Source organism: Moschus berezovskii, chromosome 8, assembly GCF_049115385.1.
Source record: "Moschus berezovskii isolate FMDL1 chromosome 8, NW_MosBer_1.0, whole genome shotgun sequence".
In the NCBI taxonomy this organism is placed as follows: Eukaryota; Metazoa; Chordata; class Mammalia; order Artiodactyla; family Moschidae; genus Moschus; species Moschus berezovskii.
In genome coordinates, this window is record NC_142467.1 from 49103487 (window position 1) to 49167174 (window position 63688).

The 63688-nt window shown below is 49.7% G+C and overlaps 1 protein-coding gene and 1 pseudogene across 2 annotated transcripts; one reads left to right on the forward strand and one right to left on the reverse strand.

The window, feature by feature from the left end:
* Window positions 1–3673: 3673 nt before the first annotated feature.
* Window positions 3674–50813, forward strand: ANXA6 (annexin A6). Of its 2 annotated transcripts, XM_055429278.2 has the most exons (26): window positions 3675–3821; window positions 13418–13461; window positions 18787–18877; window positions 19893–19987; window positions 20523–20636; window positions 21611–21701; window positions 22634–22713; window positions 23762–23818; window positions 24618–24711; window positions 25135–25230; window positions 26479–26537; window positions 27519–27641; window positions 28938–28996; window positions 30273–30351; window positions 32048–32129; window positions 32724–32818; window positions 33290–33403; window positions 34854–34944; window positions 35739–35818; window positions 36606–36659; window positions 41420–41437; window positions 42339–42432; window positions 43542–43637; window positions 45816–45874; window positions 47221–47343; window positions 50394–50813. In XM_055429278.2, the coding sequence occupies exons 2-26, from the start codon at window positions 13444–13446 to the stop codon at window positions 50451–50453; spliced, it is 2022 nt and encodes a 673-aa protein (XP_055285253.2). In that variant the 5' UTR covers window positions 3675–3821; window positions 13418–13443; the 3' UTR covers window positions 50454–50813. The 2 variants fall into 2 exon arrangements, with proteins under 2 accessions (XP_055285254.2, XP_055285253.2); XM_055429279.2 differs by lacking the exon at window positions 41420–41437 and having other exon boundaries at window positions 3674–3821.
* LOC129559681 (5S ribosomal RNA) lies at window positions 48503–48611 on the reverse strand (annotated as a pseudogene).
* Window positions 50814–63688: the final 12875 nt, after the last annotated feature.

Consider the following 63688-nt stretch of genomic DNA (forward strand, 5'->3'; position numbering starts at 1 on the left):
TCTCGGGAGCCTCAGAGGATTTTTCCAATGTGGAAATGCTCTGAGATAATTGTTTCTCCCAGGGAAGCAGTTGTGGGTTCGTTATATTTGGAGGCTCCCAATACCAATTGAAATAGGCTTCCTGTTATTTGTTGTCTTACATCCTTTTTCTAATTAACTGTGTAGATAAACTAACTTGGGAATTTCCAATAAGCCCCAAGTTGGCCAATTTAATTGTAAATCATCCCAGGTAATTATAGTCCAGCAAGACTATAATGCAACAAGACTATAATCCAGCAAGACTATAGTCCAACACTTGCAGGACTGGAGTACATAGTTTTTACACAGGAGTTCCAGGGAGGCTGCTCTACAGCCTTACCTTTGGTGGTGGTGGTTTAGTCACTAAGTCATGTCCGGCTCTTGCGACCCCACAGACTGTAGCCAGACAGGCTCCTCTACGTAAGAATACTGGAGCTTGGGATTCTCTACGTAAGAATACTGGAGCCTTACCTTTAGAGAGGAAAATTTTCACTTTTCCAAGAGTGATTACTCACCACGCCAAAATGGGAAACAAAGTCCTGAAAACTGGCACAGAGGGCACAGAAATGGAATAGAACTCCTTCCAAGGTGGAAGGCTCAGGCACCGGACTTGGCACCACAAGCCAGGACCGCCTAAGAAAACAGCAGAGCACAGTGGACTCTGGTAGGTGCTTTGCTCCAATCCATGGTGATGCTGGAGTGAGGAAAGAGGCAGGCCACTCTGTATCCCATTTGTCTGACCAGGTCAAAGAAAACAGTGCAGAAGGCTGCAAATAAGAAAAGAGTTTATTTGGTCTTACGAATTGCGATTTGGGAGACACAGATTCCAGTAAAACTGAAATAGTGTTCCAAAGAAGAGAAAGAGTCAAGGGCTTATAATTATAGGCAAAAGCCATGAAGGTGGGAATTCCCTAGTAGTCCAATGGTTAGGACTGTGTTTATTCACTGCCAAGATCAATCCCTGGTTAGGGAACTAAGATCCTCCAAGCTGTGCAGTGTGGCAAAAAAAGAAGAAAAAATTAAAGAAAAACTGCACTTGTACTAAAAAGCCATGAGGCTGGACTCTAATGTAAGAAAGTAAGTATTTGTCCTTAAGGGATGGCTGTTTTAAGTTCTTTTAGGGTAAGGGTTTGATGAGTACCTGAGTATTAGCCTCTGGATGAAAAGAGATGTTCTGGACAACAACAAATTTCATCAGATTACATCTCAGCTAAGACAAGCATTAAGTCACACTTCCTCAATGGCATCCAGGCTCCATATTTAGAGAGCTCTAACAAATACCAAGTCCATTTGGATTTTCCTTTTACAAGGGGGCTGCCCAGAGAGCTAAGTAAAACATTATTTGGGGGTTAATATTTGATAAGCTAAGAGATAAGTGTTTGATTCAGTAGACTGAGTGCAGAGGTTTGCCCTCACCAATAGGGTAGAAATCATCCAATCCATTGAGGGACCTAATAGAACAAAAAGCAAATGAAGGGCAAATTCACTGTCTCTTCTTGAGCTGGAAAATCTCTCTGTTCCCACCTTTATAGACATCAGAAGCTATCTCTTCTCGTCTCCCTGCCCATCCCTGTCCCACCTTCCCGCCCCTTCCCTCCCTCTGGCTCTCGCCGAGCCACTGGCCTCCTTGCTGTCCCTTCAACATTCCAGGCTTGCTCCAGCCCTGGAGCATTTGTTCCAGCTGTATCCTCTGCTGAAAACCCTATGTAACATTGCAACTTCCTCCATCAGCCTGGGACACTTCATCTGCTTTTTCTTCTTTTTGTCCAAAGCACTTATCACCTTCTAACATACTGTCATGTTTACTTACTGTGTATCTATCTTCCCTCTGCTGGAATGCAGATTCCATGAGGGCAGAGATCATTGTGTTTGCTGATAAAGTTTCTAAAATAGTGCCTGGTACAGAGGAGGTGCTGAATAAATATTTACTAATGAATTGTGAGGATTCAATGTGGCATTGCAAGTAAAGTATTTATAATGGTGCCTGGCTCATACAAAATTCTCAATAAATAGCAGATACTGTTATGATGCTTGAGGAGACCTCACCTCCATCCTTGCTTGGGCCAGCCTTCTCACAGTCTATCTCAGAAGGTGTTGCTTCTGAAGCCAAGCAGGACCCTGTGGGCCTCCCACATATAAATCCTTTCTGCATCCCCATTTCTTGTTTGTAGAAAAAAGGCTTTCATCAGCCTCCACGACCTTCCCTGAGTTCCAAGGGGGTAAGTTCAGACAGTTGCTAATCAGGGAAGGAAGGGGATATAGAAACAAAGGAGGAGCAGTGAAGAGAAAACAGTGCAGTCTAGAGGCAGATCCTGGTTCTCCTGAATGAATATACATAGCAAGACCTTTGCGTTATTCTGCAGGAAACTATGTCCAGTAACACTTCTGCTAACAGCAGATGTCATCTAAGTTAATTGTGTAATTAATTTACTTATTTAAATCATTAATTATTTTAATTTCTTCTTAGTCTCCTACTAGATTCCATTCATCTTTTGGTCACAATTTAACACCACTCTCATTCAAAGATGTAGGTTAGGCGGGATCCATCTGTCATTAAAGCATCTTTTATTGCTGCCAGATTATAACTACATAATCTTTATATTAACAAAGACCTAACCATCTGTCTTCCATAAGAGTAGAAGCTCCCTGAGGGCAGGTCTGGGCTTCGTTTACTATTTGCTCCCTGGTTTCCCAGCTTAGTGCCCAACATGAAGCAGATGCTCAAAAAATGTTGGAGGAATCAGTAGATGAACATACTCCTCGCTAGAGGCCTAGAGTTCTCTAAACTAGTGACAGATTGAAGACAACATTTGGAAGGAGCTCTGTTGATCCCTCTTTTGTTTGAGCAAATTGAAAATCAGAGCATCTAAGAGTCTTGCCTATGAAGACTCAGCAGCCCAGGGTTGCCATCTTTCCATCAGAGAAGAATTTCTAAGGGGTAGGTGAGGGTGGGAAGTACTTCTGATTTTACTGCAGCATCACCTCCCACAGGAAGACTTTACAAATCCCCTGGGGAACAGTCATTCTCAGTTCCTCTGGATTCCCAAAGTTTATCCCTTTCTAATTATTCTATGGTTTCCCCCCACAGCCCCGAATTACAGCTGCTGGTCTGTCTCCCTTTCCTGGGGACTGTGCGCTCCCCAGAGCAAAGCTGGAGCAAGCACCCCTCCGGAATCACCTGGCCCAGGTTGGAATCCCCGCTCCACAACTTACTAGCTGTGTGACCTTCGTTTAAAAACTGGGCTTCTCTGGGCTCTCTTCTGGAAAGTGGCTAAGTCATGTCACAGACCTGATGGGGCTGTTGAAGGATAGAATCTGATCAGGCAGATTAAATGCTTGGCTTTAACTTTGTTAAGCTTCAAGGTCCTGTTTCTCAACAAAGCTAGGGCGAGCAGTAGGAATTTGGGGAAAAGCGTACAGAACTGGAGTCGTGAGCTCTGACTCTTGGTCCTGAATGGCCGAGTGACCTTGGCCAAGTCCTCCTCCCCTCCAGGTCGCGCGGGTCCGAGGACTGAGCTTGGACGGAGGTTCTCCTGGAGAGGCCCCTCCCGGTTGGTGACATTCTAAGATTCCAGGAGCAAAGGAGTTTGGGGATGGGGGAAGGGTGGGGGTGGGGGAGGCGGGGCGAGTGCGATTGGCCCCCGCGCGCCACGTGTCCGGCCCGGGAGCCGAAGACTGTCCTCCTGCCCGCCCCTGCGCTGCGGCTGCTACAGCTCTGCTAACGGGCTCTGACCCAGCGAGCTCCGCGTCCGCGTGTCGGTCTGCCCCTCTGTCCGTCCGCTACGGGTGGCTTCCGCCGCGGGGTGAGTAGGTTGAGGCTGGAGACGGGATCGCTCCAGGGGAGCACCCCACCCCACTCGGGGGGTGTTGCAGGGACCTGAAGGGAGAGCCGTAAACGCCCAGTCATCGCCGACCCACGCCTGCCACCGGCTCCGGGGAGGGGCGCGGGGACCGGGAACTCGAGGGCGCGGTAACCCCAGAGGGTCGCGGCAGCGCGTATGTGGGGCAGCGCAGTGGAGCAAATCCACGGCCGCAGGCGGGGAAGCGGAGGCTGCGGTTTGGAAAGGAGAAAAGGAGAGGAGGAGGGAGGGGACAGGGGGTGCTGCTCTGCAAAGGGTGTGGAGGAGGGGCGGGGGGCCCCTGGGACCCCTGCCGTGCGGGGCTTGAGAGACTTGGAAGGCTCCGGGTTGGAGGCACCTGGGTGGGGGTTTAAGGGCCCGCAGTGAAGGGTGTGGCTGGAGCCGAAAACTGGGCAAAAAGAATCAGACCCGGGGGCTGCACCTGAAATGGCTTGTGTGTGTCCCCGAGGGAGGGCCCTTTGTGTGCTGACCGACGAGGGGCCGGCTGTGCACAACTCAGGGCCCCACGGACCCTCCCGCTCTCTAGGGACCACTCCTCTCTTCTAAAGGAGACTCCCAGCTGGGCTCCAGGGGCCTTGTGATGGCGTGGAGGCCCCACCCTTCCTCCAGATCCCCTCAGTCCAGGGTTGGCCTTTCCAAAGCTTGGGGGCCTCAGATGACACCTCAGATACTAGCATGGGTGTGATTTTCCCTGAGTCCAATCCTGGCTCCACCAGCAGCTTGCAGTGTGACCTTGACTCCCTAGCGTTCCCTTTCTGAGCCTCAGTTTCTTTCTCCAAGTCCAGAACTACTAAACCCAGCCCCTCTCAGAGGAAGCAATGGCTGTGAAAATTGATTTATTTGTCAGCTGCAGAGAATGATGACAGATTTGGGAAGTCTTGATTACAGGCTTGGGAAGCTTGGTCTACCGAGCTCAGCCTTGCAAGGGGAAGGGGCGGGGTGGTCCTTTGCTTCCTCCCGCCCCTTCCTTTCCTCTCAACCTTGGTGGGTCTTCACCGACAATTCCAAATTTGGACATAGGCCCTGGAGTTTGTAAAAGAGCTCTGGTTTCCTTGGTCGGCCCTTTCCTCTCACTTCCCCTTCCTCCCCTACCCAAAGCACACCTTAAATTGCCAGCCCCACTGACCCAACCTGTTATCATGACCTGCTTAGCCCCCACTTTGGAGGTGAATGGCCTCCCAGTTTCAGTCATCATGGACCCTGCCCTTCTAGCTGGCAAGCTCTGCACCAACGCAGAGGGCCCTGGCATTAGGGGTCAGTGAAACGTTGGGTCACAGTTGCAGGTGCCGGGGTCCTTGGGCAAACCCCTCCCTGCTTTGTGCCTTAGTTACCTCTCGATAGGAAACTCTGCTGAACTGACTGCCTGCCTCTTGCTGCACTGGTGGTCTAGGATTCAACTGTTCTGAGATTTAGGATTGTGGGGAATAGGGTGGGGCAGAGGCACCCATCCCCCTGGGCAGCTGTGACAGTCACTCATCCATCTTTCTTTGCCTTCCACTCTTTGTTCCTGAGGCCCAGGCTGCTGGGATACAGAAAATATTTGTGGTTTCTGGGTAAGGGCCACAGCTGTTACTGGAGCAGACTCTGTCTTGGAGTGCGCAGAAGAGGGGGCTGCCCCTGGGAAGCCAGGGACCTGGCTTGTTGGGCTCAACCCTGAGATGGGGTCGGGGAGCTCTGCAGTGTTGGGTACCCGCCAGCGTCTGGAACATCTGCACTGCAGCACCCAGAGGAGCTCCAGCCACACCCAGCCCCAGCCTCTGCCTTGCACTAGCCAGCTGGGCCCCAGGCACACTACTACCCCTCTGGGCCTTAGTGCCTTCCTCTTTAGAGGGATAAGAGCTGTGCCCAGGGGACCCAACTGGTCAAATGGTTTGGGGCTTCTGGCTTTTCATGCACCATTCTAGAATTTTCCACAGAGGTCCAGTCATGTCCCCAACCTCACCCCACCCAACTCCTCCGAGATGCTTCCTGGGTGGGGACAAAGCACAGGGTGTGGTCTCGACCCTGATTTTCAACTTGTCTGTTCCTCTAGCTCCATCTCAAAAGAGGAGAGGAAGTCTTGGGTCAGGGTGCCTTTATTCATCCTTTAAAATGTGTTGGTTTGGAATCCAGCCACACTCCCTTTCCTTTTGGGATTGAGAAGCTCTCCCCAGAGACTGGCTAAGGAGGAATGCCTGTCCTTGGGTTCTCTGAGCCTCAGATCCCCCATCTGTAAAATGAGGATGAGGTTGATATTCACCCTCACAAGATTATAAAATAGCTGCTGCTGCTGCTAAGTCGCTTCAGTCGTGTCCAATTCTGTGCAACCCCATAGACGGCAGCCCACCAGGCTCCCCCGTCCCTGGGATTCTCCAGGCAAGAACACTGGAGTGGGTTGCCATTTCCTTCTCCAATTATAAAATGGCATATGTGAAAAAGTGTTTTGTAAACTGAGAGCGCCCTGCCCAGAGAATCAGGTGCTACTGCTAGACTCTCAGAAGGGTGTGGTGCTTGAGGAAGCAGATGACCTGAGCCTCGGGTTCCTCATCTACAAAACGGGTGTCTTTGTAAATAATAATAAAATAGTAACTTCTATTATTTATTGAACCTTCTAACTTACCAGGTCTTGGCTGAACCCTTGATGTGTTGGATGCTGTTACCATGCCCTTTCTGCAAATATGGAAGCTCAGTTATCAAATATTTAGGGTAGAAAGAACACTAATATTTCCATAGGGTGTCCTGTGTTCCAGGATGTCTTCTAAGCACTGTTGTTGTTCTTTAGTCACTAAGTTGTGTCCAACTCTTTTGTGACCCTCTGGACTGTAGCCCACCAGGCTCCTCTGCCCATTGGGTTTCCCAGGCAAGAATACTGCAGTGGGTAGCCATTCCCTTCTCCAGGGGACTTCCCGATCCAGGGATCAAACCCTGTCTCCTGCATTGGCAGGTGGATTCTTTACCTCTGAACTGCCTGGGAAGCCCCCTTCTAAGCACTAGATATGTCTTAACTTTTTTTATGCTCACCGCAACTCCTCTGAGGTAGGCGCTATTTTATCCCCTATTTTACATTTGAAGCTAAGTACGTGCCCAAGGCCACTCAGCTCCTAAACAGCAGATCGGGCTCCAGTCTCAGGCAGTGTGGCTCCTGTCTGTGTGCTGGGAGACACTGTACTTTGTTGTTGCTCACAAAAGTGGCCTGAACTGGGATTCAAACCCAGGCCAGTCCAACTCCAAACCTGGGGCATCCCAGATTGTCTCCTGGGGCCTTATCCTGCCTGAGGATCAATGGTTCTGGGTCAGGAGAGGGGAAGACACTGCTCTCTAAGAAATCCGAGTGCTGTGAGCTAGGGGGTGTGCCCAGGCACAGGGCCAGGAAAGGCATTTACTCTGGCTTTATTAAGGCAGGTCCTGGCAGGGGGAGGGGCTGGCCCTTGGTGTCTTCCTGCAGACTGTGGTGGGGAGGAGCCATCAGGAAAGGAGAAACGGGAAGATCTAGATTTTGTAGCCCAGGGGCCTCCAAAGAGGGGTGCGTACACCCTGGGAAGCACTAAAGTTGATTTACTGGGGTGCCAGAAGAAACTGCTAGACTTCTTACTATATATGTTTTTAATCGTATGCTTAAAAAATATGTTTGTTTATCATAATGAATGATCTTTTTTTTTTCTTTTGTTACTGATGGTATATGGGATCAAAAAAAAAAAATGCAGGTCACTCACAAAAATTTGTCAACTTCATTGAGGTGGGAGATTCATCTGTCCTATCATATTTTCTACCCCCAGCTCCTGCCAATGGGCATGCAGGAGGCACTCAATATATAGGTTTTGAAAAATGAGGCCCTGCTTAATCACTAATGTTTTGTATGAGTGGGGAAAGTTGCTTAACCCCTCAAGTAATTTCCTCTCCTGGCTGTATAATGAGTTTGAAACCTGATTGGCAAGATGATTTCTTTGGATTATATGATTTTTTTCAAAGGAGTCACTAAAGAAACCATGAAAATTACTCAGTATCTTTCATTCAACAATCCTTATAAACCACACTTGGTAGTAGGGGGTGCATTAAGGAAACACACACAGTGATTTTCAGGAAAAGGTAAAAAGGCAAAGTGATTCTACCCTTATATCACTCACACAGATGTAAAAATGACCATGTGCAAAAGATTTGATTCTATTCAATAATCAATGACTGGACCAGCTCAGAAGAGAATAAGTAGTTACTTTTATATCAAAAGGAATGTACAAATGGAGGCAAACTGGTTTTTCCACCAGAGGTGGGGGAGGGGAAAGGGAGGGAAATCCACCCAACTTTTTATCAGATAGGACAGAATGAGCATGTCTCTAAGAATTGTGTTTTTATAGATGTTTTTCCCCCTTGTAATACCTTGAAGACAAACAGCCTCCATCTAACTGAGGAATGATAAATCCACAGCGGTTGACCCAAGCCTCTCACTAGTAGATGGTTTCAGAGTCACCCTGTGGTTCAAAGGTGGGAGAAGTCCCTCCTGGCTTCCTAGAAGAGGTAGAGTCACTTGGGAGAGTTTTCAAAAATTTCAAAAGCCCAGGCCTCATCCGTGGCCTGTTGAGTCTCTGGAGGTGGCCTCATGCTTTGCTAAGTTTGAAAAACTCCCCAGGTGCTTATTAATGAAGTCAGAATTGAAAAAGCACTGACTTTGATGCTAGAAGACTGGTTAGAAAGTGCTAGTGGAAGAGATTCCTGGTTTAGGGGAAAGAGGGTGTGGTGGTGGATGAAGAGGAAGAGGAGAGCAAGCAATCAGGAAGGATGTCAAGGGCCTTGAATGCCGAGCTCAGAGGGCCTACGTTGAAGCAGGCCTTTGGAGATGAGTGGGCAGTCCCTTGGGCACTCCTGGGGCACAGACGTTTGGGTGATTTTTTTGCTTGATTTTCCAGATTATTTATAAAATTTCCTCAATTTGCCCTTACCCTCCTCACCTGATCTCATACCCTAATACCCAGCATCTCTCTCCTCCCAAAAGTGCACTCAATTCCTCCAAAGCCAGCAGGCTGCGTTTTGGAGACAGAAGTGCTTTTTCTTTCGCTGGCGCTTCTTCTCCCCTCTTTCTTCTCCTTCCTCTGCGTCATTCCATTGAGTCCATATTCTTGATTGAGTACTTCTGTCAGCCTGAACCCCTAATATGCATCTTTAACTTTATGTATGTATAGCAGACATAAAAATGGAACATGAAAGGACAAGATCAATTTGTTATTTTTATCTGTCTATTTAGTTGTGCCAGGTCTTAGATGAGGCATTCAGGATCTTTAGTTGCGTCTTGTGAACTCTCAGTTGTAGCATGTGGAATCTAGTTCCCTGACCAGGGGTTAAACCGGGGTCCCCTGCATTGGGAGCTAAGATTCTTAGCCGCTGGACCACCAGGAAAGTCCCAAGATCAGTTTAGAAAGTTGTAAGTTGTAGTATTCTCATCCTGCACCCCAGTGGATCATTGTGTCTGGTACCCCACTTTGGAGACCACTGCTCTAATGACAATGATTGTTTTAAAAGAAGCTAGCTCTGATGCTGGGGAGGATTGGGGGCGGGAGGAGAAGGGGACGACAGAGAATGAGATAGCTGGATGGCATCACCAACTCGATGGACATGAGTTTGAGTGAGCTCCGGGAGTTGGTGATGGACAGGGAGGCCTGGCGTGCTGTGATTCATGGGGTCGCAAAGAGTCGGACACGACTGAGTGGCTGAACTGAACTGAGCACCACTAATTCGACATTTACTCTGCCCTTCACCATGCTAAGTATTTTACCTGGCTTACTTTATTGAATATTCACAAAAACCTTATGAGATTATCATTTTAGAGATGAAGAAACTGAGTAAGAGAGAAATGATGGAATTCGCCCATGGCCATGAGCAGTTAGAATTTGAATTTAGGCTGTGACTGCAAAGCCTGCAGTCTTAATTACAAAATGCCACGCTGTGTCCTTTGTAAATGTTTGGGACTTTATTTTGTAGATGTGGAAATTGAGATTCATGTTTAGGTAATTTACAAAATTACAAATGGAGGCCTGGCGTGCTGTGATTCATGGGGTCGCGGAGAGTCGGACACGACTGAGCGACTGAACTGAACTGAACTGAAACCTGTGACTGAGTCTGACCTCCAGGCCCATGCCTTTTGCAGGACTTGGACGAGACCTTCTGTCTGGTTCTCGATTTCTGCAGTGCTATAGTTGGGTGTTGGTGGTCGAGCCAGCCCTGGTATTCTGTACCCCGGAGTGTTCCTCCTGGAGTCAGTCCTGTTTGCTGACAGCCTAAAGGACTAAAGCAGGAGGTAGTCCAGCAACACAAGGCCAGGAGGCCACTCTGCCTTGAATGGGTTTCTGGAATGATCTGTCCCGATGAACCTTCATGGAAATCCATGCCTGAAGAGATTCAGAGTTTCAGGGAGGAGAGAGGCACCAGTGTAGAGTGGCCATACCTGCCAGTCTTGATAAGCTATTTCAACCAAGATGATGAAACTTGCATATTGGGGGTGGGGTGGGGATAGAGAGGAGTCCTGTGGCTTTGGGGGAGAACTCTGCCAGGACTGATGTTCTGAGATTTTGCTATGAAAATCCCTGGTTGGTGTCTGCAAAAGTCTCTCATACCCTCTTTCGGTTTTCCCAAAGATGGAGTAACATTATCCACATTTTGCTGATGAAGAAACCGAGGTTGGGAGAGGCAGCCTGGCTTCTCTGAGCTTGTCTGAGCAGAGGGACAGGCTGGGAACCGAACCTGAGTCTTTTCCTTTGGCCTCTTCCTCGTGTCCTGTTGCAGCGAGGGCTCATTGCTGTGCGGAGGCTTGTGATGACCTGAATGTGGGAGGCAGAGATGTTGCCCATTGTCTGGGCCTGACATGCCTTTATCTTTGTCTAGAAAGTAAGGGACTTGAAGCAGGGGTTGTTAGATCTGAGATTCTGAAACACTGGATGTAAAACGTTTATTCAGGCAACTTGAGAAGTGTGGTCTGGGTCACCCTGGAAGGGATCAGAGCCCCTCGTAAAGCCTCCATGGCGCCTCTGTGATTAGCTCCAGAGCTTCCCCCAGCCCTCAGAGGAGGGGCTGTCGAAGCTCAGCTCCCTTGAACTGCACTCAGAACACGTAGTTCTGGACGATGTTTGCTTTCTATGTATACACAAGACATGCACTCGCAAGAGGCACACACTAACTGCTCTCAAAACCCAGAGCTTTTTCCCAAAGACTTGGAGGCCCCTCCTCTGAGCCATCCAGATGGGCCTGGGCTGCAGCCAGCTGCTAAAGTTTCCAGCAACAAGGCCAAAGGAAAATGCTTTGAAGCTGGAGATGCAGGTGACTTCCTGCCCCTCCTGCGCTCCCTTTATTCTGCTGACCTTGGTGCTCCTTCACCTTTGCCCACACCGTCCCCCTGGCCTGGGGAAACCCAGAGCTGGCTTCTCATGAACCTCAGGGTAGATGTGGGCTCCCTACCCGCTGGGGGAGTTTCCATTTCCTGAGGCGAGCTCAAGTTTGTACCAGAGGGCCCCTGGTTGTCAGGGAAACAGCAGGGTTTCCTCAAGCTCCGCTCTGAGCTCTCTGTGGTTACAGAAAAATCGCTGCCCTCTGCTCTTCACTCAAGTCTGTCTGCTAACTGTGGTTTGGGGGACTTGAATTCAGGCAGTAGGGACACACAGATAAACACGACAGAGCCCTGTCCTTAGAATATCACCCAGCACACAGAAGGCCACTACTTCCTGAGAACACAGCTCTGCCTGGCCTTGACATAAGTGGAGTCTCATCCTCCAACTCTCCAAGGCAGGAAGGGGAAAGCCCCAGTTTTGTACTTAAGATAACCTTGAATTCAGAGATGAGCAATGTGCCCAAGGTCACATAGTGAGTAAGTGACAAAACGGACTTGAGTCCAGGTCTGTCTGACTCCAAACCTGTGTTCCCACTCTCTTGCAGGTCTCCAGTGGCCCCAGAGTGAGAGCAGGATTATGCGCTGAGATCAGGGGCTGATTTCCCCTCAGTGTGTGGGGGTGTAGGGTGGGGGTGATGGTATGTGAAGAGCTGGAAAGCAGGCAGGTTAAGCGTCTCCTTCGTTTGTACCCTCTGTTCTGGTTCAGATCCCTGTGGGGTCTTACTGAATTTAAGTCTGATAAGAGTTTGTTACTTTTACTTTTAAAAAGTAATACATAGACCTGATTTTAAAAGATCAAATTGCACAGTCCTAATTAAATGGAAAGCACTAGTCCTTCTTTCTTCTCTAATGCCAAGATTGCATGTCTTCTATCTCTGCCCATCTGCCAAGAGGGCTTCATAGCCCAGCCCCTCCACCCTTCTCTTCCCCTTTCCAAAGCAGTTAACATTCCTTTTTGCATTTCTTTTGGGGTAAGATATGTTTGTGTCTTATTCCTCCACTGTAGATTCTGTGTCCTGACACCCCTTTCAATGAGATTGTGTGTCCTGTTTGTTCATTCTCCACCCTCACCCGTGATCTGTCCCGTCAGAGAAAAACCCAAAGTCTTTACAGTGGCCTCAAGCACTGGTCCCTTGATGCCACATCCTATTAGTGCCCCCACCCCACTCCCAGCCATCATACTAGCCACACTGAGCTCCTTGACCTCACTGCCCTCAGGTAGCAACAGGGTTCATGATACCTCCAAACATCCCGCCTGAGATCACACCCCTTGTCACTCTCTCCCGACCAAGTTTCAGCTTTTCTTGTTAGTTTTTAATCATATGCATGTATTATTCTTCCCCATTATAGAGGAGGCTCCTGAAAAGCACAGGTTTTAGAAACTCTCTTGTTTACTGCTATATACTCGGCATCTACAGCAGTGCCTAATTGGAGTAGATGCTAAAGAAGCCAGAGCCCCTCAGATATTCGCAGCAGGTGACCCACTTTCATGAAAGTGAAAAGTGAAAGTGAAGTCGTTCAGTCGTGTCCGACTCTTAGCGAACCCATGGACTGCAGCCCATCAGGCTCCTCCCTCCGTCCATGGGATTTTCCAGGCAAGAGTACTGGCGTGGGGTGCCATGCCTCCTCCGACAAATGTATATATTCTTTTTCAAATCCTTTTCCATTATGTGTTATCACAAGATAGTAACCATATAGTAGGTCCTTATTGTTGATCTATTTTGTGTGTAGTGATTCAATTTTAACCTGTATGATCTTGGACAAATTGTTTAACCTCCCCATCCTCAGTTTCCTCCTCTATGAGAAAAGCGAATCTGGTGCCAGAGAGGATTGCTGAAAGGGTTAGGTGAGACAGCATCTGGGAAAGTGCCCTGCATGGCCTGGAGGAATCGCTCTGGTCAGTGGTCATGTCCTCTCTTCCTCTTCCAAATTCTCCCAGTTCCAGGAGTCTTTCCCATCATGGCGTGAGCACCTGGACCCTGAAGAGCCCATCTATTATCCTCCCAAAAATGTGCCTGTCCCCGAGCTGCATCTTTGGGTGTGATTTAACCTGAAGGGCTGGAAGCAGTTGAAAAAGAGCAGGCGGAGCACATTCTCCCTTGGGAGGAAGGAAAGGTGGGGAAATCTGGGGGAAAAAACAGAGGGAGTCAAAGTGCAGAGGCATCTCTTGGCATTTCTTTTTTCTCCACAGTGTTTTCTGCTGCAGAACCTGAGACCATGGCCAAACCAGCACAGGTAAGGAGCTTCTCCCCTTTCTGTAGTACTTCCCCTGGGCCTGGGCTTTTCCTGGAGTCACCGGGCCTTCAGTACAGATCCCTGGTACCATCAGTTTGAAAGGAGCTGAAGAGGGTCTCAGGCTTTGCTTGCTCTTATTACAAGTCACAGCTCTTTCAGATGCAAGTGACCAATGAGAACACACAACATCCTAAACACTAAGTATGTGTATTGGCTCACATGACCGAGAAGGCCAGGGCTTCAGGTCTGGCTGGATCCAGGGGCCCACCTGATAGTGTCAGGATTCTGCCTCCATGAACTGGGTCTCATCTGGGTGGCTTCATTCTTGACAGATTCTTCCTTGATTTCTCATACTAGCTACCAGAGGCTCTAGGCTTCCCTTCTGCTTCCCGGGCGACATGCAGGAAACAACATAATTTATACCACATGATTCGAGGGGAAGTCCTGGGTTTGGTTTTCATTGGCTGGGCCTGGGTAACTTGGATCTGGGTAGTGGAGTTGCTCCTTCCTGAACTGAATGGCCCAAGAGTGGTTCCCCTTGGCAGGGAGATGGATACTGGACTGGCAAAAATTTTAGACGATGCTCTCTGCCCTGGAGGTGAAAGTGTTCCCTGTTGCTGGCATTTGGGATGAAGTTTCCCTGGCTTGGCAGGCCCCAGTCTTTCATGCCATCTGAGCACTTCACTGGGATGTAGAATTTGAGGTGTATCAGAGATGTTACTCCTGTGTGGGGCCAAGATTGGCCCCTGGTCAGATCCCTGGTCAGATCCGGCCCTGGTCAGAGGTATTGCTCTGTGCCGGGGTTTGCCTGAAAGTGATCCCTGTCAGCTGGCCTTAGAGAAAAAGACATGGTCCCTGTAATGCTGGGGTTGAAAAGGAAGAATAGAACAAAGAGACCCCTGACTTGGCCCCTTTGGTCCTTCACATTGATCATAGAGCTATTGGCCACAGACATAATATAGGAGCTGCGTAATCTTGGGTGAGTTCTTTACCTTCTTGGGGGCCCCAGTTTCCATTATGAGGTGATTGAGCTCTGTGATAACTAAACATTGTCCCCATCTTCATGACTTGCCACCCAATGCATGGAGGTCTTAAGGATATCTATTCACCATTCTTGAAGAGCATAGTGTGTTATATGATGTGAGATCAATACTCACAAGAGTCTTAGCCATGGCCTCCCTGTCAGCCTCTGAAGAGCACACTTGGCACAAGTGGCCTCTGTGGCCCGGAGAGGATGCTAATGGTTATAGACTACAATCCAAGGCTTAATTCTTGCTGCTCCCCATTTCCCATGTCATCCCAGAGTTATTTCCAGAGAGATACTTGAATTGCAGGATGCCGGATGACCCTAGTGACAGGTTAGGCCCTGGGAGCCGAGTGGCCAGGACCTAGGACACACATTTTTGGATCCTGGTCCAGTGCCCCAAGACCCTACTGTCTGCCTGGCTGACCTGTGCTTTCTTGTCACCATGGACCAGCAGCCACAGACATCCTGCAAGCAAGAATTCCAGGAGGGCGGAGCTCTAGGAGTCCCCTGTCCTGTGGGATGAGTTGAAGCCCCCATTTGCTCATGTGTGGTGCTGATGCTCTGATGGGTGCTCTGGGGGCATGCAGGTTGAGGAACTAGGATCTGGAGAGAGCTACTTGGGAAGAGCAAGTGGCTGAGAATAGAGGGGATCCTAGACCAGAGGGGAGAGAATGTAGTGTGTGCAGGGCAATAAGAGCAATTTGGATGCTTGGAGTGTGAGGGCTGGGGGAGGGAGGAGGGAGCTGAAGACAGTACAGATCCTTCTTGACTTCCAGTGGGGTTAACTCCCAATAAACCCATCGTGAGTTGAAAATATCATAAGTTGAAAGCGCATCTAACTCACCTACCCTACTGAACATCAGTGCTTAGCCTCGCCTACCTGAACTGTGCTCAGAACACTTACGTAAGTCTACTGTTGGGCTAAATCCTCTAACACATGGGCTGTTTCATAATCAAGTGTTGACTGTCTTGTGTAGCATATTAAATACTGAAAGTGAAGAACAGAGTGGCGTGTAGGTGTGGAATGGCTGTCAGTGTGTTAGTTCACCATTGTGGTTACGAGGCTACCTGGGAGCTGCCCTGCTCAGAATCACAGGAAAGGACCCTACCCAGGAAAAGGTCAAGATCTCTAATTCGAAATAACAGTTTCTACTGAACCACTTTTGTCAGGAACTTCCTGTGCTAGAGAAGAGTGAGAATGATCTTCCCTCCACTGAGCTGTAATTTGTGTCCAGTGCTCCTAATTCTTAGCACCCCAACTCTGCTCCTGGCGTGCCCCTTTCCCAACACACATGCGTGCCCACACATGTACACACACAGGCACAGAACAAGCCACTCCATCTTTTCTCCGGTTCAGGTCAGCAGTTACTTCTGCTGTGATCCTTGTGCCATCCCCTCGTCCTTCCTTCCAGGAGCGGGGACCTTGAGGCCCAAACCCATGAAGAAACAGTGTGATGTCTCAGAGTCCCAGAAGCATGGTCCTGTGGCCTCTGTTTTGCAGAGGTGTTCTGGTTTGAACATAAAGGTGACAATAAGAGCAGTCTGAAGAAGGGGCAAGGGGGCTGGTGTCTGCCACTCCAGAGCTGCAGAGGGAGGCAGGGGGCAGGCCCAGTCCAGGCGGCTCTCAGGCGGAGTGCCCGCCATGCAGCCATCTCTCTGAGCCACGTCACTTCAGCTCCCAAGAGGCCTCAGGATGCCTGCCCAAGCAGCAGCCTGCATGCCGCCTGGGGTCCCAGCTGCTTACCAGCTGGTCTCAGGGCCTGCTGAATATTTCAGGGTGGAAAGTCCTTTCTCCTCCTCTCTCCCCTCCCTTTGTGGGGTACAGGGCCAGGAAACTGTCTGCTGGGGGAGTGGCAGGCAGTCAGGGTGAGGTGAAGGAGCGGTGTTGGCCACACAGGTGGCGCTTGGAAATGGCAAATTCACCAGGTTGGTGTGAGAATGACTGATGGTGGGAAACCTGGGCAATTTGAAGGACTGTTCCTGCGTGTCTAAATGTGACCAGTGCTGGGGTCACTGGAGCCCCCCTCTCCCAGTGGCTGTGATCCTGCTGGCACTGTGCAAAGACCCACAGAGGGAGAAAGACTGCCATGCTGCAGGCCAAGCCCGCCGCTAAGGGAGCCTTTTGATCGAGTCTGTGTCTGCAGTTAGACTTCCTCTGCTCCATGCAGCCTCATCTTTCAGCTGTGGCCTCTGTCCCCACCCTGGGGTGAGGAGGGGCAGAGGCCGGAGGGAAGGTGGCAACTTGCTGCCAGGACCTCTGCCCTTCCTCCTGGGGGCTCTGCTGCCATCTTGCCCTCTTCTCCTTCCTTCCTGGCCACTTACAGTCCCACCATCTTGGCAGCTTTGGACGTCCGCATAAGCACTGAAGAATCTGGGCCCGCCTCCCTGAGTGTTCTTGCTTGCTCTTAGCTCCGGACCTCTGCCATGCTGCTTCTCTGTGTGGAGCTTTTCCTTCCCTCCCCCACCCCTTGGGCCAGCTGTTGCTCATCCTTTAGCACTCTGCTCAGCTTAGACTTCCCTTCCAGGAAGTCTTCTTTGATCTTCTCTGGGTGTATTCACAGTCACATATCCGCCTGCACACCTGTCTACCTAAGAAGCCAGTAGAGTGCCTAGTTGTGCCAAGCCCTGAGCTAGGTGCTGGGGTGACATAAGTGGGCAAGACAGACTCTCGTGGAGCTTTCTAAAGGGAGTGTCTCTTCTCTGGTCTGGGTAGTTGGCCTGTGTTACTCTTTCCTTCTCTGCCCAGCAGTGCGATTAGGTTGCAGGGGATTCATGGGTGGCGGGAAGGGAGCCGTGTCCCTTTCTGGTTGGCCGTTCTGCCAGAACTTTAAATAGCACTTCTGTGCCCACGCGTGCATACCTCGGAGGAGCCAGCAATGGCAGACATAAACCACGGGGCCCCTGAATGCCTGGCCAGGCCCTGCAGTGCGGGAGACACAGGAGATGGTCCAGAGGCTCACTGGCTCCCATGCACTTCTTATTTTTTCAAGCAGGATTATGTGAGCCACGCCACCCGTCCTGATCACCTCATCCAGCTTGAATCGCCCTCCACTGTTTTCCTGCATTCCTTTGCCTGTGTAGTGGAGTATTTATTGTGAGCTCTATGCTAATTTGTAGGCTAGTCTCTCTCCTTTGCTGGGTTGGAAGCTCATGAAAGTCAGGCTTGGGTCTTCTTTCTCCCATAATCTTCAACCCTTCGTGTAGCGCCTGCCACAGGCTAAGTGCCCAGTCACCACGCAGTGTGCCTAGTGCCCCGGGCTCTGGCATCCTCCGCTCTCTCAGCTCTTGGTTGCTCTCCGGGCCCCGTGGTTCTCAGGGCTGTGTGTCTGACCCACATCTGACTTCTCTGTGAACAGCCCTTTGTGCATTCAGGTTTAACATCTAAGATTCGCTCCCCACCTTTGCCCCAACGACCCAGCCAGCTTGTCCTCAGATGCCAGCTCACGGCTCAGTTTACTGGGCCCAGAGGAGCGGCACCTCGTCTGGGCAGATTCTGAGGGTGACTCTGGGCCTCCCACTCTGGGCCAAGGCACCTCTCTCCCCACTGGAAGCTGGCAGCTGCAAGGTTTCTGGAGCTGGAGAACAAAAAGGGTCACTGACAGAGATGTGGGTCCTGTGTGACCCCAGCAAGTGGCTTCCCTTTGTGGGGCTCGGTTTCTTTGTTTCTGTGACAGAGATCATCTTAAGTGCTTCTACAAAATGCTATAATAATCACATTTATGAAGGTGAAAGGGCTTTGTACACCGCAGAGGGGCATAAACACATGAGGGGCTCCTGTTTGTTTCGCAGAAACCATTCCCACCCCCTGCACTCAGTCTGGGCTCTTCTCTCTCCCAGGTTCTGGGAAAGTGGTGCAGAGCTGGGGGCTTGGCTGAGCCTTCCTGCCACAGGGAAAAGGCACCATCCTTGGGGCAGGTGGTGGCAGGAGGTACGGGGAGAGCCTTCCCTACCCTGGTGGCGGCTTTCTGTGGCCGGCGCTCCACTTGAGGGGCAGGGAGCTGAGCACTGTCCAGGTGAGCGGTCACGGTCCGGGGTGAGGCAGTGCAGGTGAAGATTGAGAGACGTGGCAGAGTCCGTCTCATCGTCTCTGTTCAGTCCAAAGACTGTGAAAACACACCCCGGCTCTTGCCGCGCCGTTATGGAGACTGAGTTTGGGGATTTGTAACGAATATCTGAGCATTTTAGGAGCAGCAGGGACTTTTATCCCATGGGCAGGGTTGGGAGGTAAGCTGGGGTTGGGACTGGGAGCCCCATTCAGGGCCAGGTCAGCAGCTCACCCTCTGCTCGTCTCTCCACAGGGTACCAAGTACCGGGGCTCCATTTGTGACTTCCCCGACTTCGACCCCAGCCAGGATGCCGAGACTCTGTACAATGCCATGAAGGGCTTTGGTGGGTGCTCAGCCACTGCGAAAGGGACCTGCAGGAAAGGAAGCAGGATTCACCTAGGCTTGGGGGTGTCCCCCCCTTTTGGTTATTCAGTCATTCTTTTGTCTTTTTTTTGGCTAGGATACATGGCATGCGGGAGCTAAGTTCCCCAACCAGTGACTGAACCTGGGCCCCTGCAGTGGAAGTGCAGAATCCTAACCACTGGACTTCCAGGGCATTCCTTGTCTCTTCTTTTTATTATTTTTTATAATTTTATAATGGACTCTTCCAATGGCGCTAGTGGTAAAGAACCCACCTGACAATAGAGGAGACATAAGAGATACAGGTTCAATCCCTGGCCCAGGAAGATCTGCTGGAGAGGGACATGGCAACCCACTCCAGTATTCCTGCCTGGAGAATCCCATGGACAGAGGAGCCTGGCAGGCTACACTCCACAGGGTCGCAAAGAGTTGGACGTGACTTAAGCGACTTAGCACACATGCACATTCCAAGCCAATAAAATGGTCTAATGATTAGAAGAAGCTTTACCAGTAGACCAGCCACCCAGCTTGAGAACTGGCACTTACTTGCTCTCTCGTGTAGCTGAAGCATCATGGTAGGTCCCCCTCCTGATACCATCACTTTGCCTTTTGTCTTGCGGGTAAGCACTACCCTCAATTTGCATCTTATTATTTTCTTTCATTTTTCCTGTCATTGAAAGAACCCATCCTGGATGTTAGGACACCTGGGTTTTTCTAAGCCAAGCTCACTGGGAGACTGTGGGGGACTCCATGCTTCTCTCTGGGCCCTAGTTTCCTCGTGTGTGTGTGACGAGGAGCTAGATCATGGGCCGTCTGAACTTAGATACTACATGTGCTAGCATCTCTCTCAGGGGGGCTTGTCAGGTCCCCACAGAGCCCCCCTCTGATGCCACCGCCTCTTGTGAGCAGAAGGCTGATGCCGAGGACTGCAGGGAGCACCCCTGTTGGGCTTCCTGGGGGCAGGTTGGGTAGCGTGACGGGTGCCTCTCCTCTTCTAGGCAGTGACAAGGAGGCCATCCTGGAGTTGATTACTTCCCGGAGCAACAGGCAGAGGCAGGAGATCTGCCAGAACTACAAGTCCCTCTATGGCAAGGTAACCATGACAACCAGAGGGTTGGGGGCGGAGGAGGGATGCTCTGATTCATCCAGGCCCGTTCCTGAGTATTTTACTCCAGCTCAGCTTCTATGCTGGCACTTCTGCCCTCCTTTTTTCTTCTCTCAGTCAGGCAGGGATCATTCAACCATAATTGCATCTAGAGCACCTACTGGGCACTGTGCTAGGGGTTAGGGCTACCCGGATAAATAAGACCTGAGGGGGTCAGCCTGCACACTCACAGTAGGAGAGACACAGTGAACAAGTAAACACGTAGCGGCAGGGAGGAGTCTCTGTGCTGCGGACTGGAATCCCGCCGTCTGCTAGCTGCGTGCCTCTGGGCAGGCTACCTGATGTCTCTTAGCCCACTTCTGAAGGCCGATGATAGTATGTACCCCCGGAGTGATGATTAAGTTGGATTACTTCGCTCAGTGCCTGTACAGACTGAGTGCTCATTCATTGTAATTCTTATCATTATAACTGCTCTTCCCCATCTTTTTCCATCTTCCCCTCCCTCCACCCCTCCCCCAACCAGGACCTCATTGCAGACTTGAAGTATGAGTTGACGGGGAAGTTTGAACGACTGATCGTGGGTCTTATGAGGCCCCCTGCCTATGGTGATGCCAAAGAAATTAAAGATGCCATCTCGGTAAGAAGCAGGGTCTGTGTGTGTGTGTGAGGGTTGGGGGTGTGGTTCATGGGTGATTGCAGCTTCTACAGCAGAAATTCAGTGAGCCCTACACCCACCCCACACATATGCCCTGCTTTGAGGCAGCAGCCCAAGTCCTGTCCCAGAGGGGGCCATGGTCCCTCCAGATGGATGGAGGTGGCACAGGTGTTGGTGTGAGGCCCACCCTGTGAAAGGGGGCCCTGGGCCCACACCCCACCCCAGTCACTTACAGTCCTGAGGAAGCAGGACATGGGGATGTGGAAACAGATTGTGTCCAACATCCAAAGGCCAGGGGCATCGTAAAGGAGATCAGGAGGACAGGCCCTGGGCTTGGGGTGGCTGGAGAGGGCATCACAAAGATGAGGGGATCGAGTTGGGCCTGAAGCTGGAGAAGGTTTGGTTGACCAGAATGGGCATTCTAGGCTGGAGAGGAGGTGGTTGTGGAAGTGTGTTCAGGATATGAGGGGCAGCTCAGTCTAGTGGAGGTGGAGAGTTTCCCCCTACAAAGCAGGGAGAGCTCAAAGGCCTTTGAGTGTAACTCGGCACTTCACAGTTTATAAAGTGCTATGATCTTTGTCTCAGATGAGCTATATGAACTTGTTTTCATAAGCTAATAAACTTAGCAGTGTAAGAGATTATCACATTCTCATTCTTTCTGTGAGTTCAGCAGAGCAACTGGTATCATTTCCATTTTAAAGATGAGAAAAGTAAGGCCCAGGAAGATGAAGTTTTTTTAATGAGCCATCACAAAGCAAGTGGCAGGCAGAGGTGGCACTAGAACCCCCCACCTTTGGGTTCTCAGGGCTGCATCTCTGGATCAGTGCCTAAGACCTGTGTTAGGAACACCCTGAGTGCTGGGGGGGGTTCCCAGCTCTGACCACCCCAGGTTCCCAACTCGTGGCTGGTGGCCTCCCATCTGAGCCCTGACTCACATGCCCCTTCTCTTTTCCCAGGGCATTGGGACCGATGAGAAGTGCCTCATTGAGATTTTGGCTTCTCGGACCAATGAGCAGATCCACCAGCTGGTGGCAGCGTACAAAGATGGTGAGATGGGCAAGAGGGCCATTCAGGGTTTTTCAGATGTATAATGAAGATGCTCACAAGAGTAGGGACCCTAAGGCTCTACCCATCCATGTTTTTTCCTCCTTCCCTCTGATCTGTCTGTTCATCCATCTATCCATTTAGTAAGTACCTACTTTCTGCTGGGTTCTCAGCATATGGTGGTGGGCATTCATACCGTTCCTGCCTGAGAGCTTATGTATTAATGAGATAATGAGGGATATAGATAATAAACAGGTAAACAAATGGGATGATGACACGTAGTAAAGAGTTAGGAAGGACACAAACAGGAAACAAGCATCCGACTTTAACCGGAGAGGACACGCTTCAGATAGGTGGTTAAAGAAGCCTGTCCTGGGAGGAGATGAGCAGGAGCCAGTTGTACACAGAGGGGAGAAAACCCTGGCAGGAGAGGGAATGACAAGTCCAAAGACCCCCCAGGCAGAATAAGCCTGGTGTCCAGTGCAAGGCTAGAACAGCAGGGGGCAGAACGGGACAGGATCACACAGGGCCATGCAGGCCAAGGGAAAGAGACAATGTTTATTCCAAACCTAGTGGGAAGCAGAGGAGCCCGTGATGAGTGTGGGCTTTAAGACAGTCACTCACGTTGCTATGGATTGGAGAAGCAGAGAGAACAGTCAGAAGGCTGTAGCCGCTGTCCGGGTGAGCGACAGTGGTGTCTGGCGTAGGACACCACAGGTGAGGATCGAGAGATGTGTGCAGATGCCATCTCACCATGCCGTGAGTCAGTACAAAGAACTGTGAAAATACAGCCTGGGTCTTGCACAGCCAGCGTGGAGACTGGATTTGGGGATTTGTAACAAATATCTGAGTATTTTAGGGGCAACAGGGACCTCTATCCTGGTTCCCCGGGATGTCTTGGGGGTGGGACCAGAGCTTGTGTTCCTTCCTGGCAGCCTACGAGCGAGACCTGGAGGCTGACATCATCGGGGACACCTCCGGCCACTTCCGGAAGATGCTCGTGGTCCTGCTGCAGGTTGGTCTACCTTGGGGCCCTCCCCGAGCTCTCCCCCAGGGTGCAGAGGACTCGGAGCACCTTGTCCCTGTTCCCCTAGACAGTGTGGCTCGTGAGAGGCTCCTTGGTGGCTCCTCAGGTGTAAAGTCCTCCTCGTGTTTTCCGGCCACCTCTCCCCGTCTCCGCATCTTATCCTCAGACTTGAGATGGTCTCTTTGGCTTGCCTGGGTGTAGAAGCTGAGCGTCCAGGGTCTGCTCTGTCCCCCGTGGTTTGCACAGGCGGGTGACCTGCATTTCTTTTCACACACCTGGTCTCTCTTGTTCTTCTCTGAATTCCCTTCTCTCTCCACAAGTACCCCCTCCTCTATGCTCCTCTGTGCCATGGCTTCCCCAGCAGGGGCGCCAGCAGGGCCTCTCTGGGCCTGCCTGAGTGGCATCCCCCACAGCCCAGCCCTGCTGCTCCCTCCCAACCAAGGATGACATAACAACATAAAAAAGAGCATAAAGAAGCTGCACAGTGGTGTCCGCAGCTGAATTCTACCTGCTCAAGATGTGTTTTTTCCTTTGTTCATTTTTCTTCACGTGTGGTTTTTTTTATACTTTGAGTTAGTTGCTAACATTTAAAACTAGGGAGATTTCGCTCCAAAGTCAGATCCCTGGATTCTTTTGAATAATCGAAAAGTTCTGGGGACAGCAGGCCTGCTTATGCCCTGTTTGGTCCACACTCCAAGGATAAAGGGAGAATCCAAGGGTAGGGACTCTGTGATTCCCTGCAAAATAGATGCTGTGGTCCTCTGTGTGTGTGGCCGCACCCTGCAGCTTGTGGGATTTTTGTTGCCCAACCAAGGATTGAACCCAGACCTGAGGCAGTGAGAGTGCAGAGTCCTAACCACTGAGCCACCAGGGAATTCCCAGGTGCTGTGTCTTGTTCTGGTGGCAGCTGTCAGTCTCTTCTCCTGGACACCCTGGGCCACCACGGTTTTCCTAGTCCTCCCTGTCTCCACCACTGGCATCCAGGCTTTCTCCCAGCTCTGGTATTTGAACCAGTGACCCTTGTTTTTCTTCCCAGGGTACCAGGGAGGAGGATGATGTAGTGAGCGAGGATTTGGTGCAGCAGGACGTTCAGGTAAATAAGCACCAGTGGAGATGGCTGGGCACAGCCAGGCAGCCCGAGAAGGGGGAGGGATGGAGGCAAAGCAGTTTGCATCAGATACCAAAAATAACTGACTCACAGCCATCATTATACAGTGCTTCGCTGAAGGAAGGGTTGAAGTTAGCTTTCAAAGGTACATAGTATATGTAAAGCTGGTGAGATGTATTTTGGAGCTTTCATTATTTGTTCATTTTTTCATTCAGTTAATTAATATTTATCAAACACTTACTATATGCCAATCATTCTGAATGCCAAGCATTGGGGAATCACAAATGAGCAAAGTCAAACAGTACTGGGGAGTCAGACATTTGTTAATCACACAATCACATTTTCTTTGGATATACCATATATTCCAGGTGTTTTGAGCTCCCACTATATGCCAGTAATACTGTAGGTAGACACAGAGAACGTAGAACATAATTCCCATTCTTTTCCCATTCTTGAGGAGTCGATGCTGTAGTGGGAAGTCAGGTATATAAAGATTATATCTTATAATATACAGTGAATCAAAGCTATACACAAAAGTCTAGAAAAGAGTGAGGGAAAGAGGACTCTGCCTGGGGACATCAGGAAGTGCTTTGAAAACAAATGGAATGTTTAATCTGGGCCCTGAAGGTTGAATAAGAGTTTCCCCAGAAAGAAAGGAAGGACACTAAGAGGTTAATGCAATTACTAGCATATTCAAGGATCTGGCAGTGGTTCTGAGTGGCTTGGCTGGTAAGTTCTGTTTCCTAAGGTCTCTTTTAGTTAAGTCCCACTTCTTCCCCTCCAGGACCTATATGAGGCAGGGGAGCTGAAATGGGGAACAGATGAAGCCCAGTTCATTTACATTTTGGGAAATCGCAGCAAGCAGCATCTTCGGTTGGGTGAGCTCCAGAGAAGACCCGCAGCTGTCCCCTGGGGGTTGTGCCAAGATTTCCTTTCTCATTTCCTTTTCTGCTAAGGAGCGTGATAGTGCTTCACCCACAACCCGAACACTAGTCCTGATTTTAAGACCGTGGCTTCTATGGTCCCTTATGAGAGGTCTTAACAGGGTGCTCAGCCCCTTGTCTCAGTACAGCCCCTGTCTTCATGTTGGAGTGGGAGGTGTACACAGTCCCTCACAGCAGACACAGTGAGGCTGCGTGGTGGCCGGTGACACACACGACCTTCCCGCCACCTCCCTAAGTGCCAGCCCTGCCTTCATGGTGGCGCTCTGGTCCTGGCCACTGCATCTCCCCTCCTGAAGTCCCTGTTGCTTCCAGTGTTATGAGGGTGCCTTTGACACCCCGTCTCTCTGTCTGACTCAGTGTTTGATGAGTATCTGAAGACCACGGGGAAGCCGATTGAAGCCAGCATCCGAGGGGAGCTGTCCGGGGACTTTGAGAAGCTGATGCTGGCTGTGGGTATGTCCGAGGTTACATTTCCAGGGCCTTTGAGGGATTCAGGGACTCTGGCCCAGGGACATGGGGATTGTGTGGTATGGAGATGGGAAGGAGAAAACCAGACAGGTGGTGAATTCTAAAGGTTTAGCTAGGGCTGTGTGGCCGAGGCCTGGAGGCTGGGAGTCAAGCCTTAGACACTGCTGCCTCCCACTCCCTCCTCCCATGTTTGTGATGGGGCCAAAAAGCACACGGGGTCAGGGGTCAGGAAGGCATGATCAGGAGAGCAGGATTTGTGGAGCATCTGCTGTGTGCTCCACTGAGTGTTTGCTCTTTACAAATGACCCAGGAGTGGACACTGTCATCATCTCCATTTCACGCATGAGAAAACCTCAGCTCACAGAGGCTGTATCTTTTGCCAAGGAGTAGTTTTGTAATGAATTGGGGTACTCTGGGCATGAGGGAAGCCAGGAGCTGACTAGTCAATGGTGGAGTCAAGATTCAAAACTCAGGCTTCTTCTCAGTCTGCTGTTGACTTGGAGAAAGTCACTTATGCTCAGTGGGCCTCAGTCTCTTCATCTGGTAAATGGGGGTGGGGAGTGAGCGGCCTGACCCAGAGGCTGTGGGCACACCCTGACACTGCATTCCCAGGGCATTCTGGGATTCTGGCCCAGGAACACGGGGCTAAGAATGGAAAGGAGAACTCTCTGGTGTGGAGGTGGGAAGGAGAAAACCAGAATGTCAGTTTGCCAGCCAGACGTTCCAAGAGTCACTGTGTCTGAGCCTGGGACAGGTTGCGAGAGTGTGTTTCTTGGGAACGAGCTAAGGCCCAGCATTCATCCTCTTGCCCAGAGCTGTCCCCCACCAACCCTATCTCAGGTAGTCAGGTTGAGGCCCGCTCTGCCAGCAAGATCCAGAGGTTGGGCCGGTAATGTTCTGTCATAGCAGGATCTAAAGAACCACCTTGCCTAGCCTCACCTCAGGTCCTCCCCACCCAACCAGCTCCTTGAAACACCAAAGGACCAGAAAGATGAGGCGGGTCTTTGCATTCAGCACTTTACAACAGGCCCATGTTCTGATTTCTCTATCCCCTGGGTTTGTGATAAAAGTGGTGGGCCTGGGGTCCTCAGGGATTTCAGATTATCAGGAATCAGGATTCTTCTCGGGTTTGAACGTGGTGGCTCCCAAGGAATGGCAGTAAAGAAGGGCTCAGGCCAGCCCATCGCCCTTCCACGGCAGCCAGAATAACCGCCTCTTCCTTCTTCCTCTCAGTGAAGTGTATCCGGAGCACCGCAGAGTATTTTGCTGAGAGGCTATTCAAGGCCATGAAGGTGCGTGGTGGGGTTGATGCGCCCGAGGCTGGGGAGAGGGGCTCTGTGCACCCCCACAAGATTGTTGGGACTCTGGCAAATCCTTGGGAGTCCATTGGCCAGAGAGAGCATTCAAGGCATTGATAAAACCAAGTGATGGCATTTTGTCCCAGGTGAGCTCCAGAGCCTGGAGTGCTGCCTGTCATACACCTTCCCACCCAGACACCTACCCTGTTCTCATGATTGTTCAGGGGGTACAGTGACATCGTGCCCCCAATCCAGCCAGCCAGCTGGGTTGGAAGCCCATGCTTTATTTCTGAATGCTAATTAACTAGGATGTTTATATATAATGTACATAGGATGTGAAAGACATTTTGGCATTGCCTGCCAAGACTAGTGATGTTCATCCCAGGGACTCAGGGATTCTGCTCCTGGCGAGTACTGAGAACAGATTTTCCCAGGACTTTATACGCACAACACAGAAGGTGGTGACATCTTCATAGTGCCCCAGGGTGAATGAACACAGTCATTCGTTGTCAGAGGCCACAGGCCCAAAGTCCCTGCAAGTGGTCCATTCTCTGTCTTCCAGCGCCAGACGGGACAGCTGGGTCCAGAGACGTTCGCCTGTATGATGTGTTCATAAAAACATTCATAGCGGTATGGTCCCTGTCATGAAAAAACTAGAAACAACCCAGTGCCTGTCAGGAGTAGATGGACAAATAATGCATAGTGGTGTATTTACAGAGCTCCAAAATGTGCAAATCTAAACCATATCTTGCTTAGAGTTATGAGGAACTCAAAGACGGAAACGACACGAGGTGGGGGAAGAAGACAACAAAAGCAGGAGGGACATGGGGGAGCTTCAGAGGGAATGGCAACATTCGGTTTCTTTCCTTAATTTTAACGTTTTATTACAAACATTGTATTTTCAGTTGAGCAGGGGCCTCTTAGCAGTTTAGCCTCCTCTCAATTCCCCATCCCCCAAACCCACTCGTCTTGCAGGGCCTGGGGACTCGGGACAACACCCTGATCCGCATCATGGTCTCCCGCAGTGAGCTGGACATGCTCGACATCCGGGAGATATTCCGGACCAAGTATGAGAAGTCCCTGTACAGTATGATCAAGGTGAGGTGTTCATGGGGCTACAGACAGGGCTGGGGTGCTCTCCCAGGAGAAAAGGTGTCATCCTAGAAAGTTGGAGTCTCGTGGGAATTGCCGGAGCCCTGCCTGTGCCACCTTCAGGGAGTTGAAAGCAACTACAGAGAAGCAAGTGTCGCCTTACAAGCAAGGTGCTTGTAAGACATGAGGCACCTCTTTAGAGGAAGGCAGGACTGGGTCATGATGGGGGCAGAGCTGAATCTGGGATGAAGGCTCCATCACCAGGGCGGTGAGAGGTCAGCCTCCTAGAGGCAGCGCAAGGCGGAAGGACAGAGGCAGGTGTCCCAGGTGAACACAGAGGAGAGTTCATTTGGGACTTGCAGGCCCTGGGCCAGGCGATGACTCTGGACTGTCCAGCCCATGAGACTTACTCAAGAGACAGACGTAAAACTGGATGGTTTCTCCTTGTTTTGGGTGAGTGGGATAAAGCTTTCTGAGTTCAAGCTGTGCTCCCTAAAGTGTTTCTAAAGAAGAATTATATAGGCATTGTGTGCAAAAATAGCTCATGGGAAACATCTGGGAAAAACTAGAATAAGCAAAATATTTCTGCTTCTTTATCAAAGAACTTCTCACAGCCTTCACTGTAGTTTGTTCACTATGAGGCCCCAAGAGGGATGTAGAATATGCTGTGTCTTTCAAATGTACATTTGTTTGGTTTTGACATTTCCCAGTGTTTTTTCTCGGTCCATTTTATGGACTATTTCACATAGGAGGGCTGGGCTAGGCTTATCTGGTGGCAGGGGTGTGCTGGGGTCAGCTCACACTGGCTTGGGAAGCATCTCTTCTCTTTCTAATTTTTAAAAATATTTATTTATTTGGCTGCACCAGGTCTTAGCTGCAGCACTCCAGGTCTTTGTTGTGGTATGTGGGATCTTTAGTTGAGGCCTGTAGGATCTAGTTCCCTGACCAGGGATAGAACCCAGGCCCCCTGCATTGGAAGTGCAGAGTCTTAGCCACTGGACTACCAACGAAGTCCCAAAAACATCTATTCTTAATTCCATGTGCAGTGAAGTCATACCTAGTAGCTTGGAATTGTCCATTAGAGGAAATTAGCAAACGCTACAAATCAGGGCTTCTTCTCTTTTTCCCAAAGAGCCGTTGGTAAGTGCTTACCATCACACCACTATTTGGTCTCAGTCACCTCCAGACAGGCTGAGAGTGAGGGCTGCTGTAAATACATGGTCTGGGGCTGTGCAGAACCGCCCCATGTCTGAGAGGATCCCAGGGCTGGGTGAGAGGTGACCTTTCTCTCTTTCTTCCCAGAATGACACCTCTGGCGAATACAAGAAGGCTCTGCTGAAGCTGTGTGGGGGAGATGATGAGTAAGTGACCTCCTGGCCCCAGGCTGGAGAGCATGGCCTCAGGTGTGGCCGGTCAGGATTCTCCTGGCCTCATCCTGATGGATGGATGGATGGATGGATGGATTAGATGGACTTAGGAATTCCCTGAAGGTCAGAACACCGCACAGGTGAAAGTCTGAGCGTTCACGTACGCGCACACGGGTGTGGTCTCCCATCCATGGAGACGTCTGCTCATGTGAACTTGGAAAGCAGTCTAGGGATGTGCATCAGCAATCAGAATATGAGGGTCTAGGCCCTGCTACTAACTTCTCAGCTGCTTCTCTGGTTCATCATGTTAAATGGAAGAAGTACAGATGCCTGCCCTGGCTGCTGCTTTATTCAGCATCTATGCATTAGGCACTCTCCACGTGCAGGCCTTGAGGGGAAGCATTGATGAAGCCTCTGGCCCAGAAAGGCACACAGACCTGGGCACATGTCCATGGTGGGGAAGTGTGCGTGTCTCTGTGCACTCTCCAGGTGGGGTGGGGAGGCTCCTGGAGATACTGAGGCTGAGATCCAAGGAGAAAGGTGATGAGGTGAAGACAGGGCCGGAAGGAAGAGTGTCTGGGGTGGAGAGAGAGCCTGGAGATAAGAAGGTGCCACCTGGCTCATTTATGTAGCTGGGGTCACACTTTCATGTCACACTGGGAAGATATGAGGCTGAGAGGTGGGCAGGGCCTGGGGCTGCTTCCTGGCACGTGAATCTCCCCTGAGGAGAGCAGAGAAGCAACCACTGGAGGAAGATTACATTGGGGCATGACTTGTCCAGATTTGGGTTGCTGGGAAGGGAACTACAGGTACTCTGATTTCCCTTCTCCCGGACTTCTAAGGATCCAGTTAGACAGGGAATACGAGAACCTCCTGTTTACCTTTGGTAGTGCCTTAGGAGCTGGTTCAGTTCAGCGGATATTTACCTGGCAGCTGGTAAACCAAGGTGCTTGGCAGAAGGAGAGGTAGAGATGACATGGCTCGAAGCTGGTCGTGGACATGTTTGAGAGGGGAGACTTGGACGGGAATGGGGAGGGTGAGGGATTCGAGAAATCTTCTCCTGCCTGGGACTGGGGGCCAGGAGGGCTGCCGGTCGAAACAGGGTAGAAGGTTCTCAGAAGTGGAGGGAGGGCTGTGGTGAGTGGGTGAGGCCCAGGCTGGAGAGGGTAAAGCCAGCTGGGTTTGCTTGAAGTGTGTGTGCGTGCGTGTGTGTGAAGTGCGCCCACAATGACCTTCCCTCCTGTCCTCTCCCTAACACCCTCCATTCCAGTGCTGCTGGCCAGTTCTTCCCGGAGGCAGCGCAGGTGGCCTATCAGATGTGGGAACTTAGTGCAGTGGCCCGAGTAGAGGTCAGACCCTCCCCACCTCCTGCTTGACCTCTTGACCACAGCTTCCACTCTTCTGCTCACACCTTCCTGCTGCTCTGGTTGGCACCCAGCTGCCCCCTGGTGGCCAACCAGAGACATTGAGTCTCACGTCTTGAAGCTTCCTGTTCTCTGCAGAGTGATGGATTGGTGGGCGGGCACTCTGGTGTTGGCAGCTGATTCCTGCATTCACCTCTAACACGCTGGGGAGCCTTCTGGCCCACTAACTACATACAGATCTTGCTGAATGGAGACTTGGTTGGTTCTTTAGAGGGGCCTATCCCATCCTGAGTCCAATAGTTGGGTTTTGGAGGCATGGAAGCTGAGAACAGATGGGCATCGCTGGGTGTACTGGAGGATTCTTGGTTGTCCTGAGCATCCTCAGACCCAGGGTCTACACAGGGCAAAAATTAAAAGTTTCACAGAAGTCCTCAGGGCAAAGCAGCCCCGAGGTAGCACTTGGCCCCTACAAAAATAATTGGAAGCTTGGGCTCTATTGCTCACTTGCTAGCTGCCTTTGGTAGGCCCCCACCTCTCTCTGTCCCCATCTCCAAAAAGAAGCTGTTGGACATGGCAGTCCAGGTACCCCCCAAGGGCTCCTGTGCTCTGATGCGCTAGGACAGTGTTTCCCCAATTGTAAGGCAAGAGCTGTCATTAAAGATGATCTTAAGTCATATGAGAAATGAATTGAGTTTTTTTTGTGAGAGAGAGACCTGCATGGCATTAAATAGCACTGACCTTCATGCAGTGTGAAAGCTACTCCACTTTAATCAATATTTAAATCAGTAATCAATTATTGTTAATGTCAAGGAGGAAGTCTCAGTTTGGTGCCACATCCTTGCCACAGTCGCTGATGTTCCCTTTTCGTGAAGAGCTGAGAGAGCTAGCTTCAGGTTCAGAGCCCTTGGCGAGCCATGGTATCTTGTTCAGTTTGGTGATATTTGAAAGCATATATTTTTGCTTTTATGGCATTTATTTTTGTGGGTTATCTAATTATGATGCGACACCAACTTTCTATTCATAATAGTGATATAAAATTGTTTTCATTCATTAACTCATTGAGCAGATATTTTTTGAGTGCTTACCCCTGTGTCAGGTACTTGCGTTATATCAAAGAACGAAATGGACCAAAACCCTTGCCCTTTAGGAGTATTCAATGCACTTCAAAATGAATGCATTTAAGAGAACAGAAAAGTAGCTGAATTAAGTTAAAATGTTAAGAAATAGCATAGGGCATGCACAGATACAGAAAACATTGTGAAGGTCATTCGGGGGTGACTGAGATCTGGGCAGCTCTGTTCCAGCATTTCAGAACATTTCGGTTACCTTTTCAGGGAGAGCATTGCTCTGTGAAATGAGAGGACCCTGGGAGCAGGGCTGGGTTGTGAGAGCCTGGTTTCCAGTGGGGCAGGGCCAGAGCTGGCTCCTGGGGCAGGAGCCCGGCCCCTCTGCCCTTGACAGCACTTGCCCTGCTCCCAAGCCTGGGTCTGTCTCTCTTCTCCTCCCTCTCTCAGCTCTAGGGCAGGAGTCTGTCTGCTGTGCCTTCACCCCCGCCTTTTTCCCCCAAGCTGCTTGGTTTGGGGCTCTTGGGGAAAGCCTCCCCTCCCTTGCATGCTCCTCTCCTGGCCTGGCCCCTGGGGGGCCTCCAGACACCTGCTCACTCACCTTCTGCTTCTTGTAGCTGAAAGGAACCGTGCACCCAGCTGGTGACTTCAACCCTGATGCAGATGCCAAAGCCTTGCGGAAAGCCATGAAGGGGCTTGGTAAGGGGCACCTGAAAGGGGTCGGGTTAGCTTCTGGGTCACTGGAGGGTAGCAGGTCTGCAATGGGGCCAGCAGGGGCAAGAGCTGAGGCTTCAGACTGGAGTCTGCAGGGCGATGAGGACTTTATTTGCCTTGAGTCTCCAGCCCCCTGGAACCTCCAGCTCCCTTAAGTATAGAGAGAAGGGTAGTGAGGGGCTTTCTCAGGAACCTTCCCAGAGACCAAGGTGCTCCCAGGTCCTGGAAGAGAAGTGCTAGGTGATGAGGTGGGGTTTTTGCTCTGGCTTTATTGCTAACTCACCATGTGACTTTGAGCAAGTCCCATTACCCATCTAGGGGTCTCAGTATCCCAGGACTAGAACTCAGAGGCCCTGACCCTCAACCCAGGGCTCTCTTTTATCTTGACTAGTGACCCAGCAGAAAAGTACAGAAGGAATCCAGGGGAAATCAGTGACTGGGCCGGAAGCAAGGCTCCTGCAGGGGCATAAAGCTGGCTAGCCTGGCCTCTCCCCCAGCAAAGACGGATGGGGCCCATCGCTGGGGGAGGTGAGGGAGCCGGGCCAACGCCTTCCTCTATCTGTGGCTTTGGGGTCTCAGGAACTGACGAGGACACCATCATCGACATCATCGCCCACCGCAGCAACGCCCAGCGGCAGCAGATCCGGCAGACCTTCAAGTCTCACTTTGGCCGGGTAAGGGCCTCAGCCTGGACCCCAGGCCCTGCGTCCCCGCCCCTCCTCTGATGGAGCTTGGCGTGCACACACGCCTCTCCTTCCCGCTGCACCCCGCGTTCCCTGGGATCAGCAGTATGTCTGTGACTGGCTCCCCTTAGGGCTGCAATCAGGGATGTGAGCTGCGTTAGTGGCATCGAGCTTTGGCTGACTAGTTTCTCCCAGGATGGAAATGGTTCCGCCCCCTTTCCTTCCCTGTCTCCTGCCTCCATGAAGAGTGGGCAGGTCCCCCGCCTGTGTGGTGTTTTCTCCACCCGCTTTGGGGTGGTGGTGTTGGTGGTTTTGAACCCAACATCAGCCAAGGCAGACACAGGTGCCCACGATTCCTATATCCCGTGGAGCCCTGCCTCCTCCTTCCGTGTCTCCTCCCTGTCCTGAGTCACGTGTGGGCCATTGCTGATGTTGGCATGACCTTGGCTCTGCCCTCTGCAGGACTTGATGGCTGACCTGAAGTCTGAGCTCTCTGGAGACCTGGCAAGGCTCATTCTGGGGCTCATGATGCCACCGGCCCATTATGATGCCAAGCAGTTGAAGAAAGCCATGGAGGTAAAGTGTGGGCGCCAAAGGGACAGGGTCAGTCTGTGTGGGTGCTGGGGGGACACAGGCACTCCTCCTGAGCCCAGTGGGTTGGGTGTAACTCCTCGGTGGAGCTCCTCCCACACCTGTCCTGGGCTCAGTGTCTTAGCTCCTTGTCTTGGCAACCCACAAGGTAAGGCTTGGCTTTTGTCCCCATTTTATAGATGAGGACGCTAAGGCTCAGAGCTTAAGTTACTTGGTCACAGAGTCAAAGCATCAGAAAGTAGCAGAGCTGGAATTCAGATCAAGTCTGTCTGTCTCAAGAGCCTGATTTGACAACCATGTGAATCAATCCACTAGAGTTTTAGGCTCCTTAAAGATTAAGAGAAGAACAGACTTTCCCTGGGCAAAGCCAATTAAGATGATTGTCTTGAAAATTCCTGGACAGAAAAGTGGATGACTTAAAAGCACAAAATGAGGAGAAGGATCGTGCTACACTGTGGCTCTTAGGGCACTCTGAGGATCAGGCTGTCCTCACCACACATCAGCTTTTGTTTTCACTATTTCTTAACTTTATGGCCACACCGCAAGAGCACGTAGGATCTTAGTTTCCCAACCAGGGATTGAACCCACGCCCTTTGTCTTGGAAGTGTGGAGTCGTAACTCAACAGCCAGGGAAGTTCCCACACCAACTTTTAATAGACTGATAAAGATACCCTTCAGGTCAGAGGACTCAGGGACCGGTTGACCCCTGGGCAGTAACCTCCCAAGAGAGAGACGTCTTACCTTGTTTATAGTCATTGCCCCAGCGGCTTACACAGTGGCTGGCACATAGTGGGTGTTTAACAGATATTTGAACTCATCAGTCAGTCAACCTGTCTTGTCTGCTTCCTCCCCTCCCCCGAAGTGAGGGCCTTAGCATAATGGGCTCCCCAGCTGCCTCACTCCATGTATCACCCATCCAGTGTAAACAAATATTGCCTGTTGTTTCCTTAAAGCACAGGACATCTTTTTTTCTTCTGACAAATATGTTTACCATGAAAACTTGAGAAAACATAGCAGAGCGAAAAAGAATATTGAAATCATCTGTGATTCCCTCACCCCCACAGAGACCACAGTCACTGTTACACTCTGGTACATGTCCTCTGTCCTTTTTGTGTATATATATATGAATATTTATATTGAGATATGTGCATGTAAGTGTTTTTATACACACACACCCGTATACGCTATATTCTTTGCTTTTTAAAATTTTTGGTCCAAAGCAGTTCTCATGGGAGGTTCTGGAAATCTTTACAAGCTGGAGTAGTCCTTTGATTGTGCCAACGTCAAGGGGTAGAGAGAAAATGAGGGAGGCTTGATCTGAGTGTTGACCTTCTGCACAGTGTCCTGGAACAGGAGTCTCCTTGACCTGGGCCCCTTGGGCCTCTGCACAGGGGTCAGGGCTGTGCTTCAGATCCTCTTTGCCTTGACCTTCTAGGGAGCTGGAACAGATGAAAAGGCTCTCATCGAGATCCTGGCCACGCGGACCAACGCCGAAATCCAGGCCATCAATGAGGCCTACAAGGAGGGTGAGTGCGGGAAACCTGTGGCCCAGTGCTGCGGGGAGGCCCCAGGGAAGAGCCAGGCCCCCCAGCTCCTGACCTCACCCTCTAGCCCTGCCCCGCCTCCGCACCTCAGGCCACAAGGCGGTGATAAGCCCCTTGGGTGCTCCCAGACCTGTGTCTGGGGAAAGCTGCCCCAGAGAGAGTCCCAGCAGGACAAAGGCCTGGAGGTAGAGGAGGGTTTTGACTGGGAGTGGGAGAGAGAGCACCAGGCCCCTGGAGAGGGGAGGGCGGCTTCACGGGTGTATGGCCTGTGCACTCACACAAGGCCCCGTGTTCAGAAGGCCCTGTGTCTGTTTGCATGCTTTACTATCACTATCTTGCAATTCTTCATAACTTTTTAATAGGTGATTCCATATTATTCTGAAGAACCTTGAGTATCACTCAAAAATGTTTAAGCCTTTTGTCTTCTAAGGAGCTTTAAAATGGTAGAATCTTTGAACAGGGCAGTGACATGATCAGAACTGTGCTTTTGGGTTTAGCCACTGCCATGCAGGGAGGAAGGTAGGAGAGAGTCAAGATAGGGAGGCTGTTGTCTGGGGGAGGGGAGATGCACTGAGCGCTCAGCAGGGACAGGGGCAGAGTGAGGTGATGGACCCATGGCAAATCAATAGCAGGGTGGCTGGTGGCCCCCAGGAGCCAACGACAAACTCCTTCATCCCCACCACCCCGCCAGCACCGCTCTGGCTTAAATCTGTGCTTCTTGGACCCCTCCCCCACTCTTGGCCAGCAGCCGCTCACACCTCCTTTTCCTGTCTCAGACTATCACAAGTCCCTGGAGGATGCTCTGAGCTCAGACACATCCGGTCACTTCAAGAGGATCCTCATCTCTCTGGCCACGGTGGGTGAATTCACGGCTCCAGACCTGCTTGGCCTTCTGGGGCCCTAGGTGGGGGAAGGGTGGCTGCAACAAGAGGCAGGGGGTTCACTCCTGATAAAAAAGAGGATGTCTTCCCCTGCTGCCTCCTAAGATTCTTACCACCGAGGCAGTTGCTACTTGTGCAACGCCTTCTCCATTGTTTATTTTTCAAAGTTGACTTAGTGCCCCCCTTCTCCAGGCAGCCCTCTCTGATTGCTCTTAGCCTGGCTTGTTGGGCCCCCAGCTGACAGGACAGAGCCATTGTGGGTAACCTTTCCCTGTGTCATCATCCAAGAGCTTCTGTTACCGAGTACCTACTGTATAGCTCAGGGAACTCTGCTTGGTGTTCTGTGGTGATGTAAATGGGAAGGAAATTCAAAAAAGAAGGGATACATGTGTATGTAGAGCTGATTCACTTTGCTGTACAGTAGAAACTAAGCAACTATACTCCAATAAAAATTAATTTAAAGTAAATAAATACAGGGGGGAAAAAAACAGCTGTTACCATCTCTTGAATTCTCGCAACCCGGGTACCACACCCTGAGGCACAGTTATGGCAGGCTCACTGTGTGCAAGTCAGGCCTTGGGCTAAGTGCCTTCCCAGGGTTCACGTTCATGTTCAAGACTGCCACCCTGGGAAGGCAGGGTCACTGAACCCACGTTACAGATAGAGGAGAGCGTTCAGAGAGGTGGGTGGCTGAGTACTGCCCTCTGGCTGCTGCGGGATGGAGAGGGTGGAGGCTGACCTTTCTTTCTGGTCCTGCTGCAGGGGAACCGTGAAGAGGGAGGAGAAGATCGGGAACGGGCCCGGGAAGATGCCCAGGTGAGACACCCCATCCCACCACCCCCTTCCCCTGCCCAGTGACTCCAGCTGACTTTTGTCCATGCCAGCCCTGGCTGTCTGGGAGTGAGGAAGGTGCCCAGCAGGGCAGGGCTGGTGTGACTGGTTGACACCGAGACTTTCGGCCCCTTGCAACTCTCCACCCTTAGAAGTGAGACTGTGACAGTTTCCAGAACTTTCTGAGAGAGACTTGGGAGGGTAGTGCTAATTCTACTGACATTTCCTGTGTGAAGAGTAGGACTCGAGCCCTAGATCCTCAGATCTGGAAGGGAGTTAAGGATTGTCTCAAGAGTCAGACTCCTCATAATATAACTGGAAGATGGAGGCCCAAAGAGGGTGAATGACCCCTGAAACTCACACAGCAAATCAGTGGCCCAGGTGGAGTTGGGCCACTGATTGAGCAGGTCTTGGAGCTTACTTAGGGAAGGGGGCCTGAGTGCTAACGGTCTCGGGTCATTATTTTTGAAATGGGATCGAGGTCAAAGGGAATGTGCTGGGAGCCCTCGAAAAGGAGTTCATCAAGGTCAACCCAGGTCTTCTGCATTGCAAGCAAATTCTTTACCACCTGAGCCACCAGGGAAGCCCTTCCTCCTTAAAACTCACCCCAAATCCATCCTCCATCCCAAAATTCATCCTCCAGGGAATTCCACTTGGTGTTTGGGTCTCCCTGGGAAGCTGTGCTTCTAGTTGCTGCCAGCAGGGGGCAGTAGGGGGCCTTGCTGGCAGCCACTTTTCCCGCGGGGAGAGAGAAACCTGGGTGGAGTTGACCCAGGGAGCCCAAGCCAGGCCCTGCCCAGCTCAGCAGCCTCTCCAGATTCACAGATGCCAGACCCTGATCTTGGTGTGGACTCACTGACTGCTAGAAACACTGGTTTCTCAAGTAATGCATATTCTTTTGTAGAAACTTTAGAAAATACCAAAAACAAAACCCCATAACCTGCTACTAGTAATAACTATTGTTAATGAAGTATATCGTTCTAGTTGTCTTTATGTATTTATAGGAATAGAGTCCTGGTTTATAACAGTTAAAAATGAATATTTTGTGAATATGGTTACATTTTTAAAAATTTTATATTTTGGGTGCACCACACAGCATGTGGGATCTTCCTCAACCAGGGATCATACCTGTGCCCTGTGCAGTAGAAGTTCAGAATCTTAGCCACTGGACTGTCAGGGAAATCCCATATACCATTTTTTAAAAATCAACAGCATCATTTAATGGCTAAATACTATTCCATCTAAGAATCTGCCGAACTATTTAACCAGCCCTTTCCCTAGTAACCAACTCTCATCATGTTCATGATTTTTTTTCCTTAGAATAGATTTCTAGAGGTGAGTTGGCAATACTGGAGGAAAATGTGTACAAAAATTGCAGGCATTTGATATGCAGAGCCAAGGTTCCCCAGAAAAATAATGACATGAATGCTTGATGGTTTTATACCTCTTCCTTCCCGTGCTCCCACTCAGGACACTGAGAGCCCCCTAAGCTCTTGGAGTCTGGATCTGTTATGATCAGGTGACATATGTCCGGTGTTTACCTGTTGCCCCACAGTATTGCAAATAGCTTCCTCTTTACTCTTAGTGTTCCCATGTGAGCAATAAATCATGTAAATGATCTCATTATTATAGACCCAGAGTGAAATAAAGAGTTGTGACCATTTTTAGATAATTCAATCTCTGGATTATTTTTTAATACAACAGCTTTATTGAAATATAATTTGCATACCATACTACTGACCCATTTAAAGTATACAGTTAAGTGGTTGTATCTTCACAGACTTGTGCAGTCATCACTGTGGTAATTTTAGAACATTTCATCACCCTAAAAAGAAACCCTGTACAAATTGCATTCCTTTTCATTTCCTCCCAACCCCCCAGCCCTATGCAACCACTAATCTACTGTCTGTTTATGTAGATTTGCCTATTCTGGACATTTCATAGAAGTGGAATCCTACGATATGTGGCTTTTGTGGCTAGCTTCTTTTACTTTATTATAATATTTTTACATATTTTCATCCATATCATATCATATATCAATACTTCATTCCTTTCCATTGCCAAATATTTCATTTCATGGAGAGATATATATATATTTTACCTCCATTAGCTAATAGATATTTGGGTTGTTTCTACTTTTTTCACGATTATGAATACTATAAACATTTGTGTACATGTTTTTGTGTGCATGAATATTTTAATTTCCCTTGGTTATGTAGGAGTTCATTGCTGGGTCATGTGATGACTCTTTGTTTAACTTTTGGAGGAATCGCCCAGATTAATTTTGGCATGAAGTAGCTGAGCTAATAAGGAAAAGCTCTTGTGTTGACTGTCTGGAAAATTATTATAGTAGCTCACTGCATTTTTCATATTGCAAATATTATGATCTTAAACATGCTTTGAAAAGACAAATACATCTGGGGGTTCTCTGATCTAAAGTGAAGAATCTTTGGTACTTTAGGTTCCTTTTTAATTTTTTTAAACATCTCCCTCTTAAAAATAGCAATGCTAGACTTCTTAGCATAACATTTGAAAAAACCATGGTAAAATGCATTTAACACATCTTGCAATTTACCATCTTAACCTTTTCAAAGCGCAGTTCATCAGCGTTAAGTGCATTCACGCTGTTCCGCAGTCGTCTCCACCATCCGTCCATTGACCGTTTCATCCGACAAAGCTAAAAGTCTGTACTCCTTAAACAGTCACCACCCACCTCTTCCCCCAGCCCCCACAGGCTCTGTTCTTTTTATCGCCACGAAATTGACTACGCTAGGCTCCTCACCTGTTTGAAATCATGTAGTCTTTGTCCTTTCCTAACTAATTTCACTTAGCATAATGTCTTCAAGGTTCGACCAGGTTTTTTTTTTTAAATAGATCTTTTTCTTTAAGAGCTTTTATTTATTTATTTATTTTGGCTGTACTGCTCCACTGCTGCTGCTGCTAAGTCACTTCAGTCGTGTCTGACTCTGTGTGACCCCACAGATGGAAGCCCACCAGGCTCCCCCGTCCCTGGGATTCTCCAGGCAAGAACACTGGAGTGGGTTGCCATTTCCTTCTCCAATGTGTGAAAGTGAAAAGTGAAAGTGAAGTCGCTCAGTCGTGTCCGACCCTTAGCGACCCCATGGACTGCAGCCTACCAGGCTCCTCCGTCCATGGGATTTTCTAGGCAAGAGTACTGGAGTGGCTTGCCATTGCCTTCTCCTGTACTGCTCCACATGTAGGATCTAGTTCCCCAACTAGGGATCAAACCCATGCTCCTTCCAGTAGAAGCAAGGAGTCCTAACCACTGGACTGTCAAGGAAGTCCCAACCATTGTTTTTAATATGGGAAAGTGTAAATAAAAACCAGAATCAGGGACTTCCCTGGTGATCCAGTGGCTAAGACTCCACACTCCCAATGCAGGGGGCCAGGGTTCCATCCTGGTCAAGGAACTAGATCCCACATGCCACAACTAGATATGGTGCAGCTAAATAAATAAAAAAAAGCAAACAAAACAACAACAAAAAACCAGAAACATCCCATAATCCTAGTAGCTCTGATAGCTCCTATTTAACTTTTTTTCTAAAAAAATTAAAATAATGCATTTGCATGTTGAGAAAATATAAACATAAAATTTCAGGAAAAATACAATGCCAGAGTTCTTCCTCCACTCCTTCTCTTTAAAGGTAATCACTGTCAACAGTATCTTGACTATCCCTCTAGCACAACTTCCCAGTAAATATGTAAGAGTGACCATACTTTATCTTCTCTTATTGAGGTAAAAAAAATACTTATATGCTACATGATGTACTTTACTTTCTTACTTAATTTAAATGGAAGCTCTCTCCTTAGCAGTTCTGTAGACCAGTCCCATTCTTTTTGCTAGCTGACTGGATTTCCATTGCTAAATGAACCATAGCTCGATTAACAAGCAATCTGGTAATGGTTTTCAGTTTTTCTCTATTACCAGTGAGCATCCTTGTAGTATATCTCCAAAGATATAGTTGGCTAGTTTATTTGCAAGAGAAATTCCTAGCAGCATAGTTGCTTGATCAAAAGCATGTGCATTTTGAATTTTGATAGACATTACAAATTTGTGTAACAAAAATGGTTTCTAAAGAGTAAGGCTATTGAGAAGTTTATGAAGAGGATGATTTCAGTCTGCTCAACAGAATAAAGTAGTCAGCAGACTTTTGGGTAAACAGGCAAAAGCAAAACTCCATCCGGGTGGTGCACAGGCCCTGCAAGGCACAGCCATTTGCCTAACAAAATAGTGTCCTAACCTCAGAACTTTGTGCTCAGCATGATGCGATGATGGAAGTTCACCCTTGTAAGATGACTGGGGCAGCTGGCATTTTCCCACCTGATCGGCTGCGTGTCCCCACCCCCCAGGCCTCAGCTTTCCCGTGTCCTGTCTGTAACATGAGAGGGTGTGTGACAGGTCTCTGGAGGACCCTTCAACCCTGATGTGGTAAAGGGTGTAGGGAACAGAGCACTTCTCACATTGAACTTCTGGGTGGCAGGCGTGAGGGGCAGGGTGTCCTGTCCTGTGCCCTCTGGTTACCCCTCCGGTAAGCACGTCCATCGTTAATTCTCAGACGTGTCCTCATTTTGAGTCCAACTCAAAGATCAGGGGAAGGTGTCCCCCCGGCCCCCCCGCCCCCCTATGCTGAGCCAAGCTCCCTCCCCTGCAGCCCAGGGCCCCGTCCCTGGGCCTCCTCTGACTCGCCTTCCCTCTCTCCCTTCTCTCTCCTCCCCGCTCTCAGGTGGCTGCTGAGATCTTGGTGAGTGCCCTGTTCTCCATGTGGGTTTTAATGGTCTGAGTCCGGCTGTGCCTCTGGGTGGGGCTGAGCAGGCAGAGTCAGGCACGATTTGGGGGCCTGCCCCCCAGGTTCTCTCTCTCCCCTTCAGGATCTCCAAAGAATCCCACTGCGTGAAAAATGGGCTGAGCAAGTGTTTCCCAAACTTCACCTCTCAACCGCTCGCCAGAATGGTGCTATATGCCACCGACTGTGAATGGTGCTTTAAATGGACTCTCATTTTAACCCCAAAGGAGTTGTTCTATTTTTTACTTCTGGATGCGCCATGTGGCCTGTGGGACCCTAGTTCCCTGGCCAGGGATCAAACCCTTGCCCCCTGCAGTGGGAGCTGCTGCAGTGGGAGCAAAGAGTCTTAATTGCTGAACCACCAGGGAAGTCCCCAAATTGAGTTACTTTAAAGGAAATTTCATATTGATATAAATAGAACTGACCTGAAGATCACTGTGGAAATAAATATGTGGTGTGTAAACACGTTTGCCTGTTTACCACTCTTGGGGAAACACTGGCTAGGCCGTTTTTCCTTGCACACATGCACAGACACTTCCCCAGAGAGGCCTTCAGAGGGGTTTAAAGATGGAAGATGAATCTGAGTCTCCATGCCCAGTCCCTGCTTGCCCTTCCCCCGGGCCCAGTCCCATGTCCCCAAAGCTAAGGTGGGAGTGCTCTGTGCTCAGCTCCTCTGGTTGAGTCCACATGGTCCCTGGGAGCTGCAGAGGGGATGTGGAGACTGAGGAAGGGCCTCCTTGGGTGGCTGGGTTAGCCCAGCTTCTCACCACCCTCGACCCAGGCAGACATGAAAGTGATAAACGACCAAGGCTTTCTTGTGTCTCCGCTCCCCATTCTTGCCCCGACCTGGGCTCTGCAGGAAATAGCAGACACGTCCAGTGGAGACAAATCTTCCCTGGAGACACGATTCATGATGATCCTCTGCACGCGGAGCTACCCACACCTCCGGAGAGGTGAGACCCAACTCCCTCCCCTCCCAAGGCAGTGGGAAGATCCCCAACCCTTGACAAGATAAGCCAGCTGCCCACCCACCCGCCCCTTACCCCAGCAAGGGAGTTTGTTGGCTGATGGGGACTCAGGAACCCCAGGGTCTGGTCCTGGCTGTGCTGCTGACAGCATCATTGAGCCTCGGGCCAACTCTCCTCACCTCCTTAGGGAAACACATGTGGTGCCTGGGATAAAGGATGGCAGGTGGCTTTTGCCTCCAAGGCCAACTCTAGGGGGCTGGGAGTAGCTGCCTGGAATGCTCTGTTGAGAAGGATTTGAAGGTTCTGTGTCACGGTTCTTTGGTGACATCTGCCAGGAGCAAGGCAGTGAAGGGTGGTGATGACACAGATCACGTGCGTGTCTTAGAGACACACACAGGCTGCCGCATGCACCAGTTTATGCGGTTGTGAGGGGCTCTTACAACTAAGACAGTGACATTTTAACATGCACGTGCCTGGTACTTTCCAGTAAAATACTTAAGGGGCTTTAGCACAATGCCTAAAAGAAAGGACTTGGGAGCTGGACTGGCTTGATTCGAATCTCCCACTTATCAGTCATGTGACCCTGGGCAAGTTACTGAATATTTGTGCCTTTATTCCCTTACCTGTAAATACGGGACTTTAGTTCTACCTCACATGACCGTTGTAAGGATGCAAAAAATAATTATTAATGCACCAAAGCGCTTGGTACCTGATAACTTCCTTGGTGTTATCATTGTGATTACTTGCATCTATCCCAACTTGACTCAGGAGGAAAGCGGGGCCCAGAAAGGGGGAGGGGGTTCACCCAAGGTCCTTTGGTGAGCTTGGGGGGCAGCTGTGAATAGCAGGTATGCTCCCGAGTTCCTAAAACTCGCCTGAAGCTCTGGGGCAGTGTCTGACTTGATACAGGCCTGGCTCAGAGCTCAAGGCAGCCTTGAGGTCAGAATGTCCCTTCCACAACAGCCATGCCCAGTGGATTTAGGTCTGGGATGCAGCCACACCTACTGCTCCTGGGTGGTGGGGGAAAGGATGATGTTCCCCCAAATCCCGCATCAGCACTCACCTCCCACCTCGGGGGCTTCTCTTTGGGCCAGTCTTCCAGGAGTTCGTCAAGATGACCAACTATGATGTGGAGCACACCATCAAGAAGGAGATGTCTGGGGATGTCCGAGATGTGTTTGTGGCCATTGGTAACTGGCGGGGGCCAAGGGCAAGGGCTGGGGGGGACAGGAAGCATGTCCAGAGTCCCTGGATGAGTGTGGCCTTTGCAACTGCTTAAACTACTTATTCCGGAAAATAAGCACTGCCACTTCTTGGGGTCTGTCGATGTGTGACTGGCGGGGTAACATGAGGACTCGTTCTAGGCGGCAGGGTAGAGTAAGGAAAGAGCTCTCTCTGGGGACATGGCTGGGAGGGTGATGGCTGGGCTGGGTAGGGGTGCAGTGTCCTGCAGGTCTAGGGTGTGTATACACACACACACCCTTTCCTCCTCCCAGCACCTGGATCTCTGGTTACTCTTTTATTGCATAATACTAGTTCTTGCCTTTGAAAAGTCTTTCCCCTTTTGGATCTCAATTCTCCATGTATACAATGACTGAGTAGATATGAGCAAAGGTCAGATTTGTTTTTATTAGCATTAGTGATTAGCAGTATCTTATTTTATGACTACAATACAATGCATTATATTGATGCACTGTTTTTTTTAATCTTACCTTGAGGTATCAGTGGAAGGTTTTCACATAATTGCCATCAATTACAGGATGCCTCTTGATTTTAGGGACTTCAAATGCGAGGAAAGGTTATTTTAGAACATAGGAAGCAGAGGCATTATTGTCATGATGTAATTATTTAATTTATAGTGGATCTTTACCAACTGGGAGCAACACTTAGGAGACAGAATAGCATAGTAAATCCAGGTAGAGTCCCATCTGTGTCACTTATTAGCTGTGTAGTTATATCCTTTAGCAGGTCATGGAAACCCTGTGCCTCAGTTGTCCTCTGTAAAGTGGGTGTGATAATAGTACCAGATTTAAAGGAGTTTCTGCCCAGTCTCCTTAACCACACTGACTGAGCCCCACACTTGTAGTCAGGGCAGTCTCCTTGGAGGAGGTGACAGGACTGGGGATGTGGATTTGGGGAGGTAGAGTAGTGGAGGACAGACAGGAAACTTCTCCTTACCTTGGGGAAACAGAGGAGATGAGAGAGCAAAGGGAGACAGGAGCTTTGATTTTTCAGGTCGAGGAGCTTGGGTTTTGTTTAGGAGGTGGTAGGGAACTACATAAGGACCCAGGAAGGTCAGTATATAATGTGGTCTTTCCCACAGGGTCCCGAACTTGCTGCAGGGGAGGGTATATGCCTGTCTCCTGCATAAGTGTGCCCTTGGGATGCACAGCTCCAGCCTCTCGGCCCCTGCCCTCCTCACAGAGATGCTTTTACATCCAGAGTCATTCTAGCGTTCTGGCTCTGGCATCTGAATCCTCCTCCTTAAGCTACCTGAGACACCCCTTCTGATCCCCATGAGCTCTGGGGCCTTGGAATCCAGCAGCTGCTGAGAGCTAGAGACCTACCTGCCACCCCCGGCCCTGGAGGGTGGGAGGTTGTTACATCAGGCAAACAGTATTTGGGGTGGCGCTAGGTAGGTTGACGCAAACATGTGCAGGCTCTGGGGCAACCCTCAGCCCCAGGGATTGGCAGTGCCCTAAATTACACTGACAGTCTTTCTTTGGCGTAGTGTTTCTCTCAATCAGGAGTTCTCAAACATTAGGCTGTACCACAGTGAGGTGTGCAACCAGCCAGGTTTGTGCTAACACCAGGAATGCCCCAGGCAAAGTGGGGTGAGCCGGTCACCCACCTTTCAAGGTACAGATTCAGCACATCCCGGGGGTGGGACATGAGAATGTACGTTTCTACCAGGTTCTCAGGTGATGCAGACAACTTCCAGGAACTAAACTTTGAGAGCCTCTGCTTGAAATAGTTCTTGAATCTGAGTCTCTAGGGTGGAGCCTAAAACCTGAGTTTTACTTGAGTTCTTCTTTGATTCTGTTGCACTTAGAAGTCTGAGGCCCTGTACCGTGGCTTCACGAGTGGTTTCTTCCCTTTGAGTCCTCTGCTAGCCTTGGTTAGCTACAAGCACCTCAGCAGGAAACGAGATGCAGCTGAGTGAGAGCCAGGTCCATGGATGAGACAGAGGAGGAGGTGTCAGGAAGCGGGAGTGACGGTGTCAGGCCTGGGGGTGACCTGGGTTGGCCACGGCCTTGGGCACGGGTTGCAGGGAGAGGATATGCTACTTCAGGAGCAGATCAGCAGCCCATGGTCTGGCCACACCTCCTCTGACCAAGTGCCCTGCATCTCTTTCCTCTTCCTACCAGTTCAAAGTGTCAAGAACAAGCCTCTCTTCTTTGCTGACAAACTTTACAAATCCATGAAGGTAAGAAAACTGACATGTGTGTTCCTTCCCCTTTGAGCACTTCCACTCTGGCGCACAGGTGGCACCACCCACCGGGTCAGGAATTGGGGTTGCTTCCACCTGGTTGATGTTTCTCAGCCTTTGTCCCAGGGCTGGTTCTAGGAGAGTAGTTCTCAACCAGGGGTTACGTTGCCCCCTGGGGAACACTGGACAATGTTCAGATGCATTTGGTTGTCACAACTTGGGGAGTGTTGCTTTTTGCATCTGGTGGGTAGAGAGCAGGTATGCTGCTCAACATCTTCCAATGCACACACAACCCACACAGCAGAGAATGGTCTGGTTCCAGATGCCAAGGTTGACAAGCTTATTCTGGGAACTTGAAAAGGACAGCCTCTGCCCCCTTGGCACTCCCATTCTAGCAAGTGAAACAATGTCTCCTGTGACAAATGATTGCAAAAGGAAGAGAGTGCTCAACTCTGGGACTAGCTCTGGCTTCCTGAAAACCCAGGCCGCTCTGGCTTCCTGAAAACCCAGGCCACTCTGTCCAGCCTCCCAACCCAATAGTGGAGTCCCAGCTGCTGACAGAGCCTGGGCATTCTGTTTAGTGGGAGTGAGCCTGAGACCCCTCTTAGCCTGCTGTCCCCAAACATGACAACCATCTCTTGAGCCCTGGCCATGTGCAGCCCTGACTCCTCAGCTGGTGTTCTGAGCTCCCTGGGGGACAGAGGTGGGCCTTGGCTGCCCAGATATTCTGTGTTCTGTGTCTGCTCCTTGGATCCTGTATTCATTTCCCAGGGCTGCTGTCACAAATTGAGTGACAACAGTGTATTCTTTCATGATTCTGGAGGCCAGGAGCCCAAAATGAAGGTGCTGGCAGGATGGGTTCCTCCTGGAGGCCCTAAGGGAGAAGCTCTCCCATGCCTCTCCCCCAGCTTCCGATGGTTGCCTGGCACCCTCGTGTTTCCTGGCTTGTGGCTGAGTCCCTCCAGGCTCTGCCTTTATCTGTGTGTATGTCCCTGTGTCCTTCATGTAAGGACACCAGTCACTGGATCTCAGGCTCACCCCAATGCAGTATGTGCTCTACTAACTTCATGTGCAAAGACCCTGTTTCCAAAGTAGGTCACCTTGTAAAGCTCCAGGTGGACATGAATTCGGGGAGCGTGCTATTCAGCTCATATAGGCCATTGTTGCCTCTGTCTGGCCAGTCCTAGGCACAGGGGAGTTGGAGTCCGGACTGTTTATGGATGACAGAGGCAGGATGTCCTGCCCCAGGAGGGAGAGGAGCAGACAGACACCCACGAGCTCCTACCTGACCTAGCCCCTTTCCTCCTCCTGCCCTGTGTCTTCCTGTCACCTAACTCCACCAGGGTGCGGGCACGGACGAGAAGACCCTCACCAGGATCATGGTCTCCCGGAGTGAGATCGACCTCCTCAACATCCGGCGGGAGTTCATCGAGAAATACGACAAGTCTCTCCACCAAGCCATTGAGGTGAGGGGCAAGCAGCATGAGAGGTCAGGGTGTAGGGGGGAGTGTCAGATGCTCCAACATAGAAGTTCTTTTTATTCCCAGAGTGTCACCTCTTAGAACAACCGAGACATTGCTAAATGAGAGAGGAGATCTGCCTTACTTACTGTTCATACCAAAATAAATTCCAGATGGATCAAAGGCTTATAATTTAGGATTTCCAAATAAAACAAGAGCCCCTTTTCTTGCTTTTTAAAAACGATTTTATTGAATCATAATTTACAGACCACAAAATTCACCTGTTTTAAGGGCATAAGTCAGTGATTTTTAGTAAATGGAACAAACTGTACAGTCTTCACAGTTCAGTGTTTTCATCACCCCACTGTCATCCCTTGTACCTGTTTCCACTGTCGGCTCTAGACAACTTTCAAGTGACTTTCTGTCTCTGAAAATTTGCCTTTTATGATTATCTCATGTAAATGGAATCAGGTATAATATGTCTACTTTTTTCGTTGTTGAAGCCCATTTCTTTGACGTTGAGATTGACCAAGATCTTAAAGCTTGATGCTGTACTTGGTTGACAAGACCATGGGGAAGTTCACAGGCAGTCTCATAAAGACTTGGTGGAGATTTGAATTGGTAGAACATCTTTATTATTTTTTCTTCCAGTTTTATTGAGATATAATTGACATATAACACTGTATAAGTTTTGACTTGTATATATCATGAAATGCTTATCATAATAACTTCAGTGAACATCCGTCATATTATATAGAAACAAAATTAAGTAGAAAATTTTTTGTGTGTGTGTAATGAGAACTTTTAGGATTTATTCTCAACTTTTGTATATTATTATATAATTTTTATATATTATATATTACAGCAGTGTTAGTTATATGTGTCATGTTGTACACATTGCATCCCTAGCACTTATAACTGGAAGTTTGTACTTCTTGACTACATCATCCAGTTCCTCCTCCTGCCACCCACAAGTCTGAACTGTTTCTATGAGTTTGTTTTTAAATTATAATTGATCTATTAGTGTTAGTCACTCAGTCGTGCCCGACTCTTTGTGACCCCATGGACTGCAGCTCACCAGGCTCCTCTGTCCATGAGATTTTCCAGGCAAGGATACTGGAGTGGGTTGCCGTTTTCTTCTCCAAAAGGAGATGGGAGGCAAAAAAGCCTACAGCAACCAATATTCCCAGGCGGTCTCCCATCCAAGTACTAACCAGGCCCGACCCTGCTTAGCTGCCGAGATCAGGTGCGTTCAGGGTGGTATGGCCGTAACCCTGGGTTATTTCCTATTATACAATGTAGTGATTTTTTTCTATACATTTCAAAATGATCACCACAGTAAGTCTAGTTACGATGTGTCACTGTACAAAAGTATGTTATTGACTGTATTTACCACATTGTACATTTCATACCCATGACTCACTTTATTTGGCAACTAGAAGTTTGTGCCTCCAATCTCCCTCACCTTTTTCTTTCCTCCCTCTGCCCCCTTCCCTCTGGGAATTGGTATTTGCTCTCTGTATCTCTAGCTTTTTCTTTTTTATTATGTTTGTTCATTTATTTTGTTAGATTCTGGGTATAAATGAAGCTACACAGTATTTTTCTGACTTATTTCACTTAGCACAATAATCTCTAGGGCCATCTATGTTCTTACAAATGGCAATCTTTTGTTTTTATGGCTGAGTAATATTCCATTGCATGTATGCACTACACCTTCTTCATTGTTCATCAGCTGATGGGCGCGTGGGCTGCTTCCACATCTTAGCTGTTGTAAATAATGCTGCTGTGAACATAGGGGTGCATATATCTTTTCTAAATAACGTTTGTTTTCTTTGGATAAACACCTAAGAGTGAAACTGCTGAAACATATGTAGTTCTATTTTTAATTTTTTTGAGGGATCTCCATACTTTTTCCATAGTGGCCTGTTTGGCTGAAAATTTTACTTTCATTTTAGGTTTGAAGGATTCAGTAACAAAAGAAACCACTCATTACACACACAAACAATTTTAATATTTAATAGAGGATTATTTGACTTAATTTCATGTACAGTCATTAAAAGAAAAGAAATAGAAACAATAGAGAAAGGTAATAGCATATTCATCACCAAACTGAGCCGAAACCCACATTCAGTCTTGAATAGTGCTGGGAAGTTCCAAGGAAAAGCAATCTGGAGTCTCAGTGGGAAAAAGGTCTCTGGTGGTGCATCCACCCAACACGTGAGCGCTGGGGGCTCCCGATTATAATCCCAGGCCAGAGTCCCATATCATCATCAGTTTGTGCACAAAAATGCAGCTCTGGTTTTCCTGTAACTTTTACAGTGCTGTTTGTTTCACCTTGTGAATCATAAGATTTCTTCGATACTAGGGGGCTGGCCAGGCCTCCAGGGGCTCAAGAACCTCTAATACCTACCCCCTTTCTTACCCAAAGTGCTGCTTATGTGCTTGCAGGCAGGCACATAGTCTAGGCAAGGTCAGAGTCAGTCAGAGGCCTGCTTCTGAAGCCTAAACAAGGCTACTTCCATTTCCATTTCCCTAACACGCCAGACATACAACATAAACCTAATGATGTTCACATAAATTTCTGCAAGGGCTGGTAGCCAGCAAGTGCTCAATAATGTTTGTTCAAATAAGGACTCCCATAACACATGTGTTAATGATCTTGGGGGGAAAGTATTAGCAGAGTACAAGGGAAGAGGCCAGAATAGAGGGCTTCACAGCTGAGGGGGTACCTGATGGCAGACAGGATTTGGGGGCAGTGCAGAGGGCATGCTGGATGGAGGAATGGTTGGCGTTTAGGTAGGAAGATTCTCAAGGTGCTTCCAGAAGGAAAGGAGGGAGGTGAAGCCAAGGAGCTTCATGAGGGTCAGACCACACAAGGCCTTGAGACCAGGCCGAGAGCTTGGACATCTTCCCTGAGGATAAGGGGGAGCCACAGAAGGGACATGGGGGCATTTATGTGTCGGGGGTGATATCCAGGCTGAGAGCAGCTGAGAGGAGGGGGCCTTGAGATCATCAGTACTGTTCCACTCACTCTGCTCTCCCTCTGATCCTGCCAGGGTGACACCTCCGGGCACTTCCTGAAGGCCTTGCTGGCCATCTGTGGAGGCAAGGACTGAGGCCACTGGTGTTCACGGGCACCTTTGCTGAGAGACGGTCAGCAGCACCACCTGCCACGACCCAGCCTGATGCTCCAGCTTCAGAGACTAAAGAAGGGACAGGGTGGGGGGAGGGGTCAGGGTGCGCGCTTGTCTTCAGCTGGGGTTTAGGGAAAATTCCCTCTCCCATGAGCCACTGAGGGTCCGGCACAGTCAACCCTGCTCATGTCTGAGCGGCCGAAGAACCGGAGCCATCAATCCCGTCCACCTCCACTTTCCATCCTCCTCCTCCTCCTCACGCCTTCCCAGCTTCCATCCCTTGTCACCGTCCCTGCCCTGGTCTGGGCTTTATCGAAGCCAAAAACATACTGAGCCTCTGTCTGTGAAGTGAGTGATGTGTGTGTGCTTTTATGGTGGGGTGTGGTGGCAGGTGCCAGTTCTAGGGGAGGGAGGAGGAAATGTGCTGAGCCAGCTGACAGTCCTCCCACCGCTTCCCTGCCACCTCAGCCCGATTGTGGAGCTAGAGCACTGAAGCAGGAGCACAGAGGCCTAGGTTCAGGTTTGCACCTGCCACACACCTGCTCTGTGACCTTACACCGGTCTCTTTCCCTCTCCGAGTCTCTATTTTCTTATCCACAAAATATGGGTTCGACAAAAAGATCTTGGCTTATTCTTCTAACATTGACATTCTAGGATGTGCCTCCAAATCGTTCCCCTTCCATTTCTCTCTTTAAATAAACAGAGACATACAGGCGCATAAATGCATTTCCAAGGGGGATCTGTGATTTTTATGTAGAACCTGTAGCCTGAGTTGTCGCCATTAGAGCCAAGATGTTAAGCTGCCCAGGAGTGGCTTCTGTCTTCCCACCCCAAATGAGCGTCAGAACTTGGGTCCAGACTGGGAAGGCTGGCCCAGCTGGCTCGAGGTTTCAGGTCCCTTCTCTCCACTCTGCTGCCTGGGTGTTTGTCTGTGAGCTCTTCATCTGTAAACCTCTGAGCCCAGACTTCCTCTTTTGAACTCTTCAAGGGCACCAGATGTGATGGTGATCTGGGGAGGCCTGTGGAAAGCTTCCACTTTGTGAAGATCAGTGATCAACAGGTCAGCTGCACTTTCTCCATCTCCCTTCCCTCAGCTCTGGTTCTGCTCTGGGATTCGGATCTCAAATTGTCCAGTACCGCGGCATGTGGGTTCCTGGGGGCTGGAGGGCTCTGCTCCCTGTCCCGGCTGACCTGCCCTCTCTTGCAGTTCAGTGTGTGTTTATTCACTGATCAGGGAACGGGGTGAGGGGTGTTGGGAAACATGCTGGTCTGGTCTTTTTTTTTTTTCCCTAACTGCACTGTGTGTGGCATGGGGGAATCTTAGTTCAGTGATCAGGGATTGAACCTGTGCCCCCAGCAGCAAAAGCTCAGAGTCTTAACCCCTGGACCACCAGGGAAGTCCCACGTCTGGTCGTGTGTGACCCTGGACCAGCCCCTGCCCTCTCTGCGTCTCAGTGTCTTCATGTGTGCAGTGAGGGGTTGGACCTAACAGTTGTGAAGAGCCCTCTCTCCATCTGAACGTAATGAGTCTGAAAGTCAGGCAGTTACCTTGTGTCTTCCCCACTTCCTTCCCTCCACCAGGCTGTGAGCCCAAACCCTGTGAGGGTCAGCTGAGACTTGTTTGGGTATTTGGCCAACTTAATTGTTACCATAGATAAATTAACATGGCAATTCAGACTAACTGAGCATGTTATCTCTCTGAGCTTCAGTTTCCTCATCTCTAAGACAGGGCCCAGTCCTACCTCCGGCACAGCCTTTATGGAGTAAATGAGATAGTTTATGGAAGTTCAGGGCTGCCTGGCCCAGAGTAAGGGGCTGGGACCACCTACCCTGAGCCAGGCGCCACTGTCGGAGCTGAGAGGTGGCTCTCAAGATGTTAACTTGAGCTTTGCTTTCAAGAAGTTGTCAGCAGTGGATCAAAGAGGCATCCCAAGACAAATACGACAGTGTCCTAAAAATACGCACCGAGGGAAGAATAGGTTGGGGGTGGAAGGGAAAGAGTGATGGAATCTGAGGGAATAGATGTCAGAAGGCATCATAGGCCCGGGGGAACACAGAAATGGAGAAATCAGGAATTTCTAGAATTCCTAGAAACCAGGAAGGAGAACTCACATGGAGTCCTACCCATGTAATAACCACTCTAAACCCTTGACAGGCAGCTTTCTCAGTTAAGGGATGTTGCCTTCTGAGATTGGTCAGCAGTAGGAGGGAAACCCTCAGCTGTTTTTGTTTTATTTATTTGGCTGCAATGGGTCTTAGTTGGCAGCATGTGGGAGCTAGTTCCCTGACCAGGAATAGAACCCGGGCCCCCTGCATTGGGATTTCAGAGTCTTAGCCACTGGACCATCAGTAAAGTCCCCTCTCAGTGTTTTGAGTTTTGAGGGAAAGTAGACAAGATTAGAAATGGGAATTCACATCCAATTAAAGGAGCTTATAAGTCAGGATTGTATCATAACCCAGGGGTGGCCTTTGGAGGTTCTTTGGAAAACCTATGGGAGACTTCTCTGGCGGTCTAGTGGTTAAGACTCCGTGCTTCCACTGTCAGGGGCGGGGGTTTGATCCCTGTTCGGGAAACTTAAGATCCCACATGCCATGCAGCATGCCAAAAAAAAATTTTTTTTTTTTTTAAAAAGGAGAGGCTATGAAGGAAGAGAGACCAGTTGGAAGGCTGTTAAAATAGTCCCACTAAGTCCCAGGTGCCTGCAGAAGAAACCATGCTTTTTCCTTGGAGCTGTGCCAGAGAAAGGTATCCCCGCTGTTCTGAATCCAAGACATCTCGTTCATCCACCCATCCACTCGTGCAGCTTCTGCTTACTGAACGCCTCCTATGTGCCATGCCACGTGCAAGATGCTAAAGATATAAAAAAAGTCAGACCTTCGTGGTCCTCATCCTTAAGAGATTCTGTTTGAGTGTGCCTCCCACCCATCTCTCTCCAAAACACAGTATCATACGACACTGGCGCTTGTTTCTGTGGCCAAAGTTCAACAGAAGTCGTGGGGTCTAAATTAAAAACGAAAGGAAAGAGAAAGCGGAACCCGGACCGCTGCCATCTCAAAGTGGGAGCACAGGAGGATGGTCGTGACATCCTAAGTGCGGGAGGGGCCCTCAGAAATCCGCACCCCTCAGCCAGACAGACAAGTGACACTCCCCAGGCCCAGGGCCACAGCCTTTCAGCAGCAGACACAACCGGAAACGGCGGCCCCGACCCCAGTCCGGCACTTAACACCCTCGCAGGCCCTTCCCCTTCCTTCCCTAGCGGCCTTCAGCCCAGAGTCAGCCTCCCTCCAGCTCCCGACAGGCCCCCTCCAGCCCTGAGCCCTGCCTTTTCCCTCAAGAAAAACACTTCCCAGCAGCTCTGGTCTGGGGTGCGCTCAGGTCTTTACGGCCACAAGGAAGTGTGTGAAGGAAGTGGCGGGTTGGCAGGAGATTGCCCTTTCGACCTGAGCCGAGAGTGACGACTTGGGGATTGCCACCGTCCTACTTCCTGCTGTTGGAGAGCTCCGTGGGAAGTGTGGGCTGTTTACAAGACCCCGATATTTGCGGTGCCCAGCTTTGCTGAGAGCCAAGTCACCGCCAGAGTGATCGCACTGGAGAAGCCCCTCCTTGGTCGTCCTCTGCTGTTATGCAAAGGGGATGACTAACCATGCTACTAACCGGGAGTCCAAGTGCTGATGCAAATCACCTGAAGACAGAGGGAACACGTCAAGGATGGACTGAACCAGAAATGGTCTGCGAGATCATCTGAGCCAAACCTCCTATTTCCCAAGTTGGGAAATGGAGGCCCCAGAACTGGACTGTGGCCCTGGGGTGACCCCTGTGACCAGCGCCCAGTTGTTCTGATTCCGGCTCTTCTCTCTGCTGACATACTCCCCTTCCTGCTGGCAGCAGAGCTGAGAACAAGAGGGAGAAGCATCGACTTGACTGGCCCACAGTTCGGAACCCAGAGCAGTAAATCACCACTCCAACGGGCCTCTCTGCACCCTTCAGACCTCAGGTTTCCTAGGTCAGACTTCCCCCACTTCACAGCAGCACTTAGACGAGTGGGAAATGCCGGTTCGGCATCGAGTCCACCACTCAGTAGTCAGAGCTATGGAGGGAGGCAGGCAGTTCGGCCTGGATTCGAATGCCAGCCAACCACTGGGAAGTAGATAGGTCACCTGGCCTCTCTATGCCTTGACATCCTCATCTGTAAAATGGGAACGACCAAGATTTCTACCTCACGGGGTTGTTGTGAAGATGAAATAAGGCAATGCATGTCTGAGCACACTGTCTGGGGCACAGCAAGGACTCAATAAATATCAGCTCTTTGTTATTAGTCAATAGGCTGGATTCCATTTCAGAGCAGAGAAAGACAGAGGAGTCTCTTTCAAGAGCCCCTGATGATTCACTGAGTCCCTGCAACTGTGCTCCTTACTCTCAGAGAAAGCTAAGTGGGAAAACGTTATAAGAAGAATTCAACCAGGCACACAGTAGCAAGGGATACCAAGAGGCCACAGATGAACCACAGACAGGCCAGAAAAAGACTGCCTGGAAAGTGGATATGTGAGAAGCACCTCAAAAGATGGGTCCAGTCCAGTCCAGTTCAGTCGCTCAGTCGTGTCCGACTCTCCGCGACCCCATGAATCACAGCACGCCAGGCCTCCCTGTCCATCACCAACTCCCGGAGTTCACCCAAACTCATGTCCACAGAGTCGGTGATGCCATCCAGCCATCTCATTCTTGGTCATCCCCTTCTCCTCCCGCCCCCAACCTTTCCCAGCATCAGAGTCTTTTCCAGTGAGTCAACTCATCACATGAGGTGGCCAAAGTATTGGAGTTTTCAGCTTTAACATCAGTCCTTCCAATGAACACCCAGGATCGATCTCCCTTAGAATGGACTGGTTGGACCTCCTTGCGGTACAAGGGACTCTCAAGAGTCTTCTCCAACACCACAGTTCAAAAGCATCAATTCTTCGGCGCTCAGCTTTCTTCACAGTCCAACTCTCACATCCATACATGACCATGGGAAAAACCATAGCCTTGACTAGACAGACCTTTGTTGGCAAAGTAATGTCTCTGCTTTTTAATATATTATCAAGGTTGGTCATAACTTTCCTTCCAAGGAGTAAGCGTCTTTTAATTTCATGGCTGCAATCAGCATCTGCAGTGACTTTGGAGCCCAAAAAAATAAAGTCTGACACTGTTTCCACTGTTTTTCCATCTATTTCCCATGAAGTGATGGGACCAGATGCCATGATCTTTGTTTTCTGAATGTTGACCTTCAAGCCAACCTTTTCACTCTCCTCTTTCACTTTCATCAAGAGGCTTTTGAGTTCCTCTTCACTTTCTGCCATAAGGGTAGTGTCATCTGCATATCTGAGATTATTGATATTTCTCCCAGCAATCTTGATTCCAGCTTGTGCTTCTTCCAGCCCAGCGTTCCTCATGATGTACTCTGCATATAAGTTAAATAAGCAAGGTGACAATATACAGCCTTGATGCACTCCTTTTCCTATTTGGAACCAGTCTGTTGTTCCATGTACAGTTCTGACTGTTGCTTTCTGACCTGCATACAGGTTTCTCAAGAGGCAGGTCAGGTGGTCTGGTATTCCCATCTCTTTCAGAATTTTCCACAGTTTATTGTGATCCACACAGTCAAAGGCTTTGGCATAGTCAATGAAGCAGAAATAGATGCTCTTCTGGAACTCTCTTGCTTTCTCCATGATCCAGCGGATGTTGGCAATTTGATCTCTGGTGCCGCTGCCTTTTCTAAAACCTGCTTGAACATCTGGGAGTTCACGGTTCACATATTGCTGAACCCTGGCTTGGAGAATTTTGAGCATGACTTTACTAGCCTGTGAGATGAGTGCAATTGTGCGGTAGTTTGAGCATTCTTTGGCATTGCCTTTCTTTGGGATTGGAATGAAGACGGACCTTTTCCAGTCCTGTGGCCACTGCTGAGTTTTCCAAATCTGCTGGCATATTGAGTGCAGCACTTTCACAGCATCATCTTTCAATATTTGAAATAGCTCAACTGGAATTCCATCACCTCCACTAACTTTGTTCGTAGTGATGCTTTCTAAGGCCCACTTGACTTCACATTCCAAGATGGGTAGATTCCTCAAAAGATTTCCTGGCCGTTCAGTGATTCAGATGCTGAGCTTTCACTGCAAGGGGTGCAGATTTGATCCCTGGTCGGGGAACTAACATCCCGAAAGCCAAGTAGCATGGCTGGGGTGGGGGAGATGAACAGAAAAGATATTGAAGGAGGGAGAGAGTCCTTTGAGGTAAGATACAGAGGGGGGAAGTGGAGGCAGTGGGGTGTGCTCCTGAGGGCCCTGGGTCCCACACCCAGCACGAGGACACCAGTCAGGAGGGTCATGGAGAATCCAGGTTGGAATCTGGCCTTTACCCTCTGGGCCCTGGCCAGCCCCCGAAGGTGCTGGGGATGGGAGTAGTAAGATCAGAGACATCCTTAGAAAACTGTTTTGGGGGATCAGCGTGGAGGAGGAGACCAGCCCGGCAGCTGGGAGACCACTGGACAGGCTTGCAGTTATTCCCCAGATGTGGAGGGATGAGGATGCGAGCCAGGGTTGGGGAAGCAGAGATGGAGAAAAGAGAATAAGGATGCATGGGGAGCAAGAAACCAAGGAAACTGCCCTAACTGCTATGGGGAGCAAGAGGTGAAGCCAGGCATCATCACCTGGGAGCCAGAGGCAGCAGGAAGTGTTTTAAAGGCAAGAAGAAGCCAAGGACCCTGGTGTAGCCATCCCTTCAGCCTCTGCTCAGCTAGGTGAGGCTCAAGGTGGCCCTCGGCCAAAGCCATCTGGGAACGGACCCTTCCTTCCATCTGTGGGACAGTCCCACTCCTTCCTCCAGCTACCACCTGCCCTCAACGCTGCCAGCTGTAACCAGAACCCCTGAGGGGCTACTCCACTGAGATCGCCATGGACCTTGACCTGCAGACAGCCATGGATGGGGAGGGGAGGGCCTGAGAGGAAAGCAAGGAGGGTCGGGGCTGACACAGAAATCTCAAGCCTGTGCTGGGCCAGCCATCTCCACTTCCGCTTGCCCTTACATCTGGCATCTACCCAAAGCTCATAAGTACTACTAACCACCCCCCATACAATTCCAAACCGCAGCCACACATAGCCACATGAGGTACACACTCTGTATACCCAGACTCAGAAATACATATTCTTGACTGCAGAGAGAAAAATGATTAGGTCTCAAATACACAGAGGATCACAAACAGACAGACATCGCTGCCCATAGACGCACTGGTGGCCACACGGGAAGGGCCTCACGCACATAGGCACGCTTGCTTTTCACACACACTCGCTAGGGCACAGGTGAGTTCACACTTTTCTTGGCACCCAGCCTGGCTGTGGAGCACACAACTCCAAGAACCTGTGACCTGCTTGCTACTGTGTATGGTCTTTGTTCTGTTTCTCCATGGGAGGAGAAACAACCAGGCTGTCTGGGGCGCAGACTTTAGGCCTAACTGCGCCCTGCCTTGAGCTCTGGGGAGGCAAGATGAGTTCCCTGGAGGAGGGGGATCAGCCTTGCAATGGTGGAGAGTCCCCAGGGAAGGTTTCATGGAGGAAGTGAGGCTCAAGGTGAGTGAAATATAAAGCTGCAGGAGGAAGAGAGAGAGATTTTCCTTTAAAAGTCTCCATCCTGTTCTTCACTTTTCTTAGCCTGCTCTAGAAGAAGCTGGTGGTGAAAGGGTTAACAGCACCACCTGCCCCTCGCCCCCTTCCCCAGCCTCCTTCTCTTGGGCCTGGGAAAACCTGAGCACTGGGATTTGCCCTAATGCCTTTTCGCTGTTCCCAGGACAAAACTCCCCAGGTGAGTGAGATGGAAACCTAAAATGAAACTTTGCCCCATTCCTGTCACACTTCCCGGCCTGGGGCCCCATTACTGTCAGCAGCTGCAGTACCAGATCCACTATGATCGTGCCCTCTGCCTAAAGCCCACTCTCCTCCTGGGGTTGGAAAGTGCGCTTGTGACTTCCCCTACTGGGTCTCAGGCTCCTGACTTTCCTACTCAGGGGGATGTTTCAGGAACTAAGTGAGATTAAGCACACGCAGATCCTAGCACAATGCCTAGGTACCCAGGACAGTCAGGCCCTATTACCTGCCTTCCCAATTCCCTGCCTCTCCCAGGGTCCCTTCTCTCGCCCTGGCCTTCTACCATCCTGGGGTCCAGGTTAATGGGAGTGCAATATTTGCATAGACATGAGACCTCACACTGGGGAAATTCCCCTGGTGACCAGGCTTCCTTTCTGAGGTCAGGCCGCATCATCAGACCCCGCTCCTTCCTCTCCGGCTCCCCCCAGCCTCCTGCTGGCTTTGGTCCCTTCTATCTGGCTGCTGTAGATCCAGGCTCACAGATTTAGTCCCATCCTTTCATCCTGGCTGGTGTCCAAGAGGGTGTGAGGGCAGAGGGTGGGCTGGGAATCTGGAATGAAAACAAGTTTCAAGGGATACAGGAAAAGGCAAAAGGCAGGAGGTATTCTGGAAACCTGGACTGTAATGCTAACGTGACTTTGGGCTTAAGCCTTCCCCTACCTGGGCCTTAGTTTCTCCTTCTCTCCGGCCAGGGGGTTGGTCTGAATAATCTCAAAGCTTAATTCTGGAGCTGACAGGCTAAGAAGCCACCTCCTTTAGCCGCAAGTCTTGCAACATTTGTCCTTAGATCTTCCTCCTTTGACCTGAATCTTGCAACACTCTGCCCTGTATCTGTTTCCTTGAGAAACACAATTTTGCAAAACACACCCCTAAATTCCATTTTTCAGACGTTTACAGAATTCTATGCACCTCCTTCCCCCAACCTGGCTTGAGTTTTAATGTTTCCTTTCACATTCACCGTGTATGATGTCCTGTGACCGACAAAAGTGAAATAGAGCTTCTAGATCCATCCTCCTTGTGGTCTCTGCCCCTGGCACTGAAAAGACACCTTCCCTGATTCATGAAAGGGGAACAGTGAGGTCCTGCGACCACCTGCATCAGAACCAACCGTTAGAAAAGAACTTTGAGGGACTTCCCTGGGGGTCCAGTGGCTAAGACTCCATGCTCCCAATGCAGGGGGCCTGGGTTTGATCCCTGGTCAAGGGAACTAGATCTCACATGCTGCAACAAAGATGGAAGATCCTGCCTGCTGCGACTAGGACCTGGTGCAGGCAAATAAATGAATGTTTAAAACAACAAAGGCACAGCCAAATAAATGAATTAAAAAGACCCTTGAAAGCAGTGGGCAAACTTGTGACTTTGATTAACCTAGGAAGCTTTTAAAATACCAATCCCAGGCCATACCCCGCCCCCTGAGATTCTATTATTATTACTATAAAGTGGGGCCTGGACATCTGTATTTCCACAAAGCTCCTAAGGTGATTCTGATGTACTGCCTGGATTGAGAGTCACTGATCTGAGGCCCCCATCCAAGACCAAATGGGTCAAATAATTCTGACGGACACTCAAGTTGACGAACCCCTGACCTGTGATATTCTTCATGAAATCCTCCTAATGGACATCCCTTCTATACACACAGCTCTTCCCAGGGTTACAGGTGGACAAAGAGAACTGATTCCTTTTCTCAAACGAGGAAGGTGAGAGACAGAGGAAATGTCTGCTGAGGTCACACAGTGCGCCAGCAACAGCAATGGGCCCAGCACTGAGTGGATGCCTAGCACCCCTGGCATCCTAGGCCCATGCCGAGCACCCCTGGACTCCAAGCATTTTTGCGGAAGTCATGGATTTGACATCTGGGTGACCCAGAGAAGTGTTCTCACACTTGGTAACTCCCACTGGTTTGTGACAGTGAGTTCTCCTTGGCTGCCTGTATCCGAGCAGGCAATTCTCATATCAGAGTTGGAAGATCCAGTTTAGGGAACTTGGGCTTCTCAAACTCCACTAAGTTTCAAGATCATCCCTGAAAGGTTATTTAAAGTGCCATCTCTAGGGCCCTAGCCCCCAGAGAGGCTGATATCTTAGTTCCCTGGTGGGAACCAGAAATCTGCCCCAAGTCCTGGGCTAGGTTCCAATGGCATTGGGGTAGCTTTCAACAGAATTGATGAATCAGGAAACCCACAGAGGCTGACTCAGTGCTAGTCCCACAACATTAGCAATAAGACCAGAGACGTCAGGGTGGGAAAGGAAATTAAGGAGGGAGGCACAGGATAATCAAGTAGCAAAGTTATTTGTCCTATTCTGTGAGAGCTTCCCCCTGTATATCCACATTTCACTCATCTTTTGAAGTTCAACAAAGGTCTCATTTCCCTCAGGTGAGCTCTGGAGACGTTCATTACCTGAGTTTGAACTCCAGCTATGCTACGTAGTAGCTATTGGCTTAGACCACTGTAAGCCTCGGTTTCCTCATTGTAAAACAGCAGTACCAATCTCACAGGGTCCTAATGAAGAATGCGTTTAAGAACACTTAGTACCATACCTGTACACATTAATCTGAAGTATCAGCAATTAGTGTTATTATTTCCTGCCCATCTTGGCCTGCTCTGATTTCTTCTTCCTCTGACCTTTTAGCTTTCTTTACAGTATCAGAATGGAAGATCCCTTAATGATCATCTATCTGATTCCTTCCTGTTATGAAAGGGGAAGCTGAGGACCAGAGAGGTGATGGAATTTGCCCAAGGCCACACAGCAGAGCCAGGACCCAAACTCAAGTCTTCTGACGCCCAGTCCCAGGGCCTCTTCTTCCTTAATGTCTATCCCTTGACCCAAACAGAGAAGGCAGTTTCAGGACATCTACGGCTGGAAGAAGGAAGATGGGGAAGAGACGGTGAGGGGAGCTAGTTGCTTTCAGCATTTTGGCAGGGAAAGCCAAGAGCTAATCTTCCCACACAGTGTGTGCAAACCAACTGTTCAAGTTGGAGATTCCAGATCAGGCGGGTCTAGATCTTTGAGCCTTGTTAGCTCTTTGAATTCCCTCCAACCAGTCCTGGGTGGGCAAATTCATAGAGGATCTATGATTTTTGTGGTCTTGGAAGAGGACATCCCATGTATCAGGGAAGTATCAGAATCCAGGAATCAGGGCTAGATTACACAATCTCCTGATGAGGAATCTGAAACTCCGTTTCCCTGATGAAGGGACATTCTTTAAGTTCCCAGAAGACTCTGGCTGACTCAGGGGGCTTATGCGGGGCCGCTAGCAAGCTTCATAAAGGGGGCCAGAAGGGAGATCTCTCTCCCTGATGCTGAATCCTGCCACCATCCCAAATGCCTGTTCTTGAGCTGTTGGGGATGTAAGGGAGTCCTTGCCATCTGGTATCAGAGGGAAAAGATGGAGCATCTGACAGCGAGGGCATGAGAAGTTATATTTTTATTCCCCAAAAAGAAAAGAGTTCACGTTCAAAGACGCATATTATCCTTTGGGCCTGTCCTAGCTCAAGGACTGGTGTCATTCATTATGTAGAACTTTCTGTGAGGTTTGGCAGTGTAGCTGCTTGCCACTTGTGGCTGTTGAAATATTTAAAATGTGGCCTGTGCAAGTGGGAGCCTGAATGTGGTGTGGGAAAGAGCCCTGGACTAGGAATCAGGAAGTCCCTCGATTTACTCACATGGAAAATCACTTCTCCCTGTCTGTTCTTTACTTCCACATCTGTAAAGTGAGGCTGTTGGGCCAGGAGTTCTCTCTGGCATTCCCTGGGCAGTCCCAATCTGAAGGGCACAGAAGCAGTAGAGGATCGGAGTCAGTGGACTCTCCACTCCATCACACCCTGTCCCCCCAACTCCCAGTGCCCTGCCCAGGGCTGACATGGCCCCTTGATATCCAGCCCTGTGTGTTTCTCCAGACCCACCTCTGTGATACCCCGCTTGCATGCTTCAGACTCCATGGTTTCAACAATGGTTCACTCCACTGAGAGTGAACAATTTTCAGTTCCCTGAATGTACTCTCTTTCTTCTCTTTGCATATTCTGTTCCCTTTGCTGAGAACACCCTTCCTTATACTCTTGCTTGGCTACTTCTAGGTCTCAGCCAAAGTGTCCCTTCCTTTGAGAAGACCTCCCAGATCCCAAATCCTGACCAGATGTTCCCTTGTCCAGGCTCCTATAGCTCCCTGTATTTCTCCTGTCAACATACGTCTCTACCACACTTGACTGTAATTACCTATTAATTTTCCTACAGCCCCCAGAGCAATGCTATCCAGTAGAACTTCGTATGATGATGGAAATGTTCTCTACATGTGCAGTCTAAGGTGGGAGCCACATATGGCTACTGAGCACCTACAATGTGGCTGGTGCTACATTGCAGGAACTGAATTATTAATTTTATTAATTTCAACTCATTTATATTTAAACAGCCAGGCATGGTTAATGGCAATTGTACTGGACAGGGCAGCCAGCCCAGAGTCTGTGAGCTCTGAGTGGGCAGGAAGTGGGTCTGACTTGTCCATTCCTATGTCTTCAATGGTCGAGAATGTTGTGTAAGAATGAAGAAACTCCAGAACTGGGAGAAAGGTCAGTTCATCCAGATGGTCCCCAAATATCCCCCCACTCAGGCGTCTTTTCAGTAGATAATGAGTTGAGACATTCTGTTTGTAAAGTTCAGTTCAGTTGCTCAGTTGTGTCCAATTCTTTGATACTCCATGGACTGCAGCACACCAGGCTTCCCTGTCCATCACCAACTCCTGGAGCTTATTCAAAATCATGTCCATTGAGTCAGTGATGCCATACAACCATCTCATCCTCTGTCATCCCCTTCTCCTCCCGCCTTCGATCTTTCCCAGCATCAGGGTCTTTTCCAATGAGTCAGTTTTTCACATCAGGTGGCCAAAGTTTTGGAGTTTCAGCTTCAGCATCAGTCCTTCCAATGAATATTCAGGACTGATTTCCTTTACGATGGACTGGTTGGATCTCCTTGTAGTCTAAGAGACTCTCAAGAGTCTTCTCCAAAACCACGGTTCAAAAGCATCAATTCTTCGGTGCTCAGCTTTCTTTACAGTCCAACTCTCATATCCATACATGACCACGGAAAAACCATAGCTTTGACTAGACGGACCTTTGTTGGCAAAGTAATGTCTCTGCTTTTTAATATGCTGTCTAGGTTGGTCATAGCTTTTCTTCCAAGGAGCAAGTGTCTTTTAATTTCATGACTGCAGTCACCATCTGCAGTGATTTTGGAGCCCCCAAAAATAAAGTCTGTCACCGTTTCCATTGTTTCTCCATCTATTTGCCATGAAGTGATGGGACCGGATGCCATAATCTTAGTTTTCCGCATGT

What these genes read in the sequence shown, in the direction of transcription:
- ANXA6 (XM_055429278.2), top strand. An exon ending in ACAAGTCCCTCTATGGCAAG is followed by an intron (nt 19,988 to 20,522) that starts GTAACCATGACA and finishes TCCCCCAACCAG; the next exon opens with GACCTCATTGCAGACTTGAA. An exon ending in TGGTGCAGCAGGACGTTCAG is followed by an intron (nt 23,819 to 24,617) that starts GTAAATAAGCAC and finishes CTTCCCCTCCAG; the next exon opens with GACCTATATGAGGCAGGGGA.